Below are 67,801 nucleotides of genomic sequence, written 5' to 3' on the forward strand. Positions count from 1 at the left end.
GTAGCCATGTTGGTCTGAAGCCATAATAAGATTAAGAGGACACCACGAAAAGAGGATGGTTCGAAATGAGTATGATAACAGAAGAAAGAACCTACCTAGGCCAGGGGTAGTCAACCTGTGGTCCTCCAGATGTTCATGGACTACAGTTCCCATGAGCCCCTGCCAGCAAATGCTGGCAGGGGTTCATGGGAATTGTAGTCCATGAACATCTGGAGGACCACAGGTTGATTACCCCTGCCCTAGGCTATAATAAACATTTAAACAATTTAACTATAAATATAAATAGAAATGCCTTATCTCTTCTTTTAATTGTCATAGAACAACCAAAACAGCCTCCAGATTTAAACCGTTTTCACAGGTATTTTCATCAGTGGTCATCAGTGTTTGTTTTTGTTATCAGTGGTTGTTTTTCCAACTTAGTATTTGCTGGTTAAGTCCTTCACTAGGATCTATTCTTCTTCACAGAATTTAAACAATATATATATTGGCCTTTGGCTCACAGGTATGGGGAAGTTTTAGTCCAAAGACTGTGAAGAAGAATAGATCCTAGTGAAGGACTTCACCAGCAAATTGTTGTTGTTAGGTGTGAAGTCGTGTCCAACCCATCGCGACCCCATGAACAATGGTCCTCCATACTAAGTTGGAAAAATAACCACTGATAACAACCACTGATGAAAATACCTTTGAAAATGGTTTAAATCTGGAGGCCGTTTTGGTTGTTCTATGACAATTAAAAGAAGAGATAAGGCATTTCTATTTCTATTTATTGTTAAATTGTTTAAATGTTTATTATAGCCTAGGCTAGGTTCTTTCTTCTGTTATCATGTTGGTCTGAAGCAGCAGAACAAATTTTGGATCCAGTGTTTTGTGAATATGAAAGCTTGTATCTTGAATAAAACTTGGTTGGTGTTAAAGGTGCCACTGGACTCAAACTTTGTTCTGGGAAAAGTAGTAACACTGTTTTAAGAGATTGTGATTCAAGTGATTTCTTGGAGAAACGTAAGCTGAACATAACCTTTGATCACATTTTTTTCCAAACTAAAACCTAAACTAGTTGCCTTATTCATTCTCCCTAAATTCTAGTTTTTGCTTTACCATTTAAATATTTTTAAAAAACCATTCCACAATGTGCATGCCCACAGGCAGTTACTAATAGCCAGCTACTGTCAGAAGCAATAGAAGGGAATTAATCTGAACTAGGTCATTTGACAGACCTCCTTTTGCAAATTCAGTTTGTCAGAGAACATGTTGGATTTCTTTAGCTTGGAGAACGTTAGGGGGGGGAAAGAGTTGCCTGGATCTATACTGTATCACCACAAGGTGGTGCAAAGATACTGTGCTTCTGTAACGCTGCGCGGTATTGCCCAGAACAGCAGCTTCCTTCGAGAAGTAGAGGCAAACAAATACAGCCTGCACCGAGTCCACAATGAAAATTCAGGAACACGTGAGAGTGGTCTGCCCCAGGAAGGCGCAACTTGGATCTTCTGTATTATTCTAAAATATTCCATGTAGCCATTCAAGTAGACATATTAAACTGAAGGGCATTAATATTTAATTTCTGTTTGAGTCTGAGTTGGCTGCTGGCTTTTTAAAATCCAGGCTGAGTTTCTGATCAGAATGAGAGGGCTATCCCATCGATCAAAGCAGCGCGTTTCATGGGTACACAAGATAGGGCCATTTGGGTCGCAGTCCCAGGATTATGGAATTACTTTTGTGCAGTGAAGGAAGCAACAAATACCCTGTTCCATTTGGCTGAAGGCTTAAGGCATCTGTGTTTGTAATTTCCTCCTCTGGTCTATAAATGAGATTATAATCATAAGCATTCAGCACAATAGTCCAACACTGCATACAAAGAGATAAAATGGGAGGTGTTGGTTTGTCTTTGGTGAAAATTCTAAAAAGAGCTAGTTTTTTATACCCCACTTTTAATTTCCCAAAGAAGTCCCGAAGTCACTTACAAGCATCTTTCCCTTCCTCTCACTACAACAGACAGCCTATGAGGTAGATGAGGATGAGACCTCTGAGAGAACTGTTCTGTAAAAACAGCTCTGATAGGACTGTGAGTGGCCCGAGGTCACATTGGCTGCATATGGAGGGGGGGAAATCAAACCCAGTTCTCCAGATTAGACCCTGACACTCTTAACCACTACACCAAACTGGCTGTCGCAATGGCCTACTATAGGGTCAGGTTTCAAAAGGATGACCATATATGTCATTATGATTTTTTTAAACTCCTGCGGGAATAGCCAATGTCTCTTTATCAGTCTGAGCATAGTTCCTTTCAGTTGGGGACACATCCCTAGAATAAAAATCAATAGGTGATTCTGTACCATCTGGTTGTTTGTGACTTAGAACAGCCCCAAACTCAAATGCTGAGGCATCATGTATATCAGAAGTCTCCGTTTATCTTAGTGAGTCAGAGGCCAACTACTTCTTTCCAGCCTGAAAAGTTTCTTCCTGTTTATGAGTCCACTTTCATTGAGCAGTTCTACTATAATGACTTCATTTCAAGAACATGTGATATACATTTAGGAGCCCTAGTAATACCTGAAGATCTTCCTTCATTTTGGTCTACAGGTGTCGTGTATTTCTTTTACCTTATCCTATGTAGTGGGGATACCAGCTGCATCAATCTGGTATCTCAGAAATGTGATATTGAGAACTTCTATATGTCATTTCTCTTTCACAATTGTGATGCCTGAAAGATTAAACTTCTGCAGAACCTTTTTGGGTCTATTCAAAAGCTGCTCTTTACAGGAGAACAAAATTAATACATCATCAAAGAAAGGCACAACCTCAGGGATATCCTTATCTATGGTTCCTCTATATATTTGTGAAACAGCCTGGGGGTTGGAATGTGTCCAGCAGTCCAAGCTGGAATAGGGCCAATCAGGGTGCAGTCAGCAAAGCTGGCTGCATCCTGATTGGCCTGCCCCTGCAGCTCCCACCCTCTGTCCCTGGACTCTAGCCTCTTTGCTTTCAGACGCGTCTCAGTGCCTGGAGCCAGCAGCAGGTAAGGGGAGAGGGTCCTGGGCAAACAGTCGTGTTGAAGGGCCTGCTAATGATGGCTTCTTGGCCTGCTAAGCAGGGCCTGCTAATGAGGGCCTCCTGGCCTGCTGACTCCCTGCTAAGGAGCTCTGTCCTGGGCCTGCTAACAAGCTGGCCAGCCCCTGCCTGCCCCACTTGATCCAGCTGTGAGCTGCAGCCCAAAGCCAATGGGCTTTGAAGCTAGTCTGTTAATAAAGTTAAAAGATTCCTGGTGTTACTGAGATTCCAAAGGGAAGGCATTCCACATAAAAAGCCCCTCTGTGTATAATAATGGTTTGGATGTCAGCAGTCTTGTCAACACAGATCCTGACACAAACACTGCTTGGATGCAGCAAATCTGCAACAATATATTAGTCTAGTTCCATTGACCTAGTAAGCTAGGTATGGACAATTCTGAACTTCTGAGAGTAAAAAGGTGCAATGGTGGTTGTGATAGATTCTTCAGCATTCCTGCAAGTCCACAGATAAAACACTTCATTCCATGAGGTGCAATGCTACACTTCTTAGGGTTTTGTATTCCGTGTGCCAGAAAAAAATTCCAACCCATACCAGCAGCTTCTAGTCTGTACTTATAGTCCAAAGTAGCTAAAAGCCTGTCATTAATTTTAATGACTTCCATCTATATTTCATACACCGCTTTGAAAATTACTGAGACAATAAGGTTCTTGTTTGCTCCCAAGAGGTTATGCTTTTCATAATGTCAGAATCCAAGTACAGGCCAGCCACAAGAACAGAAGGGTGAGGGTAAAAGGAAATAAAACAACATGATATTAATCATCCTACTCAGCTGTTACTCCCTTTAAACCCCCTTCCTGACCCACTGCTTCATGTTAAATAAGGCTTTTATCATTGTTGACATGTAGATTTCAAAACACTTTAGATATGATAATTGGCTCTTTAGCAATTCTGATTCGCCGTGAAGGTATTCTGTCACAGGAAAGAATGACATAAACTATATGCTGAAAGGATTCCAGAATTATGGCCTGTCTGGCACTCTTGCATGATTCAATCAATCCTTGCTCCATCAAAAAAAATGGTGCTATTGTCCATTTTCTAAATTTAATCTTTTGTTACATTGCATTTTCCCCTAGCAAACAGCTGGTGCATGATGTTGTAATTAAGAAAATGAGAAATGAGATGGAACACTAGGGCATCAGATTAGCTAAAATAATTATTGGAACTATTGTTTTATTTAATTTTGACTACATCTTATAAATTGAAGAGGTCACATGGACTGAATCTACACTAGAAGCTTTAGTGTGTGCATGTATGTAATTTCCTTTCCCTGAGGAACACTGAAATTGCAAGGCAGGAGAAAGTCAGCAAGTGTAATATAGTGTAGTGGTTGGAACATCAACCTGGTACTGGATAGGCCCTGAAATAATAAACTGAAAGAGTAGGATCATATATTGAGATTGTCAGATGTCCTCTTTTTAGAGGATATGCCATCTTTTTATGGTGTCTGACCTCTTTGGGATTCTCATTTTAAGAAGGCGAATGCCATTTTGGGCAGTATCAACAGGGACATCACATCAAAATCACAAGATGTCATAGTCCCATTGTATACGGCACTGGGAATATTCCGACTTGGGAATATTCAGTCTGGAGAAAAGGAGGTTGAGAGGAGACATGATAGCCCTCTTTAAGTATTTGAAAGGTTGTCATTTGGAGGAGGGCAAGATGCTGTTTCTGTTGGCTGCAGAGGAAAGGACGCACAGTAATGGGTTTAAACTACAAGTACAATGATATAGGCTAGATATCAGGGGGGGGGGGAAATTCACACCCAGAGTAGTTCAGCAGTGGAGCATAAGTAAATGTCACAACTCAGTACTGTTCCATTTTTAATAGTAGTTTTTAAAAAAAAATTATTGAAGCTTCAACAAACCTACAGAAAAGAAATATATAAAACATACAAGTTATACAAAACAATTACAGTACAAAAATTTACAAAAAAAAGAGGGAAAAGACTTCCTCATGCTTTCACAGTATACTGAAATAAGGAAGGAAGGAAGGAAGGAGGGAAGGTTATAAATCTTATAATGATGATGTGATGAAGATGTTAGCCACTCAGTTGAGTCCGACTCTTGGAGATCCTACGGTTCAATTGCTGCCACGATTTCCAATCTCGCTCCATCTTTTAGTTGTGCAATGTTCTGGCTGTGTCCATTTTGATCATATCTAATCATTGCGTTCTTTCACAGCCTGATTTCCTTTTTCCACTGACTAATCTAGCATAAAATCTTAGAATAACCATTTAGATAATCCAATCATAAGGAAAAAGAAGGGGGGAAGATGTAAATTTTTAGCACTCTTATTTTGTGAAAGAACAATTAACTCTGGAATCTTGTATTAGACCTTGTATATTTTGTCCAAGAGTCCCAATCCAAACATGGAAGCTTTCTTCTCTATACAATTTGCAAAATTTGGCTCCAGCTTCCAGGTGCATAACTTTACAATGCCATTCAACTCTCATTGGTATCTTTCTCAATTTCAGTCTCTTAGCCCACAAAATTCTAGCAACTACTGAAAAGTATCTAAACAGCCTCATTGTTTACCTGTTCATTTATTCTTCTAATATACCTAATAAGTAGGTTTCCACCTTCATCTGTATCAATATTTTTTTAATCTCCTCATGAATTGCTCTCTTATAATGCTTAGCCTTTTTACAACTCCACCTAGTGACAGACTTTATTTTCCTGGGCTCCAAGATCACTGTGGATGGGAACTGCAGCAAAGAAATTAAAAGACGCTTGCTCCTGGGGAGGAAAGCTATGGCAAATCTAGACCGCATCCTAAAAAGCAGAGACATCACCCTGCCAACCAAGGTGCATCTAGTTAAGGCTATGGTCTTCCCAGTTGCTATGTATGGCTGTGAAAGTTGGACCATAAGGAAGGCCAAGCGTCAAAGAATTGAGGCTTTTGAAGTCCGGTGCTGGAGAAGACTCTTGCGAGTCTCTTGGACTGCAAGGCGAACAAACCGGTCAGTCCTAGAGAAGATCAGCCCTGACTGCTCCGTAGAAGGCCAGATCCTGAAGATGAAACTCAAATACTTTAACCACCTCGTGAGAAGGAAGGACTCCCTGGAGAAGAGCCTAATGCTGGGAGCGATTGAGGGCAAAAGAAGGGGACGACAGAGAATGAGGTGGCTGGATGGAGTCAATGAAGCAGTCGGTGCAAATTTAAATGGACTCTGGGGAATGGTAAAAGACAGGAAGGCCTGGAGGATCATTGTCCATGGGGTCACAATGAGTTGGACACGACTTCACACCTAGCAACAGCAACAATTCCACCACTGATGGGGAAGTGTTCCAACTTCCTCAACATTTCCAACATGTATTTTCTTTTTTCTTTGAATTTTTTACTGGGGTCATATACCAGGAGTTGTGCATTTTATACAAATTTTCTTTTAAGAGACAACTTGCTGAACATTTCACTTACTTCCATACCAGTCTGATAACTGGATTTAATGCCCTATATTTTTGCCCAACATTATCATGAAGTCCTTGACCTCATTCATCCTTTTCCATTTCTAAAGTTAAACATTGTGCACTTTACTAATTAGATGCTCTTGATCTTGTAATAATAATAACTTCATTAGTATAAAAGGTTTTTCTTCTAATCCATATTCGGCCTTATCTTTTATAAATCTATCCCTTATTTTGGCATGTAACCACCAATCTATATTTCCACCTTCTTCTTTTAAGCCTTCTAATAATTTGAGCTTATACTCTATTTTACCATCTCAAATTGTTTTTACTAATACATTTTTAAAAGTCAACTACTGTAGATCTGCTCTTGATGGGCTCTTGAATAACGCTTCATGCGGAGACAGCCAGAGTGGGACCTTGCCTTAAAAAATCCTCCTGTATTTAAGCCAAACTCTACTAAAACCAAATCTTATGACACAATGTCTAAATTTTAAGTTAACCCTTTCCTTGCCATACCACAGAAAGGCATGCCAACCAAATGTTAGTCCCTCGTTTTAATAATCTTTGATTTTCTAATAGTAACCACTCTTTAATTCAAGTCATCACAATTGCCTCAAAATATAACCTGACATTTGGTACCTGTAAATCACCTCTGTCATAGGAATCCCAGAATGTTCTCATCTTTACTCTGGCTTTACTCCCTTGCCAAATGAAATTGGCCAAATCCTTCTGCCAAATGTTTAAGGGACCATCCAAATTAATAATAAGTTCCTTAGATGGAGGAAATTGCAATTATCTTTACTGGGTAGAATTTCAGTTAATAGGGATATTCTGAAACAAGAATAAAGTCTTTGAGGGAATATTCATTTTAATAACTGAACGCAGTTGACAATCACCTTCCCTTACTCTCCACACAACAGACATCCTGTCGAGTAGGTGGGGCTGAGAGAGCTCTGAAAGAACTGTGACTGGCCCTACGGTAACCCAGCTTGTGGAGGAAGAGTAGGAAATCAAACTGAGCTCTCCAGATTAGAAGCCATCGCTCTTAACCACTACATCAAGCCAGTTGGTTCTCCGGCAGTTGTCTCTAAATACCAGCACCTTGAATTGAATCCAGAAGCAAATTGGAAGGCAGTTCAGATCTTCTGGTAGAGCCCACTACTGCTGGTCTTTCCCCTGCATTTCAGCTGTGAGCCCTCTACCACTCAAGCTCCCAGATGCATACACTGCCCCAGTGCCATCATGCAAAGAACTGTGGGTAGTACAGTTTATTCTGAGCATGGGCCATGGAAGGGCCTGTAATCAGAGCAGGGGCAGGTAAAAGAGATACTGAGTGGTTGGGGGGGGGGGAGGAAACTCTCTGTCCACCCCACCCCCCCAAAAAATCTGGAAGTGAGCCTGTGATACAGTCTCTGCAACCTGCTCCAGTCAACACCCTTGCTGCAGCATTCTGTACCAACTGTAGCTTCTGGACAGTTTTCTTATTAAATCTAGATGTTACCAGGCATGCCCCATAGTGGCAAGATCTTTTTTGCCCCGGAAAGGCAGCAGCTGGCTCACCAGCCAAAGTTGGTGAAAGTCATCCCTGTCCACCACTGTCATCTGTTTCTCCAACAGAAGGTCCCAGAGCATCCCTGGTCCTTTAGTGCAACTACATCTAGGACAGAGGAGGACCCATTTCCCAGTCAGACCCTCCACCCACCAGTAGCACCCTATTTGGTTGGGATTAAATTTTATCTTGTTAGTCGTCATCCATTCCAAACCTGCAATTCCACAGCCTCCCTGGGATCTGCTGGTGGACTTCTGACGCCAGTCCCAACCAGTGTTTCCATGATGCTTGATCATACTTTATGCTCCTATTTTAAACAGTACGACAGGATCGTTCGCTTGGTGGTTTTTTTGTTTTTGTTTTTGGATACTACATTCCTTCAACATCTTACAGTCATGGTTGGTGAAGGTGCACAAGTACAGATACCAGCAGGTCTAAACACTTTTTGTTGTTGGGACAGCCTTTTAACTAGGCTTTTAAGCAAAAGCATGTTGTCAAGATCCCAAACATGTTATTTGCTACAATCTTTCTTATCAGATTAAACAAAATTCTTAATCGCAGAGAAATGAACTGTTCATGGCAACAGGCAGACACCCTCCAAAGAATTTACAAAGCAGGTCTAGATAGCTCACCAGTATTCCTACACCTTAAAAATGAGACTGCTTTACGTGATGCAAAATTAAAGTGCTCAAAAAAACAATATACATTCAGAATCAAGGGGGAGATCACTTCATCTGCAGACTTCAAGCAGATTTAAGAGCAGAGTTATTTTGAAGAATATTAAAATATTTTGCAAGCCCTACCTCTTTAAAAAAAATGGATCCAGCACAAGGAGCTACCCAGTCCATCACTGAAGTGCAACTTGTGAATAATAACTATGTCCTGTGAAACTGTAGGCACTTTGTTTTGCACAAAAGTTAGCAAAGAGGGGAAATCATTGGATGATGCACTGGTGCCATTGATTGGTTTTCACGTCTCTTTCCTCCACACCTGACAGATTGTCGAAGTGTTTGTGTCATCTTCATTGTACACCAGTGTGGCAGGTATGCTGAAGGCACTCTTTGGCCTCCACAGTACTGCAGAGCTCTAGGTTGTCAATGGGTCATGTTTTTTTTTCTTCCCTCGACAAGATTTGCAGACACAACAGATAATGCACGGCGAAGCCAAGAGCAGCAAGGGAGACGTCACCAGGGCAATGATACCAAGACCTACAAGAATCCCAACAACCTACAAAAGTGAAAAGGAAAAATGCAAATGTGAAACTGGAAAATGTGTGTGTATATGTATATATGTATATGTATATGTATATATGTGTATGTGTATGTATATGTGTGTATGTGTATGTGTATGTGTATGTGTATGTGTATGTGTATGTGTATGTGTATGTGTATGTGTATGTGTATGTGTATTGGGGAAGGCACTGGCAAACCACCCCGTATTGAGTCTGCCATGAAAACGCTGGAGGGCGTCACCCCAAGGGTCAGACATGACTCGGTGCTTGCACAGGGGATACCTTTACCTTTATGTATATGTATAGGCATATATAGGCATAAAAGATGTATACAGTTAAATCCAACATATGAGATACCTTGATACTGAATCAAACCATTAACCTATCCCTGTCAATCTTGTCAGTCAATCATTTAATCACAGTCATTGACCAATAGATATGAAAAGCAAAAAAAAAAATTATACATAAGGATTAAAATCAGCTCAGTCCTCTGCAGTCTTGTCTACACTGATTGGCAACAGTTCTCCAGGGTCTCAGGGCTTTCGCATCAACTACTACCTGATCTTTTTAACTGGAAGTCCTGGAGGCTGAACCTGGGACCTTCTGTAAGCAAAGGAGATGCTCTGCTACTGAATCATAATAATAAAATGCTATAGAGTTGTAACCCCTTTACTGCAACCCTTCATAGGTTCTGTTTCCTTTTGCCTTGATCTTTGGCAATCAGTCACTTTCCATGGCACATCCCCAAAAGGCAAACTCAAAGTCCTGGCTACAAATTCAGTAGTTTATTCAGAAGACTACGAATGGCATCAGAAGACTTCTCTGTTGCCGAAGACTAAGGCAAAAGGAAATTGAAAGCAGTTATAGAGGCAAATTCTCCCTCCTTTGGTACACAATTCAATTTCACACAGAAGAGTTCTTATTATCAAAGGGTAATACAGTTTGCAGTTGATACTTCCAAGGTGGGGGGAAAACAGCCATAACAGTTGAGCACACAATGGGGAGCTAGATGGCTCGGAGCATAGGAGCAGAAGAGTGGGGGTATGAGCAAGGCAGTTGCAGGACAATTCCCCAAGGCAGGTTCTGAGACTTTGGTCAAGCAAATCACGGCAAGAGCTGATGGCTACCTGACAATAGGGTTTTCATTGCAAGAGATGAACAGAAGTGGCTTGACATTGCCATGCTCTGCATATGAACTTCCTTGGTGGTCTCCTATCCAAACTTCCAGACTTTCTTGGTGGTCTGCTTAGCTTCTGAATTCTGACAAGCTCAGGCTAATTTGTCCTATCCAAGCTGCTCCCCTAAGCCATTCACCCCAAACCCCATATTACAAACAATTAAGGATTCAGATTATTTGTAGATACCTGTGTCCTGTTCCACATAACCGAGGCACGGGAGTGGCCCAGTTTGTTTCGGCATGGACCCTTATCATAATGTCTTAAGAAGATATCATTCTGAAAGACAAAGGCAGAAGCAGGATGAATCATGGACAGAAATGCATAGGATCAGCCTCTTTCCCGGAAGAGAAAGAAGCTACATCTGTTTCATCACATCATTCGTTCTGGTTCTGTGTTGCAAATCTGGGTTTCCTAATTTGAATACTGCAGAAATGTTTTGTCTGTCTGTCTGTCTGTCTGTCTGTCTGTCTGTCTGTCTGTCTGTTGGATTTATATAGCCCGCCGGTCTCGAAAATCCTCTTAGGCGGATTACATAAGAAGAAAATCCATGCAGTAAAATTCAATAAAATCCCATTAAAACCCAATTATTACAGCAAAATCTAACAGATGGCAAAAAAACAAAACATGGCCCTCCTTAAAATAGGAAGGCCCTTACAAGGGCAGGATGGGAGGGAACCAGATGTTCAGGACTGAAATTATCAGGTGCCTATGCCAAGGGGGACCCATACCACCTGCTCCAGCACTGCCTCCAACCATAAACCTGGTGGTAGAGCTCTGTTTTACACAGATAGTGGTGAGCTTGCATTGAAACACAAACAGTGATTGTTGACTGTGTTTATTGTGAAAACAACCTACTGAGTATTGGAATATGCAAGATCTGTAGTTGCCATTATTCAAAAACATATGAAGAATATCCTACAGGGGCATCGGAGGAGAGGTGCATTTAGCCTAGTTAGATTAGCAAGTTCCTGGTATTTTTCAAACTATTTACTCCTATGTCCTGATTAGCTCGATTGAAGACTTCCTACTCCTTTGAGCATACTTCCTCCCTCCTTGCCTCCAGGACAAAACAGAATGAATGCAGGACAACCATTAGACCAGGGGTAGTCAAACTGCGGCTCTCCAGATGTCCATGGACTACAATTCCCATGAGCAGGGGCTCATGGTAATTATAGTCCATGGACATCTGGAGGGCTGCAGTTTGACTACCCCTGCATTAGACATTTAGCCAGGACTCTCTCTCCTCTTTCTTTACAAAGTTCTTTCTCTTCTTTAAAAAGAAAACTATTTTATTCATCTAAACAGCCTGTTGCTTTGCCCATTTTCACATATTTAAATCCTGCCAACAGCGAGGGCATAGGGCGGGGAAAGAGAAAGGCATACTTGCAAATATGAAAAGCCAGCAAACAAACTGAAAAAAAGAGGCACCCTCTTCTGAAAACATCTGTACAATCTCTGCCCCCCAGATCCTTTGCTACATTTCACTTACATCCAAGTTTTGTAGACAGTACCAGCAAAAGGTATGCTTGCAATTCTTACACATCATTTGAGCGCAGCCTTCATTTCGCTCAATATAGATCCGGCAGACTGGGCACTGCTTAACTGGTGCTTCGGTGTCCATCTTAATAAGCGATCTAGAAAAGCAGAGGGAAAGGAAATAGTTCAACACGGTGGCTTAGGAATGCCTGCTGCAAGGCTGCTGTGCAATCCTTTCATTCTCACTCAGCTGTGCTGCCTGGGCAGTCAGCACACAGAACAATCCATTTGGATCCACATAAGCACCCTTGCCTCTGCAAAAAGCTACAGAAAAGCACTTCCTTGTGACAACACAATGTGGTCAGCATAAGACTAAAATAGAAAGCAACTTTATATCCTGCTTTTCACTACCTGAAGGAGTTCCAAAGCGGCTTACAAACATCTTTCATCTCCATTCAATGGTCCCCCTGTGATGTCAGTGGAGCTGAGAGAGCGCTAAGAGAACTGTAAGAACACCCCTAAAAATGCTGCGGATAGCCTAAGATTACCCAGCTGGGTGCATGTGGAGGAGTGGGGAATCAAATCCACTTCTCCAGATTAGAGTCCATTGCTCTTTGACCACTGCACTACACTGGCCCTCAGCCTAAATGTGTGAAACATCTATATGTCAGCAATGACTACCAGCACATGCCAAATAAGCACATTGAGGAATCTTCCTACAATAGTTGCTTTTATACATTAGCTCCATCAGAAGGAAGTACTTTTTGTAGTCTACACACAAGGGCCATGATAATCAAAGAAAGCTGCATGCAATAGAACGGCTGACTGTACTAGAACTGTGTCTACTCAAAATACTGTACAAATATATAGAACTTGCTGTGTGAAGCCTCCTTCCATGGGAAATACATATAGAATCATAAATGCATAGATTCTGTTTCCATGCAACCACATATTGAACATCTATTTCCCAATGAAGAAGTGTGCATATTTGTACATATAGTTGAAGCACATGTCATTTCCTAGGTACAATAATTGGTGTTTTTGTAAAAAATTCACCACCATAAAGTACAAAACAGGAAATTCCTATACAAGTTACATATTCTCACGAAAGCATATCACATAATTCCACTGGGTGTTTCAGTATGCAAATTTAACATGTTCTTATTCATTTATTATCACTATATTTGTTGTACGGCATGTATAGTGTAGCCAGGAGATCTGAGGCTTGTCTGGCAGCCAGGCAAGGGATGTTTGGAGGTGGTTTGACATTTCCTTCCTTCATGTCATAATCCCTAGTTTTCCTTGGAGGAACGACCACCCAATTCCTTGGGGGTCTCCCATCCAACTACTAGCCAGGGTTGGCCCTGCTTAGCTTCAGAGATCTGATGGGATTGGGCATACCTGGCCTATCACATGTCCTTATCACAAAGCATCAGACACGGGGAATGCATGTGAAACAAGCCCTGGAGAATAAGGCCTAGCCAGCATGGCCAGACTCATGTAACTGGATGATAGGGGTATGAAACAGCACATCAAACTCCTACATTCAGCTTATTTGGAAGTGACACAGTATTCTGTTTAAACAGCTTCAATTGGAAGCTGTGCGAATAGATTTTTGCCTGGATCTAAAAATTGCATTTAAACAAAAATGGAATTTGTTGCAGCTGACAATATGGAACATCTTCACACACCCCCTAGGCCACTCCTTCACTTACCCTTGTTCATTTGGTGCCACAATGAGATGGCTTTCCAGGCATGATCTCTCCAGGTGCCAAGGCTCTTTGCAGGAGGAACAAAATGTCAAATGGCAAGCTAGGCAGCTCACAGGCACTGGCAGTCCCGATTCACTGGGTTCAATTTGGCACACAGTTGGACAGTCAGCAGAGGGGCACCAGGCCCTGAGTGGATCCAAGTAGACTTCTGAAGAGGTTCAGTTAGATAAATTTCCAAATACACAGCTTTTTAACTTGCTTATTTCATTGTCTACTTCTCAGTTTATATTCAGCCTGATTTTTTTCTACTAGCTTCGTAAGTCTAATCACAGATAGAAGCATTGAGCTGGAAGGGATGACAAGGGCCACCTAGTCCAACCCCTGCACAATGTAGGAAATTCATGACTACCTTCCCTTCCCCACTTCCCCTAGCGTCTCCTGGTCTATGCCCAAAGGCAGAGGGAGAAACCTCTAGCAACCCTGGGACAATCTGGCTTGGAAGCAAATTTCTTCCTGACCCCAAAGTGGAGATGGGCATTACCCTGGGTATGTAAAAAAATAAAATCTATGACAGCCAAGTATTGGCTCATCCCTTCTCTCACTTCCTGTCATCTGCCTAAATTCAGAGAATCAGCATTCCTGCCAAATAGCCTTTGCTTAAAAATCTCCAGAAAAGGAGAGCCCACCATTAGGAATGGGTATGAACCTAAATATTCTGGTTCAGGATGACCCCAAACTGAACCCAAAATTGAACTGAAGAAAAATGTCCTGAACCAAACCAGCCAGTTCAAATCCCCCTTTCTCCAGGCCGTGGATCGCTGCAGCCAGGAGAAGGGGAGGGGGTTGCCCATGAAGGGTTAAATGGCTGACAGCCATTTAACTTGTTTGTTTTGCTACCCCCAGCAAAACAGACTTGTTTGTTTTGCTACCCCTCAAAGCCATTTAAGCCTAACAGCTGGCAGCTGGACCTGCCCCGCTGTTAGGTTTCAATGACTGTGAGTCATTTCACCGGTCAGTTTTGCTTCTTCCTCCTTTCAAGCAGGATCAAGCACTGAAATGGCTGCTTGGTGACTGGTGAAATGGTTCCCAGACATTGAAACCTAACAGCGGGGCAGCACTGTCCATTAGTTGTTAGGTGCACCTGTCAGCTGCTAGACTGAAATTGCTAACTGGACATGGCAAATGTTTGGGGAAGGTGCTATTCCTGAACATTGGTTTGAGGGCTCTGAACCATTCCAAGGTCATCCCAGATTTTGGCTCTGAATTGATTCGTGCCCAGCCCTACCCACACCACCACCTCCCAAAGCCTTAAGCTTCAGTCAAATACTGACTTAGAACTCACCAGGGCTCATGCTTTAAATCTTGTTCCTTAAAGCATGAGGATACTGCATGGAAATGTAATCAAAAGAGACTATCCAAGATACCTAGTTTTATGGCCTTTACACTTTCTATAAGTGAGGGAGCCCATTTTATCTACTTTTCAAAAGATTACGGTAGTGGAAACTGCAGAATGATTTTAACAAGCTATAAATGCTGCACGCAATGAAGTTTTACACAGATCCATTTTCGAGGCATCAGATAGAAGTCGCAACTTTTCTATGACGTAGGAGATTTTATATCAAATGGAAAACAAGGGAGCTGGTCAACGTCCAATCCCACACACAAACAAACACACTCTTAAATAAAACTTTTGAGCATCACACTTTCAAAAAGCTTTTAGATTTTTTTTAACGGAGCTGCGAAGGGACAAGGTGGAATTTATTTCTTGATCCTTATTCTCACTTGCAATAACACTAAAATCCAGCTCCCTGTGTGTGACACCTGCAACCATTGCCAAAGTATATTTTTGTGATCATGCACACTCACTAAAAAGGTACTTGCCAATTACATGTTCACCCACAGCCAACTTTGTTTATTGCACACCAAGGCAAGTTACTTATGTAATTGCTCCTTTGCACGTGTGGTACCAAGGACCTCACTTTATTCAAGATCTCGTTATTTGAAATAAAGGTGAAATGCACAAATACTACCACAGCCAGTGTCTGAATGTCACCACAAAGTTTAGCCTGATTTCCTACCAATTCTTCACTTGTTATACGAGCATTTTGCTACTCAATATTAAGTGTAACAAGGCAGTCAGCATTATTTGTACTCTAACGTGAAGGTAAAATTAACAGTGCACACCTCTCTCAAATTTCAGTCGCTGATACAAATGAAATTGATCAGTCGGCACCAAACTGGAGATCTGAAACAAAAAGTACAGGGAAAAAGACAAACATTAGAAATTAAAGATTGGGAATTATCTAATCTTAAAAGGAGATTTGAGATTTTGATTGACGTATAATCCCTTCTAATATCATATTTTATTACATCTCTCTTTTCCGTTTGATTTATGGTTTCCACCCTGAATCCTAGAAATCATGTCAGCATCTTCCATTCACCTAAATATCGACACAATTATTTTCTTGTAGTCTGTTGAACCATGTTTCTACAGAATACGGATCTCGTATATGAAAGGTAGATTCCTTCCCAGATTGATTTTCTTCACAAATCCTGAGAAGAACCTCCTGTAAATTCAGGGAGGGACCAGCCTATCAGATTACAGTTTGGACTCTAGGATATTAATGCTGATAGGCATCAAGGGAGTGACACTAAATACTGAAACATCTGAAGAAACAGAGTGAAGAAACTTAATGGGAAAGTCCAAGAAATGTCCCGTGGTACTTAAGACAAATAATGGTACTATCCAAGAATTCCACACTTGCTCAACTTGCTTCAGGGCAAGTCCATGTGTACAGCTAATGCAGGCTGAAAAAGGTAGATTTTAATGGGCAGTTCTAATATGTCGGGTTTCTTTTGCTTATATCAGTTGTTCTAAATAAGGCCTACCAAGGAGTTTGCATGGGATGGAAGGCTCATAGGGCCCAGTAACCATAGAAATGACCTAACTTCCTGAATCCACACTACATATCAGCTGCAAGATACCAACCATTCAATCACCAAGCTATTTTTCCACACAGAGCAAACACATTCCTGTAGGTAAGTGAATTAAGAGACAGCGCAAACAGTTAACCTCTCCCTTAGATAATTAAGCATTTGGACTTTGATCTTGCTTTCATCAAAACAAGAACGTTGGATTCTCCTAAGCTGTACTAGCTGGCTGTAAAGCTATTCTAACCTATTCTTCTTGAAGACAGTGAGATGGGTAGAAAACCAAATAGTTTAATTCCCACAAAATAACCTGCTCTTTTTATTAAATATAACATTGTATCAAAGAGACAGATGTTTTTGGTTGTTTCTTTGGAGTAAGCTCATTATATTCACGTTACAAAAGTAATACCGGAGCCAATATCAATGTTTAAGCATTCTAAGGATGCTTAAAGGAATTGCAGGTCATCTCGCCCAACCTCCTGGTCAATGCTGGATCAGCTAATAGCAGTGTGGGGGAGCTCAGCATCTCCCTAGGCAGCCAATTCCAGCTAATATCCAGCTGGTACCTTTCCACCCATAATTTAAATCTATTATTGCAAGTCGTGTCCTCTGCTGTTAATGGAAACACCCTTGCTTTCCTCCAAATGACAGCCTTTCAGATACTTAGAGAGAGCAACCACATCCCCCCTCAACCCCTTCTCCAGACTGAACATTCCCAAGTTCCTCAGGCCTTTCTTCATAAGGCTTGGTCCCCAGGCCCCAGATCATCCTTGTTGCTCTGTTCTGCACCCACTTCATTCTGTCCACATCCTTTGGCAAGTGAGGCCTCCAGAACCACACACAGTACTCCAGGTGCAGCAGGACTATGATAACTTGCAGTTGGGCTGTTTTGCCTATAAATGGCCACTCTTACTCAGCTGCAACTCATTCAATGACCAGCCTGTGTTTTGTGTGTCATGTGAATATCAGCTTCAAACTCAAATGGTTAGATTCAAGTCCAGTGGCATCTCAGAGACAAACAAGAGTTGTCTTCTTGGTCTCCAAGTTGCTACTGGACTTGAATCTAACTGGTCTACTGCAGACCAACATGACTCAAACAATACATACTGTCTTCCCCACAAATGGTTGGAGCCCCTAGGTCTACTGCAGTATTTTACTGTATAGTTCAGCCTTTCTCAACTTTTTTACTGTTGAGAAACCCCTGAAACATTCTTCAGGTTTGAGAAATTCCAGAAGTCGTGCAATTGTGCAGAATATGGTTGGGAAGCATAGCTGTTTACAGGCCCACCCCTTCCCGCCCCCTCCAGGCCCATCACTGGCCATTTTGGGAGGGAGTGTGTGAGTCAACATGTCCATGTATGGTCATATCACCTGATAAACAAATATTAAAATGTTATAAATAATTAACTCCTACGCATCCGGAAAACCCTTCCAGGGTTGTCAAGAAACCCCAGGTTTTCACAAAACCCTAGTTGAGAAAGGCTGGTATAGTTAGTGAGTAAATCAACACAGAGAACTTGGGGAAGGCATACAGAGTGAAGCAGCAGAGGTAGCATTTGGTGTTAATCCTAAAAGGCTTGTTAAAACTTTGTTATATTAAGCACTTCACTTCTTACTATTGTTCCTGTTCTGCTTTGAGCTGTTATCCCTAGCTGGAACACATATGCCATGTAGACCATAAATACAAGCAGAATAACAACTCTGAACAGAATCCATGGCATTCAATCATTCATGGGCCATTAAATACATGCTTCAGCTGTTTATCCATTCAATCCTTAGCCTCATAGAGTACTAAGGGAAACATTAATGGCCCATTAATGCATACCCTCAAGTGCCCTCTTGCTTAGCTAACTGAAATGGATCTCTAGGTTTCTGGAGCTTTATAAACAAAATCCCATTTGAAAATTGCCAACACAAATGACAAACTGTGGACCAGATTCAAATGGGTAGCCTTGTTGGTCTGAGGTAGCACAATAAAATCAGAGTCCAGCAGCACCTTTAAGACCATCAAAGATTTATTCAGGGCATGAGTTTTCGAGTGCAAGCAGTCTTCCTCAGACTATGATCCTTTGGACCAGTTTTCTGATGAAATTTCAGCGAAAGGCAACTAACGCTTCATATATACATTAGCAGAGCAATAGCTGGTATAGATTACCCCACCCTGCTCTCCACCAAAAATGTGGCAACTGGAGCTCAGCCTTAACACCTGACACTTGCAATTCCTATAAATCATGATGACTCCTCAGATCTTTCACCCATTTGTGCTTCACAGAAGTGAATGGAGAGTTTGCTGAAGTCAGGACTTGTGGTGCATTTACTTTAGAACTTGCTCAGAAGGCAATGGGCAGAGGGAAGAAAAGTTGCATAGAGAAAATGAAGTAACTGATTAACTTCATTTGACCGTTTACGCATTGGAGGTTTCATGCCAGGCTGCAGGCTGGAGCTTTAGTCGTAGCAGGTTGCCCCACCCTTTCCTGCACCCACATGGGGGAGCATTTGGCCTGGTGCACCTCATCCGCCCCCGATTTGTGCTCCTCCAGGGAGCTGGGGGAGTGAAGTTCCCAGTGCGTAAACAGTCTTCTTCTTTCAAGTGGGTAGCCATCTGAGGAACTGTACATGCACATGAAAGCTCACGCCTTGAATAAATCTTTGTTGGTCTTAAAGATGCTATTGGACTCAAATTTTGTTGTGTTTCTTCTTCTTCGTTGAGAGCATTCTCCTCTTTGTTCCCCAAATGGAATAGTTCAGTTGTGCTACCTTGGATGGAAGAAGGAAGATAATAGAGGAGAGATGTGACCCCCAAATGGACTCCAGACATCAGATTCCAGGTGGGTTGGTAAATGACCACCAAAATATCTTAATTACATATCCTTTCACATTACCCCATCCAAATAAATGAAGCCACTGTGTGTCACTAGACTTTATGGCACAACAGCTATGAGACCGACTGGGGAAATGTAGGGAAGGTGTTGGTAGGTATGCCTCCTTTTAGCTATCTGCAATTCCACATCACACTTCACAAGGGAAATCCACTATTGTCATTTTTTCCTATCAATGTAAACTCTGTAGAAGAAACACCAAGTATCTGTCCAACCACTGCTTAAAGACTGCCAGAGAGGGGGGAGCTGATCCAGGATGCTTTAGGCTGATCCTGCATTGAGCAGGGCGTTGGGCGTGATGGCCTGTATGGCCTCTTCCAACTCTAGGATTCTATGATTCTATTCTATGAAGGCCAGGCCTTCATGAACCTTCCCACCTGGCTAAAGAAATCAGCTAAAGAAACAGCCTGGCTAAAGAAATCAGCGGGTATTACCTCAGGGTAATATCATCTCACAAAGGTACAACACAGAAATGATAAAGATGGCATTATGAAATGGAATTGATCCATAGTTGGTCAGAATCGTCATGCTGGGTGCCTTTATATGGGAGTGGGAAGGGGCTCTGCATTGCTTATATCTTTGTAGTCCCACATTCTGCATTGCTCTAACTACACTGACTTGGGAAGCTGGCTTCTCACATGGAGAATTAATCTTGTTTTCCTAGTTATTGCCTAGTTTGGGTGGTATCATATACTGTATGGTTACAGTGGTGTTTGCTTTGCTCAGTTTTGCATTCCTAGTACTGTTTTCTTAGTCTTGTACTATGTGATTACATTCTCTCTTTCTGTGTGCGTGTGTGTACTTTGTAGCCTGCCTTGAGTGTTAGTGTGAAAAGGCAAACTGTGAATAAGCTAAAGAAAGAAAGAGCCAACTCACAAAACCCAACTGGCTCAGCAAGGAATGGGTAGTGAACAAAGCTGTGGTTGTGTGAGAGTGCTCATGCCACACTTTGATCCGCTTGGGCATTTATTTATTCATCATTTGGTGTGTGTAGTGTCTCCAGGAGATCTGATGGTCGTCTGGCAGCCAGACAAGGGACATTCAGAAGCAGTTCGCCATTGCCTGCCTCCATGTCATAACCCCTAGTGTTTCTTGGAGTAACCCAAACCCTTGGAGGTCTCCCACCCAAATAGTAGCCACAGTCAGCCCTGCTTAGCTTCTGATGGGATTGGGCTTGCCTGGGCTACCCCAGGTGCAAATCAGTTGGGCAGTTATGCAGTAATGCGTAATTCAGACTGAGTTGCCAATCATATTCATGATTAATTGGTTCTAGACTGAGAATTCAATGTTCTTTCTGGAAGGAAGGCTAGGAAGATGCAAGAATGGAGTACAAGCAGCTAGCAGAGGCATGTGAGCCCTATAGAAACTACTTGCTCGTTGGATGGCCAAACTGTGGCTCTCCAGATGTCCATGGACTACAGTGCTGCACAGGCTGGCAGGGGCTCATGGGAACTGTCATCCATGGACATCTGGAGAGCCACAGTTTGGCCACCCCTGTGCTAGTGCTTAAAAAGGAGTATATGCATGGACTGTTAAGACACTGTAGTCTTTTTCCTTCTTGGCCTTCAGATTTCTGAGGGGTTTTTTGTTTTGAGTCTTTACACTTTCAAGTTGGTAGCCTTAGCAATTTGTTGCTAAGACACGTACACACCTTTGTGTGCACCATCACCCACCTCCCTTAAGCGGTCATGGTATTTACAACCAACTCTCTCTAACAGAATTCTCACACAGCTCCACTTTACCATTAAGCCATATTTCTGCCAACCTGTATTTTACCATCCCACATGCCATACGTATCCCGGGTCCCCACTAGAGGAGGAGAATGGGTGACATTCAGAGGCAACTCTTGCAGACTTAAGCAGGCAGTTCTGAGACCTCTGGATGCCAAGTAAACATTTCCCCAGGAAACGAAAAACAAGAGGGAAACCATCTGGCTGTTGCTAGTTTTCCCTGTCAAGCGGGCCTCCTGCCAAGTAGTCATTAGAGGTAATTAAGGGGAGGAAACAGTCTAATATATTCATTATGTAAATGAACAAAGACGATTAAAAGGAAGAAGAAGGATGACAAGTGTGGATACCTCCGTTTCTTGCAGAGTCCCACGGCTTAAGCACACCAGGTCAGGACAAGTGATGGGAGAGCCACAGGATTCACGAATTGCCAGCTGCATGTACTGTTTCAGGCACTAAACATGGGAAGGAGAACAAACATTAAAAAGATACAAATCAGTTACAACCCATATTTAACACAGGAGGTGCCATAGCCGAGGCATCACCCAGGGCGCCTTAACTGGCTGACCTGGAATCCCAAGAACGTTCCTAGTTATGCTAGAGAGAGAAGATTAATTTAAGGACTCAAGGCAGAAAAATCATTACAGAACTAGTCTCTTCAAATCAGACAGTCCAATCTTTCTGGGTTAACCCCCCCCCCCCCGTACACAGCCTTGAAAAGCATTGGTAAAGAACAATTGTGTTTTAATTAAAATGTTCATGGGGTGGTTATTGTTGTTGTTGTTGTTTTTCTGGTCTCCCTTTGTGTATTCCTGATTCAAGCATTCTCACCTAATGACTAAGAGCATATGGCCTTTGTTTGCTTCAAGGGCACACTTTTCTTAGCAAACTGCAGCATAAGCAGTTACGCAGTTTAGCAGGAAAGTCCTTAGACTGAGGTGGCTAGAAGCTTCTCTCTTCATAAAACCTGCCTACTGCAATTCCATCCCTGTTGCAAATGGACAAGATTTGTCCATGCCCACAGGATTTAATTCCCAAGTTAGTACAAATTGTACATTAGGGTTTAAAAAAAAATTAGAACATTTCTTGAACAAAATCAATAGTGAAAGCTGGCTACAACTACGGAAGTGATCGTTTTCATGACAAAAAGAGGACCCAGGTAGGATTCAAAGAAGTCACAGTGCTTCTTTGCAATGTCATTCATTTGTAGTCAACGTCAGTTGGTGGGTAGGAAGCCAGGTATTTTGGCAAGGACTACAGGACACAGATATGGCTTAAAATATGGCCACAGCTATTTTATTCAAAACAATCTCCCATGGAGGAGGGAATAACACGATGTAGTGCCTGGCCTATGCAGCCCGCTGGCTGTTGCCCATATCCAAGGCCCCTTGTGGTCCATCGCTATTTCCCACTGGGAAACACGGATCCCCTTCATTCTTGGATGTTTCTAATCTGGGAAACGACGCAAAATGAGAAGAGGCCAAAGGGTGCAAACCAACTTAGCTCCCCCGGCTCAAGCGCGAGGCAAAGAGGCTGAGGCCCAGCACGTGGCACTATTTAAGACAGCGCCACTGGCCCCGCCCATCACACTAGCTGGCCGCACTGCTGCTTGCAGCGTGCCTGGTGCTGCAACATTAAGACACCTGCACTGCGTCCTCCTCCCCTCCATCCCACCAAAAGGTAGCTCTGGGGAGTCTTTGCTGCCACTTGGAAGCAGCTTGACAGCATTTAACACACACACACACAGCAAATTTGTTAAACAAAGCATACTCTTAAGTACAATGTTAGCCTCCTGGGGCCTGCTCCTGATTAAACATATCTGAAAGTAACTATTAGATATTGTTGTGAGTTTTTGGATAACTATGCAAGATGACTTTCTATTAAGGAAAGAAGCTACAAGTTCATCTGCCTACTGTTTGCTGTACAATTTTCAGAAACATTGCTCGGAATGTTCTGTAGTTTTAGACTTTTTACATAAGTCGCTTAAAACAAGCTGAGTGCATTGCGTATGTTCCCATTTGTCCAGTTCACCCACATACACATTAAAATTAGTCCAAGGCCCATCTTACTGCAGATTTTCAGAGCAGTAAATCTCTAATCTTGACTTTGGATTCTAGATCTAGGAATTCCATCCAAGCCAGGGGCCTTCCCAGATTTTAACTGGTAAATTAGTGATTTTATTTCTTGGAAAGTCACTGGTGGAAGTGCCTTCCATTTAAGGCCTCATGGTTCAGGTTTTGCATTTTACCATTAGTTCCTTGAATGAAAGGGAACAGAAAGGAATAAAGGCAAAAGGGGAAAACTCAATGTTGAAATTGACAAGACTTTTCTTTTAAAAAACTGACAAGCAGCAAGAAGCTCCATTTTCCATATCACTGAGTGCTCTGTGCTGTGTTATTGGCCACTATGAAAAATGAAAAAGGGTCACATGACCTCATAATATATGGAAAGATGTTGAATGTACAGAATGCATGGTAGATCCCACTGACACTGACATTGCAAGCAGTGATTGTTTGCAACTTGTGCGTATGTGCGCACGCAACTGCGCAAAGTTGGCTGAAACACTAACATGCTTTGCACAGGGCTGCTATTTGTATGGGGGAGGAGTTCTATGGCAGAAGCTCTGGAAACCTTTTTTGGTCATGTACCACTAACATGAAAAAAGGGGGGCATTTCCATTGATGCCTAATGCAACCATATAGTAATGCTATCCTTCACTGCAAATTTGTGTAGTTTTCTCTTTTTGATTATCTTGTTCTATGCTGCACACTATGCATGGTCTTGGCAGTTTTTTTAGAGCCTGTTCTGTGCAGATTGCCTTCTGTCCTCCAAATGGATCAAACCCAAGTGACCCCCCCTTTGCCACAGCTGGGACAATAGTCTGACCCCCATATTTTCTTCTTTCCCTAAGGCATGGGATGGATAAAGGAGGTGCATTGAGTGTGGAGAAGTGGGTGGAAGTGCTGTTGTGATTTTATTAGAGGGGGATGTTATGTGTTTTATTGTGGGGTTTTAAGTATTGTAACCCGCCATAAGCCAGCTAGCAATAAGTTGGGCAATAAGTAAGTAAATTCAGCAGTTTGTACAGGGTCCCTACGGCTCAGAGGCCATTTTAATGTTAATCTTCCAGAGACTGCCAAAATGGTTCTTCCCTATTTTATTAACTAAAGCATTAAAGGGAAACTGTTTCAAGCTTTAGGTTTCCCATCCCAGTGTCTCTATCTTTAAATCCCATGTCAATTTCAGTGTGTGCTAATAATTCCCCTCCCCCTTATTTTGTTTGCATGCGCCACTGAAATCCTTTTTTTTTTCTTTTTTTTGCACTGGGGACACTATCATTTGCATCCCCTTCAATTACCAAGTCAATACCAGCAGGGAACTAAACCTTGCACAGCTCCTTTTAAGCTATCCCTTCTGTTATTGTTTTAATTCAGAGATTCAAGACTAGAAATAGTCTCATATCGTTAGACTCATTCTACATGTAAAATAAAAATAACAAATTTAAAATGAGGGAGAAATGGAGTTTGTACACCAATGAAGGAAGAAGAAGGGTGAAAGGTACAGATCTAAAAGGGACAACAAAAGGGTGGGAGGGAACCAAGGGAATCTGTATGCTTCTGAATTACCTTCAGCTTGGAAGTAAAACAAGGGGGAAAGCAGTATAAACACATTATCAGAAAATCTGTGTAAATAGTGACCAGAAAGCAAATTGAGAAAAATCAGTGCAGAATAACAAAAACTCAACAGACATCCATGGTGAAAGTGAAGGAAAACATCCCTACATAACAGGTCTAAGTCTAAAATGAGAAAATTCTATTCTGTTACAAAACTCCATCTACCAATTTGATGACACAAACTTTTTCTTTGCTATATTTTTCATTGCAATTACTTGGTATGCTTCTAAAATCCTAGGCTATTCTGAGAAGAATGAATCATCCCATGGCCATCTAGATACACAACAGCTGCCTATTAGCTAAAAGATAAAATTATAGCTAGTTTTCAAACAAGACTGGCCTCCTCTTTTCGGCATAACAGGAGGCAGCACAAACACTGTTTTCAGTGGGATTCCACAAGTATGTGGTAGATTTCTTAGTGTTCACAACAGAGAATGCCGACTCAGTGCAAAATATCATTTAATTTTAAAAGGGACTTGGGGCAATAAAGCAAGAGGAAGCTTTCAGGCACTATAAATGACAGAATTATTGTGGCATAAGCTTTCATGCATTTGAGACCACTTCCCTAGATACTTGAAGTATGATCTCAGTCAGCAAATACCCATCTGACATGCATGAGAGGGGGGAAAATAGCAAGGAGCTGATCAAAAAGCAATGAAATGCAAGAAGCCCTTTCTCACATTACTGTGCATAGCTCAATTATATACCAGCACTGTGATCATTCAATAAGGCAGTAACAGATAAAAACACAATCTTCCTGATCTAACCTTGACGGTTGAAAGTTGTCAACAAGCCAGAATGGAATCCTGTGCCTTATAAGCAAACTGAATACTGGATGATAAAATCGGAGTCCAATAGTACCTTTAAGATCAACAAAGATTTATTCAAGGTCTGAGCTTTCGAGTGCAAGCACTCTTCCTCATGCCCTGAATAAATCTTTGTTGATCTTAAAGGTGCCACTGGACTCTGATTTTATTGCGCTACTTCAGACCAACACAGCTACTCATTTGAATACTGGATGATAATCCAGCCTCCTTTTCCTGTTAAGCCTATTAGTTTACATACCATATATACTTGCATATAAGCCGACCCGCATATAAGCCGAGTCACCTAATTTTATCACAAAATCTGGGCAAACTTATTGACTCGCATATAAGCCGAGGGTGGGGAATGCAGCAGCTACTGGTAAATGTACATTAATTGAGCCACCAGTAGGTTAAATGTTTTTGAATATTTATTTCAAAAACAGTAAACTAGCTCTGTGTACAAAAGAGGGCCAGTGAACCAGAGCAGAACAACAGCACCCAAAGGGGTATGGTTGAGGCCGGGGCTGGTAAGATAGATCTACGCCCCCCCCGGGATTTGGGACCTGAAGTAAACATCATCAGGACCTCCTCTCCACCCGCCAGTAGTGGGAGGGGGGGGAGTTGAGTTCACTGATCTCCGCCATGCCGGTACTGTTTTATGTCTTTTAATAGGGGTTTAATGGGGATTTTAAGACACTGTAACCCGCCGCGAGCTGTAAGGGAGTGGCAGGAAACAAATATAATAGTAATAGTAATAGTAATAGTAATAGTAATAGTAATAGTAATAGTAATAGTAATAGTAATAGTAATAGTAATAGTAATAGTAATAGTAATAGTAATAGTAATAGTAATAGTAATAGTAATAGTAATAGTAATAGTAATAATAAAAGTTGGCAACCTCCTACAACAAGTACAACAGCTACCAAACTGGGAGAATGGACTACTCTAGCTACAGTGCCCCCCCCCACAACAAAACACTGAAACAAAGAACTGTAAAACTCAACACTGAAAGAAAGAACTGTAAAAATCAACTTTTAAAAGAAACACAACCACAAGAAGAAAAGGCAAACAATGCTGCCCCTCAGAAAAAAGAAGAAATAAATATTAGGAGAAACAGTAAATCCCAAAGCACCCCCAAAACCCATCTTACCCCACCCCACCCACAGAAACCAAAAGAATAGTTTGGAAGAAGTAAAGGCAAAAGGGAAAAAAAGATCAGAGTCTCTCACTCAAACCATTGCTGTCCTACAAGCAGCCAGAGCAAGCAAGCTTCAGCTTGCAGGAGGTTTGCAGAAGCAATGTGGGAGTAGGCTGTTAGTTCAGTTATCGTATATATCCACGTATAAGCCGAGGAGGACTTTTTCAATGTGAATACTGTGCTGAAAAACTCAGCTTATACATGAGTATATACAGTACTTTATATTATCAACTGTACACCATACTGTGAATTTGTGATAAATTACCTAGTGTCCCTTTTAGAGCACAACAATTTTAGGATGTGCACATTCCTTTTCTCTTTGTTGCTCACAATTATTCCCCATGCCACTAGAACTGTAGTTTTTTTTCCTTTTTTGGTTTGTTTTTGCCATCAAGACACAGCTGACTTATGGTAACCTTGTAGGGTTTTTTCAAGGCAAGATAATCTATTCCAGATGTTATTCTGACCCAGAGTTCACGGTTGTCAAAGAAGAGAGAGGCTGTAGTAACAGATATGTAACTGATAGGTATGTCTACCAAGCAGAAGAATTACAAAGATCTTGCAACTAAAGTACAAATTATCTTTCCAAATTCTTCTTCACAGATAATGCCCCAGTTGGCGCCTGAGGATTTCCCATTTGGAGCCTCTCCCCACATTTTAAGGCTCTCAGAAACCAAGACAACTTACCAGGCATGGAGATGGAAGACGCAGGAAGGAAACACGATTTGCTGATCACCTGGATGTGACACAGAAATGTCACTGACTTTGGGGAAGGGGGCAATACTCTGATTTCTAGGCAAAACTCTATGGTAAGAAGCTAATTCTGCCATAGAGTTTTTGTCAAAAAAAACAGAGTTTTGCCCCCTGACATTGCTGACATCACTCTTGGGTAACGCTACATTGACCTGGAAACCCTATTTACAGATGCTAAGTTTACTGGCTTGAGGAGAATCATGATCTGATTCTATATAAGCAGCATCTCCTATTTCTTACAGGTTGGAAGTAACAATTTCCTGTCCACAAGAAATCAGAACTGACCATGCCCACAGTCCTGCCTGCACTGCAATATGTACTCTCTATTCATACTGTGAACAATATTGTACCCTTGCTACCCTCCAGCTGTTATTCACAACTAGATTGGTTTGTCCACATAGGAAAATGCATTTGCAAATGCTTGTACATTGTTTCACAACAACACAACAGGCAAGAATGTGCAACTGAATGTGTGAATGCAGTACTCCAGATGGTGCACAATGTGCTACAGAAGTTTCGTGTATCACAAACAAAAAGGAAACATGATTTAACCTTTGATTTGTTAGGTCTCCACCACCTCTGAAATAAAATACAGCAGGGATCTGTCATAGGCCCAATACTACTTAATATAATAATTCCTTAATAACTTAAAAGAAATATAACATTTATTTATTTTATATTGTATTTGTAGATGATATGAGGTAAGGAGGGACATTTTTGAAAAGATCTTAATTCTGATGTGATAAACTGGAAGATGGAGGCAAAAATTTACCAACAAATTGGAATAAGTTTTTGTTTAGGGTCCGCACTAAAGGTGCACAAACATACATGTACAATTCCAGCAACCCTTTGGTGCACATCGTCGCTGTGTATTTTGAAAGGCTGCAGCAAAAAAAGAGGTTTTTCACCCCCTGCAATTCAAGTAATTTGTTGAAGTGCTTTTGCTTTCACAAAAACGAGTGAGTTAAAGTCAGCATACCTCAGATGGGAAGTGGTAAATAGGCTTCACTGAAATGGCCAAAAATAAACTCCCCCCAAAAAACACAAATGAGATTAGACAGACTGGCTCAACAAAACAAGCCACAGTCTTGCAACCTGAGAGAGGCCAGGACATTTGGATGGTCATTAATTCATAGGGCACATAGAACCAAAGTTCCAGAGTTTGGCTATCACATGAGAACTCTAGAAGTCATCTCTTTGTTTTACTTAAAAACTTACTCTTTGGCAAAGTCATTAACATATATATATAGATTTTGATACAGTATATATTTGTCCTTTCACAGGGGGGTGCGGCGGCACCATGGCGCTGTCCTCCTCTGTGCTGCCTCGGAGCTCACCAAGGTGCGGAGGAAGCCAGCGGTATGCTGCCACTGCCACCACCACTCCTGTGACGCTAGCCTCCTCGGCAATGGCTCGGTAAGTTCCGAGGCGGCATAGAGGAGGACAGCACCACACCACCGCCGCTCTGGCCACCTCTGCCACGACTCCACATCCCCTACAGTGAGAGCGACTGTGGCATCTGTGCATGTGCACTGCCGCATCTGCACACGCGCACACACACGAGCACGCACGCCACCCAGCCCCTGCTGTAGGGGTAACGGGGCGGGCGCAGTTAAGAACCACTGGATTAGACAATATTATGTTCTTGCACTATCAAGCATAAGTTACAAACAGTTTCGGTAAAGGAAGCTAATTTCTTCAGATGGAATATTGCTGGAATAAAGGGTAGGAACCTGTGCAGAGTTTATTCAGTCTATAAGTCCACTAAATTAATGGGCTTAGACAACAGTAATTCTACATAGGACTTACTGTTCCCCCTGCCCAGCCTCTTTTTGACTCTCAAGCCAGTAGGTTTTGTTCTCAAGTAAGCGTGCACAGAATCACAGTCTGCAGCTTTTTAGGACATAGTTTATTTAACTATGCAGCCAGCTGGGTGACCTTGGGCTCGCCACAACACTGATAAAGCTGTTCAGACCGAGCAGTGATATCAGGGCTCTCTCAGCCTCTCCTACCTCACAGGGTGTCTGTTGTGGGGAGAGGAAAGGGAAGGCGACTGTAAGCCGCTTTGATACTCCGGGTAGAGAAAAGCGGCATATAAGAACCAACTCTTCTTTTTCTTCTATGAAAGAAACAAAGTTCAAAACTGAGACAGAAATCTAACTGGGGAGTATTATGAAGTAGTTGGGTTGGTAGTTGTGGATAGAGATGGTCGAGGGTTGCCCCAGCCTAAGACCATTGAATAGACCCCAGCCTAAGGGGAATAAGACCCCAGCCTAAGACCAATAGGCTTGCACTGAGTCAAGTACATCAGCATACAAGCCTCCTGAACTAAGAGTCTCTTAAATTCATTTAAATGTTCTCTGTTAAGAAACTGATTACTGTGTGCAAGAGACAAAGATGGGACAAAATCTGAATTAATTTGCTTTGCTTCTGTCCATCATTTCTGCTGGCTGTGGCCCACCATTGGCTGCGTTGGAATATGTAAGCTCCATACTGTACATAATTCAAAGACATACGGAGAAAAGGAGCATCGGAGGAGATGTATATTTAGGACAGTGAGATTATAAATTTTCTGATGTTTTTCAAAAAATCTCATCCATTGTCCTTATTGGCTCAATAGGAGACTTCCCTGATGGCCTCCAGGGCCAACAGAGAGAATGGATGAATGAACAGCTGAACAGCTACTTAGGTCTCTCTCTCTCCTCTGTTTCTATACAAAGTTGTTTGTTCTCTTCCAAATAAAACTGTTTTATTTATTTAAGCAGCCTGGTGCTTCTCTCTCTTGTCCATTTAAACTCTGCCAGCACGCTGCCCTTTGCCCTACCAGCCCCACTAGGTCCCAACTACCACTGCGTTGCCTGAGACCGACCAACCCAATAACATCCACAGGTCCCCCTCAGATACCTCCTCCATGGCCTGAACCAGTCTGACCTCTCTGGGGGATTTATCTAAGTTGTCTTTCTGGTTATATTATTGTTGATCAAACCATTGAAATTATTTTAATTTAAAACCACTGTTGGGATTATTATTGATGTCATTCCTGACTATGTTATATGCTTAGGTCGTACCATGTACTACCCTGCGACCTTATATGTAAACTGCCCTGAGCCTTATGGGAGGGTGGTATAAAAATCTAATAAATAAATAAATAAATAAATAAATAAATAGTATACATTCATGGTTCCACACTGCCTGCTCCCCCACTCCATCCATTCACTTTAAGGCTACCAGTTGCTTGTTTTTGGCATCAGAGAACATTTAAAATAGAAACGAGATTGAGCTAGATGGCTCTGGTTCTCTGGCAGCAAGTAGATTTTAAAAATAAAAACATGTGTTTCATGTTAATGTCATTGAAAGCACAAGTGCAATTGTAAAAATGGTTGTAGCTGATGTAATTGAATGTTGTGTTTTTAAATAGTAAGTTAAATAAAAACTGACTTGTGTATTAGTTGACTGCGAATGCAGATCTTATGATAAAAATAAATGAAATCATTTCTTGTTATTTTTCTATTAACCAAAATAACTAGTATAAAATTATAGAGCAGACTTTCTCAGCTTTTTTACCATTGAGAAACCCCTGAAACATTCTTCAGGCTTCAAGAAACCCCAGAAGTGGCGCCATCATGCAGAATATGCTTGAGAAGCATAGCTGTGTACATGCCCACCCAGGGCCTCTCCCCTTCCCACCCCGTATAGACCCATCATTGGCCATTGGCATGACAATATATGGTCAATATAACCCAATAATTTTAATATATTTTTAAAATTTGTTACTTTAACTCCCACCCATTCAGGAAATCCTTCCAGGTGCATCAAGAAACCCCAGGGTTTCTGAAAACCCTGGGCTGAGAAAGCCTGGTATAGGGGGCTGAAATCTTAAATTCTTGCCTGAGGCTCAGATTTAGTTACAGCTTTCGGGCACACAGAGTCATATGCACATGTTTGATATTTCAGCTTATTATCTTCCCCTATACCTTTGCGTTGGTTCAATATTTCGGGTTGGTTCAATATTTTTTTTAACCTAGAAAACATACTTTAAAGTGAGGACTATGTAAAACTATGTAAATGCACTTTCTAATGTTTCAAGTTTACTTTCCAGTTGAGTTCTTTGAACTGAAATCCTTCATTGCTTATTCACCTTTTCCCATAACCATTCAAAAAAGATATCACTTGAATTCTTAAGGATGAAGGATAATATTGGACAAGTTATCTGAAGAAGGGAGCTTTGACTCTCCAAAACTCATACCCTGCACATCTTGTTGGACTCTAAGGTGCTACTAGAATCTAGTCCTAAAAGACACAGTCATATTCCACAGCAGTGTTAAACCTTGTTTGTAAACAAAGACCCTCCAGGGTCATTGAGGCTAATTGCTAGACATTGGCTGGGTGCCCAAGGCTTCTGACTGAACTCCTAAGAGAAAAATGTGGGGAAATTCCATGAGACTGCACAATGTAACATGTTCTTTTCAAATGGACTGCTTGTTACCACAGAAGAAACTAAGTTGCCCACTGTACCTCCAGTTTTAAAAGCAAAAATATAGGCAAAAGAACTCCAAATGATTAAAAGTCATTTCAGCAATGCTACATACATCTACAGCTATTTTTTTAATTGCTTAGATGATATTTAAGGATCTTAAGGACATTTCAGAGAATAAAAAAAGACTATTCCCTACAACTCAAACTCCAACACCATGGCAGTACTCCTGAATAGTTGGGAAACAGAGAGGGTAATATCCTGTTTCTTCAGAGGACAGACTTCAGGAGAAAGCTGCACTTCAGCAATCAAGGGGAGGCATTTAAAGATCTATGAAATGGTATAATAGTTTCTCTTGGTGTGTGCTACTTTAAGAACTGTATTATTAGATCTCTGTTGGCTTTGGCCTTGTCTTAACTTTGTTATTTTTTTAAGCATATTGTTAGCCACTTTCTGGGTTCCATAAATATTAAATTCCCAAGATGGCAAAAATATGCACTCAAAACTCATGATTCTTATGCTTTAAAAGGGGGAAGCAGGGAACATATAACAAGTTATCCGATTTACAGCTAAACTATAGGATTTTCAAAGCAAGGGCATTCAGAGGTAGTTTGCCATTGGCTGCTTCTGCCTAGCAAGCCCAGACTTCCCTGGTGGTCTCCCATCCATGTATTAACCTGGGCTGACCCTGCTTAGCTTCTGATGAGATTGAGTTAGCCTGGGTTCAAACTGAAAAGAGTACATATCGCATTATATCCCATGGAGAAGGAGAAAGAGAAAATGTTCTGTAATCAGCCCTAGAAAGTGTTTTATCATGTCCTGAAGGTTTGTCACATATATTTGTAAGAAAAAATTCACTCTGTCTCTCATCGATGAGTTTAGTAACCTGCTGGTAATTAGTACAAAATAGTTTGATTATTTCTACCTATTCTGTTAATGTCTGTGCTTATTTGAACTGTGGGAGGAGGCTTGTTTTGTTCAGCATCCCCTCAGTGATCCCTCCTTCCGAACCAATGTTTCAATTGCTGTTTTTATGTATTCACGGGTATTTGAACTCTCTTTGAATGATGCCTCTCTCTGCAGGGGGGATGATTTTAATGGTTTTAAAATGTAATGTTATCATGTATGTTTTAATTTGTTAGCAGCCTCAGTGGCAGGAAGGCAGGATGTAAATGTCGTAAATAAAATAAACAAAATGCTTACCGCGGTACAAAAGATGCAGCTGCAGTCTTGCAGAGTGGTCATCTTATCCAGTGAATATTCACATAGGCACAATTTGCACATGGCCAAAGGCTCCAAGGGTAATTCTCCAACGTCTGACATTCCATCCGTCATGGTGTGGTAACAGATTTTTCCAACAGAAACCATCAACACAAGCTTGCCTACCAGTTGGGGGGGGGATGTAAATAAGAGATAGTATATTATCACAATATTGTTAGCTAAATGTAACTGCTGTTTAAAATTCTGGCATTTAGGAGGAGATGCATTGGAAGGAGCTGATATCAGGGTTGTCAGTCCCCAATTGGTGGAAAAACAACCAGCAAAAACCAGGGGAGGGGGCACAGTAAATAGAAAACACCAGGAAAAAAGAGGGGGTCGTGTAATCGTGACTCCGAAACTATAGTAAATAATGCCTCCAACAAGTGCAAAATAGTTATTTATAAAGCACCACAAGGTCAATCATAAATAATAATCAAACGATATAATAAATCTGTGTACAATAATACAACAATGCAACAAGTATAATACAAAATACAAAAATAGTTCAGCCAACAGGTTAGTTCCAACTGAAGCCCAAACAAGGATCCAGTAGTCCCTCGTTTCGCAGGGTAGCTTCTATAATGGATCTAAATGATTGATGTGAAATAATGTAGTAATAATACACTCAAAAAATGCAATTTAAGTACATAAATTCTATTCTTTCCCAACAGAAGTAATAATATTATCAAGTTCCTCTATGCCAATAAAAGGTTACTGACTGACTGATCAAGTTCCTCAAGGGAATAAATAACAAATTGACTTAGAATTCTCCAAAAAGTTAACTAATTCTACGATTTAAAAATTATGAAAAATGACTTGATTAGAATGATTAGAATTATACATTATAAGGGTTGTATAAAACAAAAAAACAGCGCTTAGTGTTAAATCAGTGGTACTTTTTCAAGCTGTACATCAATGACCCAGGGAAGGAGGAAATTACAATCTCATAGAATATCTCCTTATCTGTGAATGATTGTGCTCACTGTTTAAATCAGACTGCAGAAGAAGTGAGCCCAAAAGATGTTGTGCTGTGCACAGCACAGCCAATCCTGGCTGGGATCTCTTCTCCTGCCCCCATCCTCTACTGTTTCCAATGGAAGAGAAAAGAAGGCATTTAAAGGGATCATAGTGTCTTTGAATGCCTTCTCTAAACTGGGAGTTCACTCCAAAGGCATTGAAAGAGACTGAGAGCCCTTTGAAAGCACTTTAACTGCAGAGAGCTGACAAAAAATATCTTACCAGTATTTTCTGGATAGTTTTTCAGCTGAATATAAATAGCCAGCATTTATACAGCTATCAACATGTTGTCCTGAAAAATAATTTCAGAATTTTTTGGGTTGGCATTTTAATAACTGAATAAATGCCAGCTATCTATATCCGGCTGAAAAAATATCCAGAAAATAAGGTATTTTTCAAGGGTTTTATCAGCTCAGATAAGCTGAATACACACCCCTAATTGGGAGTCAAGAGAAAAAGCTGGCATATTACTGGTTTTAAGGAGAAAAACATACTTGTAGCTCAGAAATTCTGAGGAGCACAGTACAAACTGAACCGGAATCTAACACAGGGTGCAGAATGGTGAGATCAAGGGGCACAATGAAAACAAGGGTTCAAGCAGGCACCATTGTGCAATATAAACATTTTTTTTAAGGGGAAGGGAGAAAGCATGATGGGAGGCTGCCTCTGTTGGACATAGCACAGCATGTCATGAATTTTAGCCTGGGAAATAAGGGGAGGAAAGCCCAGATTCAAAAACACTAGATTTGACTCTCAGCATCCAAAGGAAATCCAAGCGAGGCTAAAACAAGGTAGGTCTCCTAATGAAGTAACACTCTTGCTGTTGTTTTTTTCCTGATGCAATTCAGCTGCACATAAGGATGAGAGCAAGAGGTAAATTCAGCTGTCAGTGTTACATGCTTTTAAATGAATTGCACAGCAAAAGGTTATTGAATTGCTGAGGCTGTTAGCAGGAAAGTAACCATCTGCCTCAGAATGCTTATAAATATGCCCTGCCTGCTTTCCCATGCCATTAGCCGCAAATAATTCCATGTGAGAACAGAACAGGAATTGCAGCTTTTTACCAGAAGCTTTCAGAACAATGCCTTTAATCCAAGTCAGAATCCATAAACCACCTTTCCATAACTGCTGCAACAATTATCGTTATCAGCGAATCATCAAGCAGTGCAATGACACATCAAAGGCTACCTTTACTTTCATCTGGAGTTTACTCTTGTCGCGACACCTACATACATCTTTACCAACAGCACATGTGTTTGCAGGTCCCCTTTTGCAAAGGCCTGCTGCTAGCACATGCTGAGAAGCACCACACATAGTTAGTTCCTCCATTTAGTCTCAACAGCAGGCAAGCTTTCATGCTTTACGGCTTGGAAAACATCCCATTCATTTTAGCTTTTGTGGAGTAAGATTTCTGTTCTTTGTAAATCTTGTCATGGATCTCTTTCTAAAAAACCAAATGAATAATTTAGGACATAGCAGTCTGCAGATTTGGCCTGCAATCCTGCACATGCTTGGGAGAGTAAGCCCCACAAATCACAGCAGCCAAATTTGTTATTCATAAGTCATCCCCAGTAAAAGGTGACCAGATTGTCCCACTTTTGGAGGGACATCTGGGGGCACCTGGCAAATTGTACCTATGTTGAAATTTGAAAAATATATATTACAGTACTATTTTTGTGTTCTATGCGTTCTAAGAAAAAAATTGTTGCTCCATATAGACCATATTTTAATCAAGAAGCCCCCATCCCCCCAGTCAATGGTGTCCCACTTTACCAATGTTAAAATCTGGTCACCTTACCCCAGTAGTATGTGCCTCTCTCGTTCTTCAAGATAATGGTTGTTCAAATTGGCTGAGAACTGTTGAAGGAGTACTGCAAGGGCATAGTTTCTCCCCTTCAGTCCTGATACAGCTAGGCTTTCAGAAAGCCAGAAAAAAACTTAAAACAATGGGTTTGGGACCTGTCCCTGATAGGGGCTGGCTGCAGTGACATCCCACCAGAACATACCTCACTAAAAGCCTTTCTTGCCAGCAGATTACATAACGGCACTATAGGGCCTCTTCTGCATGATGGATAAGCTGATGAAAATTTACTCTGCAAAACTGATTTTGCTCTGCATGGTGAACTGCCTTTAAGCATCTTTTAAGTGTTGTTTCTGAAAGATGCTTTTCACCGATTCATTTATCTCCTGCCTGCCTGAGACGAACTATTAGTCATGCAGAGAAGCTCCTTAGTTATGCAGATTAGTGACTGCATTAGAGAACAAAGCGGCGTTGGCAAAACTACAGGGGGCAGGGCTATGAATTGTTTCATGCAGAGAGCATTGCAACTTAGTTTTTCAACAGACTATATTCAATGCAGAACAATGATTGTAATATAATAAAGCAGTCTAAACTGGTTGTTTTTTAAACTGTTTTGTTTTGCTCTGTGCAGAATACCAGAAATCCCTAAATATCAAATACCACTTCAATGTCCTGCCTTCAGCCCTTTTGGAAGGGATGCACAATGGATGCATCCCTGCTAAATGGGGAAATCTGAGACTATAGAGCATAACTACACTGCATTGCTCCTACTATAGTGACATTCACTCACAATATATCACACCAACTTTAGTAAACTCCCCAGGAAGATCAGAGCTGATCTACACCTTTCTGCTTCTCTCTGATTTCTCTTCACAAAGAACACACACAACATCGCAACATTTTGGGTGAGGTCATGCAGCATACTTAAGTAGATAGTTAAGTCCTTAAGCAAGGCTGGATTATAATGACACTGTTAAATTTATTTGCTGCTCTTATTATTTTATGTGGCAAGGATTTAAACTGATTTTATATCAAAATAAAATAAAATAAAACTGATTTTAAAACTAGCCCCTCCAAGAGAAAGCTTGCATTGTGGTCTATTGCTTAGAGCAGGCTCTCTCAACCAGTGCTGTTAAATTTATTAAGCATTGATTGGGTGATATGACTACGTATGATCATGTCATCCCACCCACCCCTCCCAAAATGGCCAAAGCTCACTGAATGGCCTTGTTTGAGGAACTTTCTCTCAGCCTAACCTACTTCATAGTTTTGTGAGAATAAAATAGAAACCCTGGGATTTCTTGACGGCCTTGGAAGGGTTCGCTGAATAGGTGAACACAGAATTTGTTAGGGTGGAAGACACACAAATGCAACATTTGTTTAACAATGCAATCCTAAACAGACTTATTCCCATCTTAGTCCTTGAAATCAACAAGTATAAAGGACTGTAAATCTGTTCAGGACTGCCCTACAAAAACTTGTCAGCATCCAAAATACAAGGTGTCCCCCGTTTGTCATCAAGATTTACATTATATCAAAATAAGGAATACTATAAAGAATACTAAAGAATATTATATTCATAATTTTCTGTTAGTGCCTTGCTACTCATTCGTTTTTATCATATTCCAGAACATACGTCATTTGGGGAGTCTGAGATGATGAAAACCCCCAGGTAGGACCAGCATTCCCTGTAAACTGGGTGCATGAATGGCTGCTCATTAACACGGGAAGCAGTAACCTGGAGCTGTGCAGGTTTGCCCACAGCCTATTTTAAGATTACAGTAGTTATATTCTCTTCAGGATGTGACTTGTTCAACTCAGGTAGGGGGGAATGGGGAGAAAGATAGCAAGGAGTTTAATGTATCAGTGGCAAGCCTGTTTTAGAGATCTAGAAGGCCACCTGTTAAGAAAATAAATTGATATCAATGAATAAATCCAATGCTAATTTCCCTAATTTAAACTAATCTTGACATTTTTATTTCCTTTGCTTGAACCAAATTGAGCTAAAACAAATGATAACCTTATACATTTATTTTGTTAATCCTGTAAGGGCTTTGTATGTGTTAAACATCTTCAGTTTGGTGTAGTGGTTAGGAGTGCGGACTTCTAATCTGGCATGCCAGGTTCGATTCTACACTCCCACATGTGCAGCCAGCTGGGTGACCTTGGGTTCGCCAGGGCACTGATAAAACTGTTCTGACTGAGCAGGAGTATCAGGGCTCTCTCAGCCTCACCTACCTCACAGGGTGTCTGTTGTGGGGAGAGGAATGGGAAGGCGACTATAAGCCACTTTGAGCCTCCTTTGGGTAGAGAAAAGCAGCATATAAGAACCAACTCTTCTTCTTCATTATGTTGTCTACTAATTCATGGCCTATATGTGTGGATTTGTAATTCTCATTTCATTGTGTCTGAAGAAGTGTGCTGTGCACATGAAAGCTCACATCTTAACCATTAGTGGCACTTATATTTTTTAAAGAGCCATGTAAAGAGCCCTGTCCGGGCCTGGACAGCCACCCTGTCCCGGTGGTGTCCAGGTCAAAGGCCCAATCCAGATGCGCCCAGCAAAGCTCGCCGTGTCCAGATTGGGCCGGCCCTTGGAGTGCCCGCCTCCAGGAGCCGGGGATGGCTTCCCCGCAGCCCGGCAAGCACACCCAGTGCCTCGAAGAGGCAGCAGGTGTGCTTGGCGGGCCAGTGGGAAGCCATGGACTCACCGGGGGGGGGGGCTGGGGATCACTTCAGGTGCCCTTGGCACACCATGGGGAATCAGCCATGCCGTTGGGGGGGAAGGGGCTTTCAAAACTCGTTCTTATGAACGGGCTTTGAAGCTAGTTGTGAATAAAACTTTGATGACCTTAAAAGTGCCATTGGACTCAAACTTTGTTCTGCTGCTTCAGACCCATACAGCTACCCACCTGAAACTGTTTGCCTGACTCATAAATCAAAATCTGCATGGAATATGTAGACCTTTATACTGATCATTTCACCATGGAAAAACTAACAATATCAGCTCTCATTTTTCTTGCACTGACAATTCTTAGCATTGATATATACTAACAGTTTTAACCTATTTAATGGAGGGCTGAAAAGCTGAGCATGCAGTAGAACTATGGATTAAACAAAATTACCTACCTTTCAGGGTTAACAGCAAGAAGTGCACTGCATGACACAGGAACCAGCAGACGTAAATCCGAAAGTGACAGAAAAACAATGCCAACAGGAAGTGAGAGGGTGGGGAAAACTGTAAAGCAAAGAAACCACTTATGTGGCAATGTTTTGAACATGATGCAACAAGAAGAAACACGCAGTTATTTTATTTGAACACAGACCATAACAGCAAGATTAAAAATTAATCAGAAAAGCTAAACTTCTACTTTGCAAACTAAATGGATGTTTATTAATGTTCAACTCCGGTGAGCTCTTATAAAAATTAGACAGCTGTGATCTAGTCACATGACATTAGAAGCACAGATGGATTAGTAATCCAACTTCAGGCTAGCTAAAGAGGACATTAATGCTTGGTGTTAAGTGTGGTGTTTCATTCTAAAGAGGTGGTTTTCGAACTTCATTCTGAGGAACTCCAAGATGGCAGGACAAGTTTTCTTGAAAGTAAACTTAATTGTCAACTTCAATCTTTTTGTTTTATAGACTGAGACGGTGCTGTGGGGCACACTATCAATTCATGGTAGAGATGCCAGACCCCCGGTGGGACCTGGAGATCACCCAAAGTCTCCCCAAAAGGGAGCTGGTAACCTTAAAATCAGTGGTCCCCAACATGGCATCCATGATCTCACACTGACATCTTTTATTTAATTATATATGCTTTGATTTATACCCTACCACTCTCAACAATGTCATCTAGTGGCAGCTAGTACCGGCCCAATATTTTTAGATGGGGTCAGATGGGAGGTTTGCCCAGCAAGGCTTCTGTGGAGGTGCAGGCTTGAATAAATGTTGCTTTGGTGGCAGCTGCCACAACAGCGCAAATATCTTTACTGGAGGACTGAAGGTATGCAAGAAAGTATGTTAAAACAATCTGCTCATTTTTAAAAGCATCCTGTTAAACAGCATTTCTACCTGAAACGCTGTAGAATTACTACTAGCATTATGCACTTCCTCACTCCTGACATTTTTGCAGTTGTGTCCCCATCCTGTGGCAGCCATTTTTTGGTTGTGCTCACTGTTGTATCTGTAGACCTGCTGAGGACAGAGCTTGAGATCTGCAGCAGGATCATAAGCCTGCAGTGTAACTGACCAATGCGCAGTGGGATCCTGTCTGGCAGATCCAGTCAATTTAAAGGGAACTGACCAATATTGCACACTGGCAGGAAGACCAGGGCTGAATCTGTATGGAGCTTTTATTCCAATCCCAGGTCAATTCAGTCCCCGCTGTCTTCACTGCATGCGATTTCCATTTTGATTTTGTCCAATTTAAATTTTCTCTCTGCAACAAGCATGATTGATCTGGAGTGACCCTACCTTTTCCCTGCAATATCCTAGAGTGGATATAACTCTCAATATTTGAAAAATCAGCATGAGAAAGCATGCAGCTCTCTCCTGGTTCAGAGTCTCCCTTGTAAAAAAAAAAAAAAAAGCCCTGATTGGCCAAGGCTTCCTCGTTCCCTGGTTGCAAACTTGCCTTAAAAGAGAAGCCCTAACTTCTCTCGGCAGAAGCTCCAGAAGCCCTAACTTCTCTCGGTAGAGATTTGCCTCTTGGTTTTTTTCTCCCTCCTCTGCTGTCTCCAATCTTCTCCCCCCCCCCTCCTTCAAGAACAGAAAGAAATATGCTCCTGCTATGCTTGTCTCCCCCCTCCCCTTCTGAGCTTCCCTAACCACATGCAGAACACTTTTCTGTTTCAATGGGGGGGGGGGATAAAGGAGGACCCGAGTTCAAATTGATCTGGATTCAGCAGTATCCACAATGGAATAAACAAAGTAAGTGCAGATGCAGCCGTATTGTGTGGCTTGTGAATATAAGTTGGGGTTAGTTGTGGGTTTCTTCGGTTCAGTTTTGACTCTTGTACCATCATGCTGTGGTCACAATAAAGAGCTGATTGAACTTCCAGTGTCATAGCGTCTTTCGAACCCACAGATCTAACACCAACCACTTTGTGTCATGTTTTTAAATGTATCCACAGGTTCAAAATATGCCTGCAGGTCTAAATAAATACATCCTCTACTTATTTGTGTTGTAAAAGTAACTGTTACTCTATAGCTGAATAAGAATCAACCAAAAAGAAACCAGTTAGCATAATTCAGCAAAATTCATGTCACAGGATATAAGGAGAAAGCCAATAGTTGTTGGAGTTTATGTATAATTTTGCAGTTACTTTTACCCTCCAAAAAAAATCTGCTCTCAGGTTAACAACTGGTACTGTTTTTCTGAGGCATTTTCACACTGTGAGCACCAAGATGGTGTATTCTAATTCATGGTACTTCCACAGACTTTCAGGATCACTCCCATAATCCTGCTAGTCAATCATTCCATATTAGCATCCCGGACCTGTGTGCTTTGCACACAGATGCACAAGGAGAGCCAACACCTTTATATGGGTAATAGAAAAGACCAAGTATTTCCTTAATCTCTCTCAGACCACCCACAAACCCCATAATTGACAATGGGCTTGGATTTACAGGCCTTTTCATTTGTTCATGCTTTATTGTGTGTAATATCTGCACCTCCATCTCCTATCTCTAGTTCCTGAACAGAAAAGATTTGTCCTAGCTCTCTAAAATGGTAGGCTTAAAAATAATTTCTGCCCCAGAACCTAGAATTCCCCCATCTGAGACCCATAGTCAGCCATGGTACACTGTACTCAGCTAGAAGAAGAAGAGTTGGTTCTTATATGCCACTTTTCTCTACCCAAAGGAGTCTCAAAGCGGCTCACATCCGCCTTCCCTTTCCTCTCCCCACAACAGACACCCTGTGAGGTGGGTGAGGCTTAGACAGCTCTGATATCACTGCTTGGTTATAACAGCTTTATCAGTGCCGTGGCAAGCCCAAGGTCACCCAGCTGGCTGCATGTGGGGGAGTGCAGAATTGAACCTGGCTCGCCAGATTAAAAGTCTACACTCCTAACCACTACACCAAACTGGCTCTCAGACTGGCTAGATGGACTGTTGGCTGGAAGTGACATAATTTAAAGGATTATACTATACTATAAAATTATAATTTTTTATAAAAATAAAATTATACTATAAAACTTTATAATTGTTAGTCCTGCCAAGGACCGAGCTTGAGATCCAAGGCAGGATCATAATCCTGAGAACTTGATTGGCCAGCACGTGGTCAGATCCTGTTGACTGGATCCTTTTAGTACAAAGTGAAACTGACCTATAGCATATGCTGGTGGGAAGATCTTTTGTTCAATATTTGTATATAAACTGGGGTTGTTGGTAGATTTCTCTCAGTTCAGTTTTAGGTTAGTTATTTCTTGTGTCATCATGCTGGGGTCACAATAAAGAGCTGAAATGAACTCCCAGTGTCCTGGTCTCTGAATCCAGGGACCTAACAATCATGACGATTATCCACCACAAACATGTATGAATTTGCTATCCCCTTTTCATCTAAGAGGCCAACAAAGCGTATATGGAATAAAGTTATAGAAAACAATATAGAAACATCATGCAAAAGCGGAGATAAAAGCTGACGAGAAAACAGCAGCCATGTTAAAATGCTTCAGACTCAATTAACTTGCTGCCTTCTCAAAAGTTCTGCAAAGTAAAATGTCATTACTCATCTCCTGACCTTTTCACTCAAGCTTCAGAAGCTGTCCTTGAGAAACAATTCCACATTCTGAGAGCTACCAATGAGAAAACTCTGGCCACATTCAGAAGACCAGAGTAACGACAGTTTCTTGATGGCCCTGGAAGGGTTTCCCAAGTGGGTGGGAGTTAATTAATTTTTAATATCTTTTTAAATTATTAAACATTTATTGAGTGATATGACCATATATGGTCATTTCAATACCCCCTAATAGCCAGTGGTTGTGCCACTTCTGAGGTTTCTCAAACAATGTTTCAGGGAGTTCTCAATGGTAAAAAAATTGAGGAAGGCTGTACTATGGTAAACCACTTCTGCAAACATGGTAAAAAAGGCACTCCTGGCCCCCACCCTTGCCACTTGAGCATCCAAGACCACAGCCTTCTCAAGAAACACTCCTAAACTAAAAGCCTGATCTTCAAGACACAATAGGATCTAATCCCAGGCTATGACAAACCCTGTGTTAAGGCTGTGTTTCTGCCTCTTGCCCAGAGAAAGCTTTGCCTTTTATGAATGAGTCATATTGAACTCCTCTAAATGTTTTCTTCATTATTCCCATGACTACAGCAGAGGAACAGAGGCAATGCATTATACTAGTCCTGGGCTTCGTCTTACTAAAAAGTCAATACTGTTAAGTGGGTGTAAGTGTAGGCACTAGAGATCAGTGGATTTTTTTTTTAAGCTTGGGGAAATAAGACTGCAGTTTGATCATACCCTACTTGAAGGCTTTAGAGAATCCTACAAAAGCTTCCCTCCATTAACCACGGAAACTCAGCTGCTCTCCTGAAATGTCAGGAGGGGTAAAAACCCTAAAAACAGAATTCACACTTCCCAGTAAATAACAGCAGCTGTTGTTTAATTTCAAGTCTCATCAAAGTCACTGCAGTCATTTCCTTTCATTTCAGTGGCAGTACAAAGAGAGCAGAGTGGAAGGACTTTTAACACAACATTGTAGTCAATAACAGGCAAAACGTATGAGAATTTGCATGCTGGCTTGTTTTGAAAAAATTCTCCTTGTCAATGCCAAGTCCTACACGTCAAGGTCTCTGGACAACCGACAACAACAACACTATTAGAGTTATGATGCCCAAGAGTTTGTAAAATTCAGTCTCAAGCAGAAAATGCAATCGGGTAATACACCTAAAGCTGCAGTGCGGTCCATTCCTGCACTTCTTGGCCATAGACATGCATCAGGTTTCACTGAGCTCACTGAGACATTTAGCCTAAGGCCTTGGTCATATAAACACTTGGAGTCATATGGCACACACTATATGAAACCACAGAAATTGTGAGTTTTGGCATATAAAGAAGCAAATGTGTCCAACTTTGAGGGTTAGTGAGGAAGAAATGTGTCCTGTATGATTTGGCAGTTTCTTTTTTAAAACTATATATTTTTTAAAAACACCGTATTTCATTTCCTTTCTATATTACATTAATGACCAGTTAGAAACTAGTACTTTGTATGTTCGAGACCAAGACAATGGACCACTCCATGCAAAGTTATTTGGCTCAGGCCGTTAAGTAAACAAACTGCAAATTTACCCAGCACTTCTAATGGCCCTCCATCTGCATTTTTTAATACAATTCAGTCTCCAGAGGTCAAAATGCTGGTGCTGTGGTCAAGTTCACTGGAACAGAATAGAAGGTCTTGTGGGTCGGACACGACTGAACGGATAAGGAAACCCTCTGCAGGTTCTGTTCTGACTGGGAGAAATGCTAAAATTCCTCTTTTACAAAGTCTCTGTATTTGTAGGAACCCAGTAGTTGAAGATCTGCCACACTATCTACTGGAATGTCCACTTTACACAGATCCAAGGAGGAAATTTCTAAATAAAATCATTCCAGGGGCATTTTTTTCAGCTCATGATAAGTTAAGGCAGTGGTCCCCAACCCGCGGGCCGAAGGCCTTGGCGCTGGGCCGCAGCTTCTTCTTCCCTCCCCCCCTAGCAAGAAGCTCGCCAGGCTGCGAGCAAATCAGCCGCCAAAGCAGCTGATTAGCTCGCGGTCCAGCAAGCTTCTTGTTTCGGGAGGGGAGGGAAAAGAAGCTTGCTTTAGCGGCCGATTTGCTGGTGGCCTGGAGGGGCCGGGAGGGGGAGCCGCGGCCGCCGACATGGCAGCGGCGCAAACACGCATGCGCGGACTGGCGCGCACGTGTGTTTGCGCCCCTGCCGGGCGCTGCCGCTCGTGTGCGGCAATCCGCGCATGCGCGTTTGCACTGGCGCTGCTGCGCGTGCACGGGCCCTCGGGCCGCCCTCTCCCCCCACTCCGGAGCGGCAGTCCACAGCGGGCGAAAGCTTGTGGACCACTGAGTTAAGGTATTTGCTTTCCGATACGAACACATTGGTGACACAAAGGATTGGCACCTTTCCTTTGGCCACAAGAAAGATTCGAGCTGGCCTTGTGGCAAATACTGTGGGCTAATGAGCAGAAGGTATGGGTTAATGTATGCAATTTTTATTCTGCATTTGTTTTTAATAATTTTATTGTAACTGATTTTGCAGTGGCCTATGGACTAGTGCAATAAAGTTTGACTGAATAAGGTCTTGTGGCTTCTGGGTTTTATTGCTATTAAGAAAAAAAAACCCAGCTCTTCTGTGTATAAGGGCAACCAAGTTCCTGTGGCTTCCCATGGCAGCTTATTTTCAAAAAGGAAGGGCAAAGTATTAAGTTCTTCATGTCACACCAAAGTCCAGTGCCTCAGAGGAGATATGCAGGAACTCATTAAAACAAATAGTCTAGAAACCTTAACAAACAAGCAATGCAACAATCAAATGGCAGAATCCCCACTTCAGCCATGAAATTACTGGGAGATCTTAGGCCAGCCTCTCACTCTTTCTCCACCTACTGCACAGGGTTGTTGTGAGGACCACATTAAGGAGGGAAGAATCATGTGTATCACCTTCACAGGGTTGCCAACTTCCAGGTGGTATCTGGACATCTCCTGCTGTTATGACTGGTCTCCAGACAACCAAGATCAGTTCTGAAGGAGAGAGTGGCTAATTTGGAAGGTGGATCGAGGCCTCTCCCCTCTCCAAATTCCTCCCTCCCCTGATTCTGTCCCCAAACCTCCAAGTATTTACCAATATAGAGCTGGCAACCCTATACCCTCAGCTCTTTAAGAAAGAGCAAGGGGGGGGGGAGATAGAATGAATGCAGAAGCTTTTTAAAAAGATTGTCAGCTGTTCAGTATAAAATTGGGGGTGGGGGAGTTCCTAAACCTTCTGGCCTACCAAAACCACTGAAACAAGTCAAGACAATATCAAGCTTATAAAAAGGGAGGCAGGAATCCAGATCTTCCCATTTTCAGAGATGTGTTTTTATTGCTTCCACCAAGTCCTGATCTTTCATCTGCCCATTTGTGCCCACATTCCTCCCCCTCCATAGCTTTAACACTGCCACTACCTCCAAATCTGAATGCATTAAGAATACACCACTTGTAAGAGATGCAACTGGAAGAATTGATCCAAGTTCCAGATTGTTTTTTCCATTGGGGGTCCTACTGAAATGAGATTGATTTGAACTTGGGTCTTCCTATTGAAACAGAAATTGTTCCGCACTCGATTGGGAAAGCTCAGAGTAGGGAGGGGAGCCAAGTGCAGCTGGAGTCTCTTTCTTTCTTTTTTTGAATGGGGGGAGGGGTGGGGAGAGGATTTGAGACAGCTGAGAGAAGTTAGGGCTTCTGGAGTGCAGTCCCTTTAAGACAAGCCTTGCAACCAGAAACAGGAAGTCTTTGAACTGACGCCTTGGCCAATCAGGGAAGACTGCTTTGCTACAAGGCATAGAGAAGGGAGTTTATTCAAACAAAGCAGGAATCTGCACATGTCCTTATGCCAATTTTTCAAATATTGAGGGTTATATCCACTTCAGGATATTGTGTGGGAAAGGTAGGGTCACTCCAGATCAATTGTGCATGTTGCAGAGGGAAATTTTAAAGCGCCCAAAATCAGAATGGAAATCAAATTCAGTGTAGACAGCAGGGATTTATTTGGACTGGGAGTGGGTAAAAAGCCCAGTGCAGACGACACCCAGATTTTCTGGTTGTACCTTCTCTATCCTATTTCTCAGCATGTAGTCACTTAAGACCTTTGTATCATCTTGCCATTTTACCTCTGGTCACAATGTTGAACTTATGGAGAAACTCTGGTAGACTTCCACTGAAACCAGTGGAACAATAACCCAAAGTCAGGAAAGCAATAAGTCCTTCCCCAAGATTGCCATGGAGAACAGGAAGGTTGTGATCAAAACCGTATGACAAATCCTGCAGAAGAAAAGCCCAATTCATGCAAGGGATAGAGAATGACAGCTAATGCTCTATAATCAACATACAGAGTGCCCCAACTTATCCAGCATCAGTCAGCAGTAGGGTTGCCAGCAGAGTTTGGGGAGGGGAGGGACTTCAATGGGGTATAACGCCATAGAGTCCCCCTTCTGGTATGGCCATTTTCTCTAGGTGAACTGATCTCTGTTGTAATCCAGTAGATCTCCAGACATCATCTGGAGGTCAGCAAACCTAGTCAGCAGTGCAATACAGCATATTTTAAAACAAACCCAAAACAGATAACAGTTAGGAATCTACTCTGCTCACTGAATAGTCAGCCACCTCAGAGAGTTCAGTACAGACTTTCATAGTTTTAATTTGTTGGGCGAGCAAATAAGCCATGCCTTACTCTCTGTGGGTTGGAGGAGATAAGAAAAAGCTACATAGTAAACAGTCTGTCCTCAGAAAAATACTCTCAGCTGTATCTCAAGATGGACCAAGAAAGGAATTTAAGAACATAAAAAGAACCCTGCTGGGCCAGACCAGCAGTCCATTGAGTCCAGGATTCTGTCTCACTCAGTGACCAACCAGTTCCTATGTTATTCATTTTATTTATTCCTCATCTGGCATGCGTCTAATAGGAGATCCTTAGATGGCCTGATTTTCTGAGGTGGTTTGCTATTGCCTGCCCCCACATCACAGCCCTAGTATTCCTTGGAAGTCACTCTTTCAAGTGCTAGCCAGGACTGACCCTGTTTAGCTTCTGAGATCTGATAGGACCAAGCTTGCCTGAGCGATCCAGATCAGGTACCAGTTCCTATGGAGGACCAACAACAGGACATGGAGGCACCTTCCCTTGATCTTGCCTCCTGGCATTGTGATTCAGAGGCTGGCAGCCTGCCTGCCTCTGAACGTGGAGGTTCCCTTCTGTCACCATGGGACCTCAGTGGGGTGCAATGCCAGAGAGTCTACCCTCCAAAGCATCCATTTTCTCCAGGGCAACTGATCTCAATAGTCTGGAGATCAACTGTAAAATCCCACCTGAATCCCTAATTCAGAGCCATGGGTGTTCTCTATTGGCACACAGACTTCTGGGCAGCAGTTGCCATCACTGACAGAGAAAGGGGCTGGGGACAGCAGGTTCCAACTTGACACTGCCTCCATACATACATCTCTGCCCAGTTTGCCCATCTGCAGAAGGCTAAGGCTATTGGTGAAATTACCGTTTTCCCTCTTTTCCCCCAAACATACATGCTTGCACACTGAAGCCATCCATGTCTTCAGAAATAGCTCTGGCAAACTTATTAAGAAAAAATTCTGCACTGTTTCTTTAAGCTTTTCAAAATATTTATATTTAACTGGAGTTACGGGGCTTACATTTGTACTTTATCATATAAAACCTTAAAGCAACAAATCTCTCATGGACTAAGGAGAAGAGGCCACTTTGTACTGTATTGGAAAATGTATACAAGAGGTCTATAAATATAAACATATGGATTTTATTTTCTATATTGGAAACTGGATAATAAAATAACCCACATGAGGAACCAAAAATATTTATATTACATATTTGCCAGCAGAATTTCACTATTCCTAAATTCCTAATGGAATTAGAGAAGGGGGGGGGATGAGACTTGAGCATTTGTGATTTAAACAGGATACAGGCATTTTTGTTCATTGCATGAAATTTCCAGTCGATTTGCAATCCTCCTTTGATAGAAAGTTTGACACCATTTGGAACACCATGCCATTAAGTTTCTACTTCCATGTAATTATGGGGGGGGGGGGACATTTCCAACCATATCTCCAAGCAACTCTGCATCCTGGTAAACCCAATATTATTTCCCCTTTACTAAATATATTTTTTAAGAAACTACTTTTAACCTCAGAAGTATTTTCTAAGCATTGCAATACCGACAGCTGACATTAAAATTACGAACCCAGAAAGGTTTCTGTTTTACTTTTCCCATCCCAATGATGCTTTAATTAGTATCTCCTCCTGTCAAGAAACAGGTCACGCCAACATACCTTGCAAAAGGAGAGGAGGATTCAGCCCCCAGCAGTTTGACTTCTCAAAGGCTCTCCGTGAGTTTCGGTACTTCCAAGACTCATGTCACAGCCAGCAAACGCTCAGAGCTACGAGAGACATATTTCATTCTTTTCTTTCCCCTTCTTCCACCTCCCCGTGTCTGAAAGCTTTACACATTACAACTCCAAAGCAGGACTCATCTCCCAGCCCTCCCTCCCTCCCTCTGAGAAATAATCTCCTCCCTCCCATTAAGAGCATGTTGCCATTATCTTTGGGGGAAAAAACCACACGTCACCATACATATATGCAATAGCTGTGAGAAAGCGGCACTTATTCATGCAGGAAGCTTAAGGCACAGCACTTCCTAGTTCCCAAGTCTCTTTTCAACTACAGGTGATTATTTTTAACCCTCCCCAGTCCTAGCTGATGCATACCACAGCTGCAGGGGGGGGGGGTCTGAACTTCGTAAGAAAGATTATCATGACTCCCTCAGTTGGATAGCTAAAGATTCAGATCTTGAACCAAATTTTTTTTTCATATTACCAAAGAGCTTCTTTAAGGTAGCTGTATTTTCTGTACAGCAGATCCTTAAACAGCTGGCTGAGAGGCAGGAAAACAACCAGGGGCTTTTCACCTATGACCAACTCAGAAAAGGCTGCACTTGTTGAATTTCATCATGCCATGCAGTTATTAAAGGCACAAACGCAATGCGATCAAGGAAAGAAGGTAGCAGTCCCATCCAAAGAGACAGGGAGAAAATTATCATAGACATATTGCAGGGGGGAAAGGGTATAGCAACAATCACTGAAATCCAAATCCGCAATACTTTTAATTAAGATTGACCAAATTACATCACAAAGGACTCTTAACCACACTGGATATTAAAAACAAGGGACACAAGAGAAAAAAACATATATTTTTTCTGGCCATGTGTTTTTCTCCTTCTCCTTTAGAAAAAAACAAAAAATAAATAAATCCACCTCATGAATAGTTTGGAAGTACACAAATGCTTGCACAATCGGTTGATAATAATAAAAGGTACTGCATGACTTTTAGCTTTGTGTTTTGCAAAAGGACCAACACACCTGCCAACTCCCTTGTTTTATCTATTGTAATAAAGAAAAACAATGACTATGATTTGTAAAAGCATCTCTGACATCCAAGCAAGGTACGAAGCTGTACACTGTATAATGAGCAATAATGTGGCATGTGGAAGCAACACTGATGCCAGCGTGAGGCATGACAGTACTGGGGAAAAGACTATTAACGATAATTACATAAAGAAGAAGAACTTTTTTGTACCCAGTTTTTATTACATGGAGTCTCAAAGTGTCTTACAATCTCACCTTCTCTTCCTTTCCCCACAACAGGAACCCTGTGAGGTAGGTGGGGCTGAGAGAGCCCTGCAAGAACTGCAAATGGGAGGAGTGGGGAATCAAATCCGGTTCTTCAGATTAGAGGCTGCTGCTCTTAAGCACTACGCCGAGCTGGCATAACACTTCAAAGAGATCAAAGGGTTTCACATATTAAAAACAAGGGTTCTAAAACAAAGAGAGTAGCATATTTACAGCCACCTAATGGTAGAATAACTAGATTAAATTCAGTAGCCCCTCAGAGATTAATAGGATTTTGGGGTATGACTTTTCAAGAGTCAAAGCTCCCTTCATCAGATACCTGGTGAAAGGAGATTTTACTCCTGAAAATCATTTTGGCCTCTAAGATCCTAATGGACTCTGGCTGTTCTACTGCAGACCAATAAGGTGACCCTCTGAAACTAACAGTGGAACTCTCCTTTGACCTCCTTTTTTTCCAATTCACGTCAGCAAATACTCAACACTGGCTTTCTGAATTAAGTATGTTACTATTGTGAACCTAGACTCCCACAGAGAAGACTTTTCTGGACTTTCAGAATGCTTGAAGTGAGATAGTTTTACAAAATAAGGCATCAAATTTGAACTGCTCATGTATCTATTTTTATCCATAATTCACACAATGGGAAGGGAAAAGCTGTTTCCTTTGCTTTTTGCCACTACTGTGCCCAGTAGAGGTCTGCTGTAAGGATGTTAACTGCTGTCCTTTGACACAGAATCATACTTAAAAAGCAAAGAAAATGGGCCATTTCTAAATTTTTGACTCAGTTTTGAGAATAGTGATTCTAAATGTGCATAAGCATTTTGGCCCATACAGCTGACCATGTCACCACAAAACCATTTATTTATTGAAAACATTTCTATGTTGTCGTTCCACTAATATCATCGTCTTCCAGGCAGTAAATATTTCAAACATTTAAACAGAGTTTTAAACCCCAACATTTGGAATATTGTTAGTCTTTTGTTATTATTGTTATTTATTCATCTTGCATGTGAATGGGCTTGGGGCCATTCATAGCAATAGGATAAAACAATCAATAAAACAATTAAAACTGCTAAAATCAATAATATCAGCAACTCTTTTCCCCCTCTCCCTGTCAATACTTAAAACAAAAAAACCATAAGCCCCAAAACCAGAAAGAATGAACGAAAGAGCAAGAGAGAGAGAGAGAGAGAGAGAGAGAGAGAGAGAGGTTGTTCCAAGGTTTTGTTGCCATGACAAACTCCTTTCTCAGGCTGCTACCCGTCTCACCGCAGATGGCAGGTACACCTGAAGCAGGGCCTCGAAGATGATCACAGTGGTCAGGTAGGTTCATGTAGGAGTAGGCAGTTTCTATTATGCTGGCCCACAGCCATCTGGCCTTTAACGTTCCACATCAGCAACCCTAGTGGAGATCAGTGGAGATGGAAGAAAAATGGAGGTACATGGCCACTAAAACCCACACCAGTCAAGGTTATGGCTACAACACTCTGTAGCAATTGCAATTTCTGGACAGTTTTCAAGGACAGCCCCATGTAGAGTGCATAATTAGAGATGCTAGTCTCCCAGTGAGACTTGGGGATCCCCCATTTACAGCTAATCTCCAGGTGACAGAGTAGTTCTCCTTGGACGGTGGAAACAATAGCATTTTACTATATTGAGGTTCCTCCCGGCCCCAAATCCTACCCACTCCTGGCTCCACCCCCAATGTCTCCAGGTATTTCCCAATCCAGAGCTGACAACTTAATGTGCATTGCAGTAGTCTGATGTAGATGTTCCAAGGGCATGCTCTGCAGTGGCAAAATCTTTTTTCACCCAGGTCAGACCAAAGCTGGTGAAAGATACCACCAGGCCCCAATGCTACCTGTTTATCCAACAGGAGACCATATCATTTGATAGGATGGCACAAACAAGCAAAGTGTATGGCTGTGGCACAAATGAGAAGAGTTTATATGTAAATATAAGGAGCCTCAGAGCCAGGAATGGATAGTTGGTCTGAAATGAAAGGATAAATATAATGGACATTTCAAAATTCACTGAGACACAGCTACACTGGACATAAGCTATAGGGAAAGGACATATTGGCCTTTGTATGGTTCCGTGTGTCCAAAAAGGCATAGTGTCCAACAAACTAGAAAACAGAAGACATTCACAGAGCAATCTGAACAGCGTTACATACTTCTAAAGACCAAACTGAATGAGATGGATCTATGTAGTATGTTGGATTTTTTGTCACTTTCAGGGAAAACTGCAGGATAGCTCACATTTCTGGAAATCCTGCAGACCAGCAATTCCTCAACCTACCCTGTGGTTTCCCCAAACTTTGTGACACAAATATTTCCCCAGAAATAGTGAAACAAATTTTGAAACAAATAAAAAATTGTTGCAGCAGCTGCAGGCAACTAGGACTGCTGGTGAGGGGTTTCCTACCATAGCAGGAGGCCTGGCAGTTTAATCTATTCAGTTTAATCTATTTATTTAAAATGTGCTAAAGCCCTGGTGGCCCAGAAAAGGTTAGTTCTGGGGGACTGGGGAAGGTTAACTGTGTGGAAATCTGCCTTTTGGAGGCCCTGTTGCTGCTGTACTTTATGTGCTGCCACACCAGCAACTGATAAACCACAAAATCCCATCCCTGTGTGGACTAAGATAGACCAGGACCTATTCTGCACACATTGGATAAGGCACTTTCAAAGTGCTTTTGCAGCTGGATTTTCCTGTGCAGAACAGGATAATCTACTTCTGAAGTGCATTGAAAGTGCATTATCCAACGTGTACAGAATGGGCCTAGGACTTAGACTAAGGCTAGAATTCCTCTCCATAGAGTTGCTCTGATGGACAACCACCCCACTAAACTTGTCAGTTCTGGGTGGGAAAATTCCTGGAGAGTTGGGGGAAAGCCTGGGAGAGTGAGGTTTGGGGAGAGGAGGGACCTCAGCAGGGTACAATGCCATAGGATCCACCCTCCAAAGCAGCCATCCCCCCCCCCCGGAGGAACAGATCTGTTAAGTCTGGGGATCAGTTGTAAATCCTAAAGGCTGGGAATCCTAACCATCCCACATACACATTGCTATGTTTGGAAATACGAGGCCTGAAAAGTAATTTACTGTTGGGGGTTTGGTTGCCAGCTCGGTCTTGGAAATACCTGGAGCCTTTGGGGGGGGGGAACCAGGAGAGGGTAAGATTGGGACAGGGAGTGATTATGGAGTCCCTCCCCCTCCAAAGCAGCCATTTTCTCCACGGCAACTGATCTCTGTCCCCCAGAGATGAACACTAATTCCAGGGGATTCCAAGATCCCACCAAGGGACTAGCACCCCTAGGAGCATGCTGTTTCCTGTCTGACCAAACTTTCTTGAGAAATAAATAAGAAAAGCATTGCAGGACAAAGTTGTATAACAACGGGAGACCTCAGCGCCCATCACTCTGACTGTGTTAATATCGGTTGAAGTCATAAGAAAGTCAACAGTTCCAGTTGCCATAAATATGTGCCTGGGAGCAGCTGCTTATGCAGCCAACTAAAAGAGAAGGCAGCCTTGAACTTGGCCCTGCGTGGTGTTGAGGACATGATGCAAGACAAAAGTATTGTTGCAGCGACTGAGAACACAGATAGTGCTATTAAAATTTAGCATTTAGGTAAATAGAGAATTGTCCAAAAGTCAAGCAGGATCACACGATTTCAGGAGAGGAAACATCTAAAAATAAAAATGAGATCAGTCATTTGACAACATTCAATTGAACTTTTTGCAAGCAACAGTACAGACAATGGACTGTGGAGATTCCTTTTTAAAACTTATCCGACAAATATATTCGAGACAAGAGGCCTAGAACCTTGGTTAACAGAATGGTTACAGAGGGAAAAAAATATGAAATACTAAAGGGAATAGACAAGATTGTTCTTTATCCCCTTTATTATTTAATTTGGTGATTTCAAGTTTTACCCATAGATATTCAAAATAAAACTCTGTGGAACTGGCAAAGTTGTCTAAATAAATTTATTTGGAATTATAAGAAACTCTAGAATTGCTTTTAAAGCCCTCCCAGGTGGTAAGATGAGTGGAGGTCATGCAGTACCAGATTTAAAATTGTATTATCATGCTTCGGTTTTAACGTGGTTAATAGATTGGATTATGAAACCTACTATAAGAGATTTAGCTTTCAAATCAATGATTGGATGAAGTTTTGCAGTTTGTTGTTGAAATTTGAATTGAAAGTCGATGGCATTATTTGGTACAATGACGGCATTTGAAAATGTAGTTATGCGAGGAAAACCCCATATTCAATGTCAAATATATGTTAAAATTTGAGACTGAGAATGAACAAATTAAAAATTGTATGATTAAGTAGATGCAACCATAATATATCTTTGGAGGAATGGGAACAATTATGAGGGGGGGGGAATGTTAAGCGAACCAAATGTCAAGCGCTGAGGGAAAATGTATAAAATGTTTTCTAGATGGTGGTAACTCCTAAAGGGATTAGTAGAATGTAAAATCAGCATGATGATAAATGTTGGAGTGCTATGAAACAATTGGTTCTTTTAAACTTATGTGGTGATGATGTGGAAAAGTTTTTAAAAACTGGATAAAAATGCATACTATGTTGGAAAAAAATGTTACATATGAAGTTTCCTATGTATGTTCAGTATATGCTATTAAGTGATTTCCCTGAAAAATTACTAGCTGAAGCTAATGGATTATTTTTTCATGCTATGATGGCAGCGAGACTGCTAATTGCTCAGCGAGACTGCTAATTGCCCAGACTTACCCAGAGTGTCAGACTGGTTGGACAAAATTGGAGAAATTTGTAAGATGGCTAAATTAACAAATCTGGTAAACAGAAGGCCATTGGAAGAATTCCAAGACCAATGACACTATTACTAGGTAGCATTTTGTGTAATGTATTAGATAAGATGACCAAGTCGGAGACTTCTTTGTTTTCTTTTCAGTTATTAACAATTTAATAACATTTTAAACATTTTTTAAAAAATGGTTCCCAGAAGTTATTAAGCAGACATTCCAATACACATACACATTTTTTTAAACATCATCTCTTGATCACCACTAGCTTTTCAAAGAATGTTATGCAGCAAAACAGCCTCATGCCCTCAAACAACTTTCTGGAAAATACACACACACACACACACACACCGCAAGATAGATGTTGGCCAGCTCTGGTTTAGAATATGTGACAAACTGAGAATGAAAGAGATTAGTGCTAATCATTGCTGTTCCTGTGACCTAGTTGGATATACAAGATGACAATTGTGCAGCTCCTTTAACCTTTCTGCTCTTGCTGGCAGATATAAAAGTAAGCGGAAATCTTTTTTGACAGACGCTTCCAGCATTATTGGCAGTCTGCCAGGACTCCTTTTAAACACATTGTTTCATCCTGCACATGAAATGAGGCCCCCTACGTACCACTTCTGTGGCCTGTTTTCACCTTGTAGAGCGCATCACCCATGTTCTGAAAAGAAAGTCAGTCCCTACCCCCAAAAAAGTGTGAATTTTACTGAAACTAAAGTCATGGGGCTCTTCTGTTAAATGTTATACAATGGAAAATATAGGAAAGAAAAGGAGGGTAAAAAACTTTTTGAGGCTCTTACATAAGCTATTAGCTATATTCTCAGACGTCTACAAATTGGTATTGATCCAGTGAGGCAATTGATCAAATAAAGCATAAGCAATAGAGTATAGCAGCAGAGGAGTGACCTTGGGCCGGTCACAGTTCTCTCAGAGCTCTCTCAGCCTCACATACCTCACAGGGTGTCTGTTGGGGGGAGAGGGAGAACTGTAAGCCACTTTCAGACACATGAAGCCTGCTAGGTGAACTTTGGCCAGTCACAGTTCTCTCAGAGCTCTCACAGTCTCACCTGCCTCACAAAGTGTCTTGTTGTGAAGAGAGGAAGGGTGAGCAATTGTATGGCACTAACCAAGTACTTCAGGTGGCATGTTGCCAAGTTCCCGCTGCCCACTGACAGAAAAGGGAGTGGGTGGGTTGCCAGATCCAGGCTGAGGAGCTACTGGAGGTTTGAGGATGGAGCCTGGGGAGGACAGGGACTCTCCTAAGCATCCATTTTCGCATGAGGAACTGATCTCTGTTGATTGGGAATGAGCTGTAATTCCTGGAAGCTGGCATCCCTCTATCAGTGTTCACTGACTATTTAACCAGTAGACTTTCCTATTGATCTTCCCAACTCTTGTCTAATTGAGAGCCAGTTTGGTGTAGTGGTTAGGAGTCCGGACTTCTAATCTGACATGCTGGGTTCGATTCTGCGCTCCCCCACATGCAACCAGCTGGGTGACCTTGGGCTCACCACAGCACTGATAAAACTGTTCTGACCGAGCAGGAATATCAGGCTCTCTCAGCCTCACCCACCTCACAGGGTGTCTGTTGTGGGGAGAGGAATGGGAAGGCGACTGTAAGCCGCTTTGAGCCTCCTTCGAGTAGGGAAAAGCGGCATATAAGAACCAACTCTTCTTCTTCTTCTTCTAAATATTGAGGGTGATGCTGGAATTTTGATTTCTATCAATATCTTAATTGTAAAAAAAATGATGACATCTTTGTGAAAGCTGCTTAACTTGCACTAACCTCCCAGACAAAGTTTATTCAGTGAAATGAGGTAAATTGTGTATTATAATTGCCAGGTAACAGCTTTTCCTTGGCAATTTTTTTCTTATTTTAAAATAAACTATATAGTCTTCTTTAGTAAGAACAAATATGTTTACATACATACTAGTAAAATGTTAAAACATAAAGCTTCAACAGTAACTTTCTTCTGAGGTAGAACTGGTTTCAGAGATACATTTTTCCATTACTTTTCTGTTTGCATCGAGCTACATTTTGATTCTGTTATACTGTTTCCTGCTTGACATTCACAACACAGAAGCAGAGATTATTTTACATTTCCTGTCTGATTTATAACCATGACCAGAGAGATTCCCTGACTCTCACTCTCAATACACCAGTCACTAACCGTCAAAGCTAAGAGAAAGGGAATTCTCCCATCACGTGTCACTACAGTATCTGTGAATGTGTATGCAAAGATGTGCAAACAAAAAAACTGTCACCCTCTTGGCAACAATACTGCTTGATTCATCCTACTACATAAGCAACTGTGTGTTGGAACATTGGTGACACAATCTGCTAGACATGTAGTGCTCAAGTGATCAAGACCTGATAGAGAACAGTGGGCATGCTGCGATTGAGCTTAGCATGTATGTCAATGGAAAGTTGCTCCCAAAATCCAGAATAATCATATTTGACTTCAAAAGAGGAAATGTTACAAAAATGAAGGACAAGTAAGATGGGAGTTAAAAAGGAGAATTAAGAGAGTCAGATCTCCAGGATGCCTGGAAGCTATTTAAAACTACACTAATTGAGGCCCGTATACAATGCATACCTTGCGTTAGAAAAGGTACCACAAAGTCTAAACAGATCCCTACATGGTTAAAAATCCAAGTCAAGGAAACCATGAAAGACAAGGCACCATTGAAAAAGTGGAAGGTTTTCTCAAATTAAGTAAACAAAAAGAGCAATGTTCCAGTAAAACAAATATAAGTTGACAATAAAACAAGCAAGAATTTGAGAGTCCTTAAGAATGTCAAGACAAACTCAAAGCATTTCTTCAAATATAGCAGTAGCAGGAAACTGTCCAAGGTAAAGGATTGTTTATGGAAAATGGAGAGATGACAGAGAAATGAATTATTTGCATCAGTTGTCAGTGTAGATTATATGGGGCATGTACCAGAACAGCTATTTTAGGGAAGGGTGACTGAAGTACTGAGTCAAATTGAGGTGACAAAATATGAGGTTATAAGAACTATTACGTAAAATGAAAATGAATGAGTCTCCAGATCCAGGTGTAATAGACCCAAAGATTCTTAACAAAGTCCAGTGTGAACTTGTTGATCTACTAAACAGTATAACAGAAATATGTACTAAAACTGTCTTCATACCAGTGGACTGGAGAGTTGAAATTCTTTGAAAATAGGTCCAGAGGAGACCCAGGAAATTACAGGCAGTTAGCCTAACATCTCTTATTAGTAAATCATTCAAAACCATTATTAGAGATTAAATTCAAAGAGGAACAAGGCATACTGAAGGGAACTTTGGCATTGCTTCTGCAAAGGGAACTCCTGCCTCGCTAAACTTTGAGAGTTATTTGAACAAATCATTAAGCATGTGAAGAAGGGTTTCCCAATAGACATTATGTACTTGAAGTTCCTTAAGGATTTTGTCAAGGTACTTCAGCAAAGATTCCTGAACAAGTTTAGCAGTCCTGTGATAAGATAATGGGTCCCTTATAGATTAAAAAGGGTTAAATGACAGAAAGCAATAAATGGGCAGCTCTAACAAGGGAGGAAGTAAGCAAGAGGATCAGTATTGAAACCAGTGGTATTATTGGGCATCAGGGGTGAGCAGGATAGTAACCAGGTTTGCAAATTATTCAGGATAATGAAGATGCTAGAGAACTGTGAAGAGCTACAGGAATCTGTCTCTATATTTGGTGAGTGGTCAACAACGTGGCAAACGTTGTTCAATGTACATAACTGTAAGTTGATGCACATTAAAACAGGGTTCTCCAACAGCTTTAACAGAACTGTGACTAGCAAAGGTCACACAGCTGGCTGCATGAGAAGGAATAGAGAATCGAACCCAGCTCTCCAGAAGAGTCCATCACTCAACTGCTACACCAAGCTGGCTCTCAAAGGATGTGGTACTCTGTAGCCATGGGTGTTGGAGCGCTTGTGGGCAGGGGTGGAAATGTTTTCAAAAATCCTGTTGTGAAGTGCACAGTTCTCCATGATGGATTCTTCTCCTTTGCTTATATGGTGAGTTTTGCTTATATGTGTAGGGAGCCTTCTTGTTCTAGTTCTATGAGTAGAAATATTGCTAGGATTCCTGATGGATGTTTGGATCTAGATTCATGAGGTAGAGTGCATAAAAAGGGTTACTTATTCTTTCTGTTTATCATTAGCCTTGCTGACAATTTGTCAAAGGGTTCTGTTTCTAAGTACCCAACAACCAAGTTAAGTTGTTCTCTTTACATTGTGTTCTTGGGAGCTGCCCTATTCAGCTCAATAAGACCTGTTTCCAAGTACACGTGAATAGAAGAGCTGGCTTTTTCTACCCTGATTTTTACTACCCAAAGGATTCTCAAAGCGGTTTACAATCACCTTCTCTTCGTCCCACAATACACACCCTGTGAGGTTGGTGGGGCTGAGAGCACTCTAAGAACTTGATTGTCCAAAAGTCACTCAGCTGGCTGCATGTGGAGGAGGGAGGAATCTAACCCAGTTCTCCAGGTGAAAGGCCACCACTTGGAACCACCCCACATAATCGCAATCCATAGGGAGCAATCCTAATCAGATCCACTCAGAAGTAAATCCCATTGTATTCCATGGTCGTTACTATTAGGAAAGTATTCTTAGAACTGCAATCTACTTAACAGAGATTCTTAGGATCACACTAAAAATACACATGATTTCTTTGGCTGGCTTTCTCACATATGTGGCCATCAGTCTCACTGTTTCCAGATGGGAGGTGCAAAGGATCGCAGAATGCATTATCTGAGAAGAGTTTTTCTGCACTTTTCTTCATTCTTTTTTGAACTAGAAAAACTATTGCTAGTGCTCTGATCAATTTCTTATAGTTGGGGTAGATTTGTCATGTGCGGAATTTCTTCTGTCAATAGCAACATAATGGGTGGGCCGTTACTATTGTTAGTGCATGCCCAGGATGCTGGTACCCCATAATTACATTCTGCTGATTGTTCCATGTTAAATTAATGAGCCCACTGTGCACAAATTATTTATCATGCATTAGTTAATGAGCTGTCTTCCCACATGGGAGGGGGAAGGAAGAGACCTTGCTGCCCTCATTCCCCTTCCTGGACCCCACAAGAGGGTAGACAGATCCTATTTCAGCTGTATGATCCATAAGCAGTTAGCAGTTAACTCTCCTGTCACTCATGCTGTAACTTATCCGTTGGATGTGCAGGAGCACAATGCAATTGGTAGTTGTATAATGCAAAATATGGAAGAATGGAAAAGATAGTGAAAAGGAGGTATTAATTTTAGCAGAGGACATTATTATGCCTAAATGTATAGCTAAGTTGCCATGAATGTGTTTGATTCCATTATCAATAAATTTAAAATGATCATGGGCATACTGGTAGAGTCATTCTATGGGCTACGTGATTATTCCAACACTGTTATCAGGTTGTAGTGACCTAATCTGCAGTGTGCATGATTCAAAGAGATCTTAGAGGGGGCATTGGAGGAAATGTGAATTTACCTTAGTTCAGGGGTAGTCAACCTGTGGTCCTCCATTTGCTGGCAGGGGCTCATGGGAATTGTAGTCCATGGGCATCTGGAAGACCACAGACTGACTACCCCTGCCTTAGTTGGCTGACAAACTTCCTGATAGCTTTTTCCCCCCAATACTCTCCTCAAGTATCCTGATTGGCTCTTTGGAGACTTCCTGCTCCTTTAAGCATTCTTCCTCCTTGCTTGCCTTCAGAAGGAACAGAAAAAATGAAGAACAGAACTGTTAGTTATATACAAAGTTGTTTCTCTTTTAAATAAAGCTATATTAATCTTTTAAGCAACTTAGTTGTTCACCCTCATGTATATTTAAACTCTGCCTAAACACAGCCTCTGGTTTAGTATGATCCTGTACATTAAATTATATATATTATTGCTTAGCTCTTTCCCCCAGATACTGTAGAATGGCATCCAGGAAAAGTAAGCTTAGTAGATTTATTTTATTTCATTTATACTTCCCCAGAGACTCAAGGCGGCTTACAAAAAGATTAAAATACATTAAAAGGAAACACTAAATATTAGGATAAAATTTTAAAGTTAATAATTAAATGTAAAATAACTAAACTAGCATGACTATACCAGTGGTGCATTATGCCAGAAAAATCTCTGCATCATGAGTACACCAACAGTGTAAGGCTCAAAAAAACTCAAAACTGGAGACAATGCAAGATGAAGGGTTCTGTCAGAATTCTCTGTTCAGAGATCAGCCCTGCATGGACAAAGCCCTAGGCTTTTTGTGATGTGAGATGCTGCCTCATGATGCTCTTCATTAAAAGGTACAAGGATTTGAACTGCATCATTAAGGTGCTTAGCAAGCCATCATTCTTTGTTACTTATTTCATCGATCTTGTTCTTGGGACAGAAAACTGGAGGGGTCCTGAGAAGACCTTGCAGGGGGTAGCAAGAAGACAATTAAGAAGAATAGTGAGGTCAGCACCTTCTCTCCTGGTAAGTGACATTCCTTGTCTGCCTCCAGACTGCTACTGTTAGGGCAATTTCCCCCTTCTCAGAAGTGTCACACTCAGTCTTACTCTCTTTTTCAGCTTGAGATGTACTTAGGAACCTAGTTTCTCCTCTTTCAAGTATGTTAATTCCTAAATAAACCTTTATCTATTCTTTACTCGGGTTGTGCACCCTTGTTGTGTTAATTATTCTGTCAACATCTCAGACATTCCTGAACTTGAGTATCCACAGGTATTTCAAGCTCAAACAGATATTTGAGTCAAATAGGGTTTAGAGCCGTGGTATTCACTCTGTGGCTCACAGAGAGCTTTATTTGCATTTATCATCAACCAGATGAATCATATGACTGCTTTTTGCCTGTATGCCATTCTTCCAACTCAAGATGTAAGACATTAAGATAAAATTTTATATTCCAATAGCCACCCATGGACCCCATCTGGAGATAGCTAAATCTGTACATGGAGGTTCAAAAGATTTTCTGTACACTGAAAATTAAAAGAGGGGGATGGTTAAACCGCCAGAAAAGTAAAATAGCATTCTCTGTGCTTGCTCAGAGTCACTTGCAAAGCACTGGTGTGTGGGAGGAGGGCTGTACCATACACATGAGGTACGAGGAAAGTTATGCAAGCATTTTTCAATCCAAATAGTATTCTATACTGCCCCCATTTGGAATTAAGGAACTGTGGATGAGACCCCAAACAGACCTTAAACCCTGTATATCCACCGAACGCAATAAAGAGTAGAAGAATAAAGGGAAATATTACTAACTAGTAATTAAGACCACTGTAGCTGCAATACAGCAGGCGCTAGTGGGGCAGCACACAGCCCCCGAGCAGGCAGGCCGGGGGGCAGGGAGCGACGGCGAGCTGCGCTGTGCGCGGCTCGCAATGGCCAGTGTGGCGGCGTCCTGAGACTCCATGCCGCCGGCCAGGGAGCAACCGCGAGCCACGCTGCGCACAGCTCGCTGTAGCTCCCTAGCCGGCGGCCGGCCAATCAGAGGGCCCAATCGGCAGGCGCGATTGGGCCCTCCAATTGTCAGTCCGGAGGAAGGGGCCAATCGGCACCCTTCCTCATCACGGACAGAGCCCGCCCTAACTCTTCCCCCTTAGCCCTTACCGCATTATTTAGTCCACAGCGCCCATGGCGCCGTGGGTGGTTTTAAGATGTGATAGAGAAAATCTGTGCTAGCATTTTGAGAAGGAAATGGACAGTTGTCTCAAGCTTTAAGATTACTTGGCCACATGAGGAAAACTGCAACCAGGAAGTGACGTGAAAGAGCCAGGTTAATCCCATCAGGCTAGGATACCTAGTAGTTGTCTTTTCTCTCAAAAAATATTTGTTTAAAGAACAATAGCAACAATATTGTTCTTGTCTTGTTTTTGCAGTGCTTTTGTATGGGCTTTTTATTACAGTTGGCAGAGTTTGGATATGCAAAGAAGGGCAGAGCACTAGGCTGTTTAAAAGAAAGGAGAGAAAGAAATCTAACTAACTGTTCTGTTGTCTGCAGTCATTCTGTCTGTCCAGGAGGCAAGCAGAGAGAAAGTGTGCTCAAAGGAGCTGAAAGTCTCCCATTGAACCAATCAGGATACTGGAGGAGATCATTTGAAAGATATCAGTTCCTAATCTAACTATGCTAAACACACATCTCCTCCAGTGCCCCCTGCAGGATACTCATTTTATGCAGTTGATCATGTACATTGGGGATCTTGCATATCTGCACAATTCCAGAGAGAGAATGTATATTATATTCCAATATTGTAGGGTAGAGGTGATTTTACCTATCGTGCTTTGGCCCTTCACTTGGATAGTAACCAACACACAGGAAACTCTGGTAGCTTCAGTAACAAATCACTTTATTGCTTCCATCTAGAAGAGAACACTTACAAATGGGAGTGGTGGTGGTAGAAAATGTAGTTAAGTTGTAGCTAACATGGAAACTCTGTAGAGTTTTGAAGGCAAGAGAATAACAGAGGTGGTTTCCATTTGCTTTCCTCTGCATAGCAGCCCTAGTAATCCTTGGTGGTCGCCCATCCAAATACCAATCAATGCTGACCCTGCTTAGCTTCTGAGATCAATAAGAGAAGGCTGGCCTAGGCCATCCAGCTCAGTAAACCTCATTAAATATACCTAAGTAAGTTTCTGAGTGGGCCTGCTTAGGAATGGCACTTTAAAACATACCAAGAGACTGCAGCCTCAACACACAACCCAAATGAAGCTGTGAGGATGGATCAGAAACCAGCTTCTGAGGGCTCACTCAAAACTATACACATCTGCATGCATCACAAGCATAAGCAGCAAACTATATCTTGTGCAAGTTTGTTATTAGATACTTGTGCACAGCTAATTCTAATTCTATGCATGCTTAGCATGATGCAAGTCCCACAGACTTCAATGGGTCTTGCCACAGTTAATAAGTGTGGTGAAAATTGCAGTCAGAAAGGTTTTTCTCCTATTAAGCCTTGTTGCTGTAGAGTTACAGTATGGAGAGCCCCCTACTGATCACATAGTTCCTTTCACTCTCAAATGTAAATGACAAACTAGGGATCCATTCCAGGTAGCACAAATTTCATAGCACAAATTTAACCAGCATCTGATTAAAAGAATATTAAAACAGACAGCTATATTTAATTATAAGCAACAACAGTACACATTAGGATTTAACAGGCACGAGGCATTCAAAAGTCTAATGTGATTTTTGTGCAATAAATAAAAACAAGCAGATTGTCTTAATTTAGGAAGAAAGAAAATACACCAACCGTCTCAGACTACAGAAGGACAAGAGTGTGATCATGGATGTTTTCTCCTGTGCAGCACAGCAGTTTGGTATGAGTGGACTAGGGATGCCAGCCTCCAGGTGGGACCTTAGGATCCCTTGGGATTATAGCTCATCTCCAGATTCAAAGGCATGATGGCAGGGCCGCACCATAACGGACCTCTGGAGAGCCACAGTTTGGCCACCCCTGAGCTGAGAGAACCTTTCCCTTTTTTGTATCCAAAGGAGTCTCAACATTGCTTACAATCTGCTTCCCTTCCTCTTCCTGGAACAGATACTCTGAGGTAGGTGGGGCTGAAAGTGATCTAAGAGAACTGCTCTACAAAACAGCTCTATCAGAACTGTGACTAGCTCAAGGTCACTCACTGACTGTGTGTGGGGTTCTTCAGATTAGAGACCACCACTCTTAAACACTACACCACGCCAGCTCTCAGAAGCTACAAGATTGTTTGATACCTATTTTAGCTTGGACATATGCGGAAAGGAAATCATTGGATATTGTATCATTTTATAACCTAGACTAGGACTGTCAACAGATTACAATCATGTTTGATTGTATATGTTTCCGCAAGGCATATCTTTTAAGAGGAGGAGGAATGCCTCTTTTAAACTGGTGCCTTATATCCATAAGTTAATTAGTTCTTAAATTGTTTAAAAATGCTGCATTTAAAAAACCTCTTGAGGGCTAAGGCGGCTACTAGCAATCTGCTGATTCAGGCTCAAGGTCACCTTGTTCTGGGCTGCCAACTAGCCTTCTCTGGGGCATTCATCAGTAGCAAGTTGATCTCAACTTCACACCAGGATCACTCAAGATGGGCCCTCAGGCCCCAAGATGTTTCCACATAAGGGCTGGTGCTCTCCATGGTACTGCAATAGTTTCTAAACTAACTAGAAGGGGTGGGATCCACATGTCCCTCCAGACAGGTCCTTGGGGACAGCCTTGCACAGTTCATGGAATACTGAGCTAAAAGGTCACAAACTCTTGGTTCCTTCATCATCCACAAAGTTGAGACTTTTCTTACCACGTTTCAGTTCACTAGCATATTGAGGGCCAGGCTGGCTGCCTTTGGATGCACTCAGGAAACTTTGGGGCACAACCCTTTGTACTGGGGTGGCCACACAGGTGGCAGGATTTGGCCTCTCCTCCACTTGCATATTGGGTAGAATTGGTTGGTCCTAATAAAAGGTATTACATAAATTTGGCCTTATCAATACTGTCTGCCTTTTAAGAAGAGCTGGGGTTTTGTACCCCACTTTTTACTACTAGGAGTAATAAAACTAACTTCCCTTCATCTCCCCACAACAGACATCCTGTGAGGTAAGTGGAGCTGAGAGAGCTCTGAGAGAACTATGACTGACTGATTCTCCAGATTAGAGGCTGCCACACTTAACTACTACACCAAGCTGGCTCTCATGCAAGATCTCAAAAATTCTGTCAAATGTGACCAGTTTGTATCCCAGATTCTGACCACAAAAACAAACAACATATGCTGTGTAGGATGTAGTAAACTATATTTTTGGATGTCTAGAGTGCAGGAAAATAGATCTTTTTGAAGGTAAGAATTCTTTAGATCATTGACCACCACAGAATGAATCCATTTCATTTAGCACAAATGTATATATTTTACTATTAGATATAAGGGTCTGGAAATGGTTAAGCATTTTTAAAAAATACAAATATCTTCAATATCCCTATTAAGCTTGTGTGGGCAGCTTTTTGGCCCAACAGTAAATTTCCACTGCCAACTGGACCACAAGTTTCCTTTGTGAAAGCAGACTGTGCAATCAATGCTATGCTAGCGGGCATTGCTACTTCAGGAAAATTTTGGTGAGAGACCCACTGATCCTTTCAAAGGCACGATGCCTGACACATGCACACATGCATGATTTAACCACAAATATGAATGCAATGCTCTGCTGAAGGATTTTAAGGCAAAAAATTTGAAAGATTCTATCTCCTATATGCATGACAAGGTCTGGGGGAAATACAGTGGTATATGTAGGGGGGGTCTCACCTTTGTCTTCTGCCTTGTTGATTCACAGACAGTCACTAACTCTCAAGATGTTTCTGATGGATACAGTCTTCTTGTACTCTGGATACAGTTGCTGTTTTTTCAGCATATGATGTTAAGGAACTAATAATAGCTTTTGAACTCCTTTTCTTGCCTAGACCTTTTGGTCCTCCTAAAGTACTTTCCATCCACAGTTTCCACAAGAGATAGGAGCTGCCAAAGTTCAGAGTCTCCATGCCCCAACAGTGTTAGACAATGTATCATGGCTTGTCCTGCTGTAGATACATCTTCTGCTTGACATGAGAATAGGGCAAATGGCACCTCCAGGAACTGTGCCACAGAGGGGTTTACAGTTACAAAAGTCTACTCACAGGAAGTGATATAGCCAGTTCGTTTCTGAAGGCTCCTCCTCCAAAGAGTAAATTCATGCCATAGTTCAAGAACAGAGTGCTAGAAAGATTCTCCCTCTAAGGTTTCTCCCAGTTTTTGCCTGTTGAGGTGAAGAATAAAGAAAGTTCACCCTGGAAAGAAAGGACTGTTGTGTTGTGTATTCACTTGAGGATGACATGAAATAATCGCTGCCAATTATGAATGTATTATATGTATATATATTTCAAATAACAGCATGGAGAAATCAGAGATTTGTAGCTGATTAGGAATGAAGAAAAGATGGGATTTAATGTACTGGGTAAATATAAATCTGGCATACATTTGGTCTCTAACTTACAGGCATGTTCAGCCTGGAAGAGGAGGTTGAGAGAAGACATGATTGCTGTCCACTGATTCCACTGCTGAACTACTCTGACTGTGAATTTTTTCCTGTAGATATGTGGAAAACGATATTGGCTAGATATCAGGAAAAAAATTCACAGAGTAGTTTGGAATGCAGCCACTTAACTGTGGAATTCCTCCCCTCCTCCCCATTCTGAAAAGGGTTAATCTGTGTACAATATTTGTATGTTTTGATTTCCAAAATATTGTTCTGGAGTGCCTTGAATACATCCCACTGTTTTTTGAGGTACTATGGCTGGTTTAATGCCCATTCCAGCCTGTTTCAGGGGCATTTTGGCATGGAAAGGGTTCAAGGCGTGGGGGCTCCACTTTTTCATTTTGAAAATATTGTCCTTGTGTCTATAATGCATTCCCCTGTTTTTGGTGGTACTCTTGCTTGCCAGTGGCAATTTGGCCCAT

At 41.6% G+C, this 67,801-nt stretch overlaps 1 protein-coding gene across 4 annotated transcripts; it reads right to left on the minus strand.

The window, feature by feature from the left end:
• Window positions 1-4,876: 4,876 nt before the first annotated feature.
• On the minus strand, window positions 4,877-50,554 carry RNF144B (ring finger protein 144B). 4 transcript variants are annotated; one of them, XM_077353044.1, is made up of 10 exons: window positions 50,536-50,554; window positions 49,189-49,296; window positions 39,272-39,380; window positions 33,268-33,446; window positions 21,510-21,614; window positions 15,807-15,867; window positions 13,626-13,830; window positions 11,924-12,068; window positions 10,621-10,710; window positions 4,877-9,252 (listed from the first exon to the last, which is right to left on the minus strand). In XM_077353044.1, the coding sequence occupies exons 4-10, from the start codon at window positions 33,430-33,432 to the stop codon at window positions 9,112-9,114; spliced, it is 912 nt and encodes a 303-aa protein (XP_077209159.1). In that variant the 5' UTR covers window positions 33,433-33,446; window positions 39,272-39,380; window positions 49,189-49,296; window positions 50,536-50,554; the 3' UTR covers window positions 4,877-9,111. The 4 variants fall into 4 exon arrangements, with proteins under 4 accessions (XP_077209159.1, XP_077209160.1, XP_077209158.1 ...); XM_077353045.1 differs by lacking the exon at window positions 50,536-50,554 and adding an exon at window positions 49,733-49,751; XM_077353043.1 differs by lacking the exon at window positions 50,536-50,554 and adding an exon at window positions 49,490-49,559.
• Window positions 50,555-67,801: the final 17,247 nt, after the last annotated feature.

This window comes from Paroedura picta, chromosome 9, assembly GCF_049243985.1.
Source record: "Paroedura picta isolate Pp20150507F chromosome 9, Ppicta_v3.0, whole genome shotgun sequence".
Lineage (NCBI taxonomy): Eukaryota > Metazoa > Chordata > Lepidosauria > Squamata > Gekkonidae > Paroedura > Paroedura picta.

Bases quoted from the DNA above. Each gene is read 5' to 3' on its own strand.
- RNF144B (XM_077353044.1), bottom strand. From the start codon at position 33,432: ATGGTTTCTGTTGGAAAAATCTGTTACCACACCATGACGGATGGAATG. The intron at 12,069-13,625 runs GTAAGTGAAGGA...CTGCTTTTCTAG, and splicing joins GTGGCACCAAATGAACAAGG to ATCGCTTATTAAGATGGACA. The intron at 10,711-11,923 runs GTAAGTGAAATG...TTTGTCTTTCAG, and splicing joins ACTGTCTACAAAACTTGGAT to AATGATATCTTCTTAAGACA.